This window comes from Musca vetustissima, unplaced genomic scaffold (assembly GCF_032173495.1).
Source record: "Musca vetustissima isolate MV318-11 ecotype Yass unplaced genomic scaffold, APGP_CSIRO_Mvet_v1 utg7641, whole genome shotgun sequence".
NCBI classification, from domain to species: Eukaryota; Metazoa; Arthropoda; class Insecta; order Diptera; family Muscidae; genus Musca; species Musca vetustissima.
The window spans coordinates 1-70,416 of NW_026885925.1; the positions used below are offsets into that span (position 1 = coordinate 1).

A 70,416-nucleotide genomic window follows, 5' to 3' on the forward strand; every position below is an offset into this window, starting at 1 on the left:
TATTGTTTTACAATATTCGTTTATGTGTTCTTTCCATAGTTCTTTTTTTTTGTCTTAGCATAATATTTTCTTCGTGTTTTTGTTTTCTTCTATAATAGGAATCAATGGCCCATTGTTGATGTTGTTTTTGTTTTCTTTCGTTTCTGGTTTGTTTTCTGTTTTTTGTTTATCTATGAATAATTTAACTTATTTTTAAAATTCCTTAAATTGCAATAACATGTCATTCATAATTTCCATATCAACGTTAAATGGGAGTTTCTTTTTTTGTTTGTTATTTTATTTTACGTTCAGTGAGTGAGTGTTTGTTTGTTTGACAGTACAATAGTCACTTTGACAATTCGAGGGGGTATAAAACTTTAACAACTGTTTACGTTTAGTTTTCACTTATTTTTCGTATCTCTTTTTTATCGTTTTCTGCAGCTTAAATATATTCATTTACACTAGATTTTCATTTACAAAGGAAATAATTTACATCGTTTAACTGTACAAAAAGTAAGAGATCACACAGCCTTTGTGTGATGTGAATGTTGGCGGCAGATGCCTGCCAACCTGGGCGGGCAGGTTGGCAGGTCCGCCAGCCAGCCAGCCAGCTACGCATCACATTATGGCGTGACAAAGTCAAATAAAGACTTCTTTGTATTCATTTAATGAAATGAGGATAATGAGGCTTACGATTATCAAAGTGTCATGCCGAACAGGGGTAAAATGATGACAGCAAACGAAATAAGAAACAGCTTTTCGCCGGAACTGCTAAGGGCAGATGCCTGACACAGCAGATCTTCGGGGAAAATTTCCAAAATCGGCATCTGTTTGCCAGAGGTGGGATCATGGCAGGTATTGGCACGAGCACGCTGAAAAGAAAACAAACAGAGAATAGTAGTTGTTATGGCTTTGTTAGTTGAATGCTGGAATAAAAAATGTTTTTTTTTATTTTTTTTTTTTGGCGTTAAAAATTTTAACTAGCTTTGTAGCGATATACAACGATATAAAAAGCTTAACTAAGAGGGAAATAAAAAAGAGTGCGCTTACGCGTATATCACGTGAATTTAAAGGAAGCTGGTGTTCAAAATTAGAAAAAAACAAAAACAATTTAGTTTAAGTAAGAAAAACTAATAAAAATATATATTCCAATATAATATACCCAGTAAATTGGGTCAAATGGCCTGGGGTAGAAAATTCGTGAAAAATAAGGATAATAATACCCAAAAGGAACGCCAAATTTATGTGTTATGTTGTGACGATTTGTTGGTGGTGGTCTTACACAGGAAAAAATATGAATATTTTCATAATTTCATTGATTACGAGATACTACACGTGTACATCACTTATAATAGAATAAAATTCGTATAATCATTAGAAAGCCGCTATTTTATCCTTAAACCTTCCGAATATCAAAACCATTTCCATACTTCGCTCTAGTTTACCACTTTTTTTTGACAAACTTCGATTCCTTCGATTGTGTTTTGATTTTGTCTCGTCCTCTCTATTCGCTCACTTGTTGCTTGTTAGTTTTGCAACCGTTTTATACTGGTTTTCTTGTTTGTAACCGCGGTCTATCCACTCACTCGATTGTGGCTAGTTTTCCATTCCATAGTTTCGTTATTTGAGACACTATTGCCGACTGTATTGTTGTTTATAAAATTCGCATGTATGTTTTCCAAATTATTTCGATATAAATGCCAAATACAATATAACAGATAAGTGTTTATACGAGCAACAAGTTGAACCGTAAGTTTAACATTGCAATGGCTTGTTATAATGACGCAAAACAAGAACATGTAAGTACGTAGGAAAAAATCTGAGAAAGACGAAACAAGGAAAGTGAGATAAAATTAAAAAAGAAAAATCAGAACGACACATAATTTCTTTGCTATAGAAAATCCGCCCCACCACCAAGCACAACTTCAACATTTTTTATGCTCTCTGTCTCTCTCTCCCTCTCTCTCTGACAGGAAAGCAGTATTTAAAATTTTATGAATTGCATTCATAAACTGCAGAAATTCGGATATTAGTATCACTTTTTGAACACTATTAATTATTTTTTTCTGTGTATAATCCATTAAGAAAAATCTATTTATTTCCATTTGCAGTTAATTATCGAAATTATACAATTATATACATATTTTTTCTGGAATGTAATCTGAAGAGAATAATTATTTTTTTTTTTTAAGAATATCGATATGAATCCATTTTCAAACTCAGAATATTCTATAAAATAAACTTAATTTGATTTGACATCTTTAAAATAAATTTGTATAGGTTCAGCGCAAGGCGTATTTATATAAGGTCCATAGCCGATTTTCTGGTTTCATTAAAAAATATATATTTAATTATTTTATATATAATTTCCCTTGATCTACATACCTGAACCATTTGTTTCATGTCATCCTTTTGTATGACTTTTATTTGAGCAGATTCACGTAACCATCTTCGCAGCCAATGACCGAACCACACGAGGCCACATTCACATTCTAGCGGATTATTTGATGTCTGTAGGCCACCAATAATACTGCGTGTACCCACTGTATCCCAATAGGTTTTATTCGGATAAAAACTATCGGCTGCCAGTGCATTGATTTTATTATCCGATATATCGATGGAAAGATGGGGCACCAATCTCAAGGGATAGAATATGCCCGGTGGTAAATCGGATATTTTCGTATGTGATATTTTTACTTGCAGCTTCTGATTGCGAGCCAGTCCTTCGAATGCATCCGGTGATATGGTTTGAATATTGGTCCCATATATTTCCACCAAATGGAGTTTGGTATTGTTGATTAATTTGGCAAACAGTTGACCGCCAATATTGGCATCTACGCTGTGGACTTTCAGTTCCTGCAGTCCCGGTATTCGAGACACAATTTCACCCAAATTACTATGGGCGGTTAGGTGTAATTTCCTCAGTGACCTTAGCTTGGCAAATGCCAAAGGGTTTATAACTTTGACATCTAACAGATTGAGTTCTGAAAGATGCCTCAAGGAAGCCATATCGTGCACGGTTATTCTTCTGAGGGGATTGTGAGCTAAATCTAAAACCCTTACCGAGGGTGGTAGGTGTTCCACAGCACACGAGGCATTAACGAACTTATTATGTGACACATTTACAAATCTCAGTTGGCGCATTTCGTGCAGCGATGATAATTCTTGCAAAAAATTACCGCTAACATCCAAATAGGAAAGTTGGGGAAGATTTAGTTGAGGCAGCACATAGAGACCCATATTAAATATTTTGAGACGTCTTAGACGTGGTGTGTGTAGGAAGATCTCTTTTAGGTTGGTGGTGACCAATGGATTCGCCGATAAATCCAAATTCGTTAAATTATTCAAAAAGCTGAAGGTATTGTCGGGTAAAACGGTAATCTTATTATACGACAAATTGATGTCATACAAGAATTGAGAATTTATAAACATGCTGGAGTCCAAATATTCCAACAGATTGGTAGACATTTGTATGTTGCGCAGTGTAAAGCCCACATCGGAAAAGGCAGGCACTGGCCACACAGTTAACTGGTTATCCGATATATCCAAGTACTCCAGTCGGGTATTCATGAAGACTTCACGCGGCAAAGCTTTCAATTTGTTGCAGCGTATTTTCAAGATCCTCAACTTCCTAAGATTGGAGAATTGTTCCACCTGTAGCTGATCCAAACGATTATAACTCAAATCCAATTCCTGCAAGGAATTAAGTCCCTGAAAGCTGCGACGCCTCAAGCTCGTTATATTGTTATGTGACAGGTTGAGTATTTCCAAGAATTCCAAATCACCAAAGGCATGATTGGCCAAATTCTGTATGGAATTGTGGGCCAAGTTCAGAAATCTCAAGGTATTGGCTAAGTTGGCGAAGCTATCTGGTTTGCTGATTAGGTTGTGACTTATATCTAAATTGTAGATATACATGTACGATGAGAGGGTATCTTCAAAGTTGCTGATGCGATTGTAGGTAAGGTTCAATTTCAACGGAGTGGTGGTATTCGACACATAGTGAAATGTTTTCAACGAGAACGAACACAAATTATTAAACATCAGATCCAGAGCAGCTAAATTTGGCAGTGTTGTGAATGCCTGATGTGATATGTTGGACAATTTGTTGTACGATAAATCAATATAACGCAGGAATTCCAAATTGTGGAAGGCATGTTTCTCGATCAAACGGATTTTATTCGACTGTAAGTTCAGCGTCTGCAAATCTCCAAGATTATAGAATGTTTGAGCGGATAATTTTTCCAGGGAATTATAGCCCAAATCTATTTCCACCAAATGGGAATGAATCTCGGGCAAAAATAAACCCTTCGGCAACGACTTCAGTTGATTGAATCCCAAATTTATGTAGGAAAGTTCACGCATATTCGAAAACGATTCATTGTTTAAATGTTTCAGATTGTTATTGTCCAAGCCCAGCCACATAAGCTGTGACAGTGGGTACAGAGCATCCAAAGGGTCTATAGATTCCATGCTGCGTGCCGGAAATACCGCAAATGATAATTCCAATATCTTTAAGGTTTTCGAGACATTCTCAAATACCATGGGGTGATGAATATTGATGTCATTAAAACTGAGAGAAATTTCCTGAATTTGATCCAGTCCGGCAAAGGAGTTCAAATGTAGATGGGTAATTTTATTGTTTCTCAACAGAATGGTTTGCAAATTTGAACCCCAAGAATCTACAGTGAAGATGCTTTCGGGTATATCACTTATCGAGTTATAACCCATATTCAAATAGGAAAGGTTGGTGTAGTTCTTGAGACCCAACACAGGAATCATCGTGAAATTGTTCCCACTCAACGAGAGCACTCTCAAATTTTCAGTATTCTCCGGTAAATTGCTCAACTGATTGATGTTATTCGATGTCAGGTAAAGATATTTTAAGCGATTCAGACGACTGATGGCCCCAGGAACGCTGTTTAGATTATTTCTCTCCAGATCCAGATATTCCAATGTTTCCTCTATGCCCTCAAAGGCGTTAACATGGATCCGTTCTATCTCGTTGAAGGCCAACACTAAATGCACCGTACCGATGTCTCGGAACACAGCGGCTGGCAAATGCCTTATGTAGTTCTTTTCCAAATTCAATGCTCTGATATGGACGTCCGAGTAATTCGTTTGAAAACAGTCGCTTTCCAATGTCTCTATCAGATTTTTGCCCATGTCCAATTTCTCCAAATGTATTCGCACCTGCCGTTGGTCTTTGGTCATTAAACTTTTCACCAGATTATCACGCAGTGAAATAATTCTCAGCTCATACAGATGTTCGAACAAGTGGTGGGGAAATGCTGACAACAGGTTGCCAGACAAGTCGATTGTTATGAGACTGCGGGGCAGAAAGTTGGGTGAGATGTGATAAATTCTGTTGTTCGACAGGTCCAGCCATAACAATTTCTGCAGACGATTAAACGGTTTTCCCGTTTGGTGGCTGCTGGTCGAGTGTGTCAGGCCGGTTATGGAATTGGAGGATATGTGTGAACCTTTGAGAAGATGTTCATCTTTGGTTATGGTTTGAATGGCAGCCGATGAAGGATGGCTGACACCTTCATGCAGTGAGGTGGGCGATACTTCGGTAATGTCATTACCAGCTAAATGTAGTGACCGTAAGGTGTCATGCTGTGCCTCCCAGTTGACATCTAAGGATGTTATGTGATTTCTGCAGGTGGTAGGTGGAGAAGTGGAAAAACAGAGAATGTGAAAATGTTGAATTTTCTTCATTTATTTTTAATGGAATTTTTAAGTATTTGGAAGGTGGAAGTTTATGATATTTTGAGTATCGTAACTTACCGTTGCGCCACCAAACGTGTTAATGAATGTAGTCTTTGTAATGCTTCATAGGGTATTTGCTGCATTTTATTCCCTGATATGTCCAAAGTCATTAAACTGTGGGTCATGGTGCTGCAATTGAAAAAGAGAAGCAAATATTATTTTTTACTTTCAATGTGAAATATGTTTGTAATGCTGTGTAAAGATGAATTTATAATTTTGTTCTGTTATCTTAGAGATTTTTGCTGGTTTATAATTGTGTGACAATGCTATTTTTATACAATTTTATAGTAAAATGTATACCTTTGATATTGAAATAAATTTTTCAGTAATCACTGACTGACATAACTTCAACTTAACATGGAATGTAGTCTAGTTTGAGAAATTGTTATTGAAAGTACCAAGAATTTTTGAATTTATCCTGATACATTTCACAATCATTTTTTTCATTTGAAAATAAGTCCTCTTTTCATATATGTATGTAATATATCCTTTATATATCAGTTGCTTTTAACATACATCCAAATACTCACACAGAATACTCAACGAAGAAATTCTAACATCCTCTTCGATTGTAAATATAAATAAATTTATATGTTAGGGTAGTGGTGTCGAATAGCCGTACAATTATGAAAACCGCGACATTTAACAAGTAAACACTCATAAAAGTGGATATAATCAAAACCCAAAACTAATATTTGTGGTTTTCATTTTCAAAAAAACCAACAACAATTGTTGCTGCTCAAAAACAAACATTACCACAAGTGCAGCTAAAACAAGACCAAAAACAACAACAACGACCACTATAATAAAAGGACATGAAAAACATGGTTGACTTAGTTAAGAGGCCAAATAGGGTTAATAATGGACAGGAACTCTGCCTACAATCATCAATGGCAAAAGATAAACCACATACACACGTATTTTTGTATAATCTCTTCCACAAACACATACAAACGAACCTTACGTGTTAAGTGCAAAACAAAGGTATTTGTTTTGGTATAGACCGAAAAAAGTTTATACGTTTGTGGTTTTTTACAACTGCCTTCGATTTCAAGTTATCGTTTAGTCTATAATATTTCGCCGTTATTTTTTGTTCCAGCGATATTTCGAGGGCACACCTTTGCATGTATTATTATTATTATTTTATGTGATGAAAGTAACTCCACTCTGAGATATGGGACTCAATTTTCCAAATCTGATTTTAAATACACTCTATTGATTCTTGAAAAAAAAATATTATATAAATAAAATATCCAGGCTTTATTATTTTATGATTAAAAAAAATATTTTTTAAACCCCCCCCCCCCCCCCCCTATTTTGTTGAAAACAGAAAAAAACCTATAAAAATATTGTTTGAAATTATTATTAGGAAATAGTCCAAGAGTCCTCATAAATTTTAAGAATTTTTTAAAAAAATATATTATAAACGGATGGATTGTTATTAAACTATTTTTCAAGCTCAATATATTTTTTAAAAATTAATTTCTAAGAGTTCTATAAAGTGACGACTTTTTTATTTTTTATTAATTCCTAATAGCTCTATAATGGGACGACTTTTTTATTTAAAGCATTAATTTAAATTATTATCATAAACTGTTGATGAAATCTTTAAAAAATTATTTAAACATTCAGTCATTTTCATTGTTATGAAAAAACCCGGTTATAGGTGACAGCTGTATTGAAGCAAAGGGCAAATAGTACTACACACCCATGTATGGGCTTTTTATGTTCTACCACGTTCTGTTATTGTGACAATAGACATCGAGTAACAAAATTGAAGGAATATATACAAGAAAATATATAAATGAAGTATTCATATGGAAAAATATCGTATCTGTCCACAAACTAAAACCTTACCCAAATTTATTTAATAAAATTATTTTGTATATGTAAATTACAACTTAGATATAAAATTAATGACATTTATGATGACATGATTACATCATACAATCATTGACACTCTAGTCATGTGTTGACAACTGATATATTAAATGTGTCAAACTTGTTGTAAAATCGATTTGAAATATAAAAATGTTAACTATAACAGAAGAGAGCAAGGGGGTGGGAGGTAATCGCTGTCAGTTTTGTAGTAAATGTTCTTTTCGAAATTGCAGTGATTATTGTTTTTAGTGTTTCCGTTTTGAATGCATTGTTGTTGCTGTTGTTATTGCGTATATGACCTGCTAAATGTCAATCAATGATCAAAAATAAACTTCACACAAAATGAGAAAATATACGCATTCGGTTAACTATAATTATCTATTTTGGTACGATTGTGTAAATGTTGTTATACAGACAGTGTTTGGAGAAGTGAAACAAGTGAAACGAAATGTAATATTTGATGTAGCTATAGAAACACTCACACGAAAGTTAATAGTAAAAATTAAGAATTAATTATAACAGTAGACAATTGAACAAAAATAATTTGCCGGATAGAAATGTGATATTTAAAAAACAACCAAATCAGCCGGGTGAAAAATACTTAAGGGAACACCACCCCCCCATTTTCGATTTTTTATTTTTAAGATTTTAAATGAGCTGGTAAATGAATACCAATGCATGTTAAGCTTTGTAACTTCGCACATATATATTTGAAGATTTAAATAGGAAGAAAAATAATTTACAAACAAATTTTGTTGTTGTTTTTGTTGTAGTTGTTTGTGATCAAAGAAATGTCCTTATTTTTGATGGCGGGCAAGATAACTCCTCACTGGAACATCGGAATTCGATTTTTTTTTTCAAAATTGGCTTTTTTGGACCATAAGCTAAGTAAAAAATAAGAAAGATCTTCAACGATTGGCTTTATCCTAGTTCATATGACAGCTATACACTCACAGAGAAACGTCCCAAAATTTGAAATCAATTGGGTTATTAGTTTTTGAGTTATCGTGCCCGCCATTCGCAAAAACGCTGTTTGGAGAAAAACGCGTTTAAAGTTTAAGAAGCCCACGTGCTGTCACTTGATGCTAACACAATAAATCGGCTATATCTTCAAAAAATTTTGGAATTTTCACTTGAAAATTTTATGGGGACATTCTGGAATTAGTGTAGGTTCAAATTAAATCCTGACTATTTTGCAAAAACAAAATAAATAATTAAATTTTTTGAAACCGAGAATGGGTGGGGTCCCCTTAAATAAAAATTGATAGGATCGAACTTCACATTGCTTCCTTGAGGCTTCTATTAAATATTTCCATTTTTTTCCTAAACAAAAATATCAAGCGCTACACTGTTTCTATTATATATGCTAGGAAATTTATTGATGTTTACCACATTCGGACACATACGGCTACACACACACACCGCACTCAAATACGCACACACATACATAAATCGTATTTCATCAACTCAATACAGCTTATTATAGGCAAATATCAAAGACTGCAACTCATTTGTATGGATAGTCGGTCTGATGTATTTTACCATCATCATTATTAGCCATTTGGTTGCTGCATTCTCTGCTAAATCAAAACTTAACGAACAACAGCCAATAATGGCTGGCAGGCCGGCAGCCGGGGTCATTTGTACATTTTGATTTGGCGGAAACAGGAAATGATGTTTGTAAACCAGGGAGAGTAGTGTGTAGTTATCGATGGGATGGAATGGAATGGGATGGCGATGGTTGTTTGTTTCTGTAATGCTCAATGTTTTAGATGTACAATGTACAGATCACTGTGATGCTTGCTCGAGAGTTTTCCGGGTGTTTAATGCAGTTGCAATTTGCTGTATTTTGCTGCAAAGTGTTACTGTCGGAATAACTAGTTCACTACTAGAGCGCACAATGATTTGCGCTTATGAAAACCCAGCCAGCTAATGAATTTTCTCGTATGTGAAATAAGATTCGGAATTAGGATTTTTACAATTTTGTACCATTGAATTTGAAAATGTAATGACAATTGTTTGTTTGGTGGAGGGGTGAGAGGCATGGGACGTGATTATTCTCCGTTGGTAGATATTTATATTAGTCCTCTGAACAAATTTTCATAGAATTGATAATTAATTATATCCAAGTGAATCTATTTCTGTCGTCTAATGTGAAGTGCGAAGTCATGTCCACATTCAATAAATTGGGAATTTTTCAGCCTTTGAAAAAACTATCAATTGCTGGAACCTTAATGCCGAAGAGAGTAAAGAATGTTATAAATGGAAACATTATTAATTCCAAAAACTAATTCCGAGATGACAATGTAGCCGAATGCCTGCAAATGATATTACTTCACTATGTAATGAAGTCTACTAAATTTAGAAAGATTTAGAAGATTATTTTGGATTTTTGAGCGTTTTTGGTCATTTGTAAAATAAGTACATTTATATTTTCTTTTTTTTTTTGAATTTAAAGCTATATTATTTTATCGAATTAAAATTTTTAGTATGACAGAGAAAATGTTCATACATTGCCTTGTGCCATCTGCAGGTTCTGAACTAGATGCTGTCGACACTTTTTAGGTGTGACATGGTTTAATGAGAAAATACTAGATATTCACTTTGCACTTCGTAATATTTCTTCCATACCTAAAACAAGCTCAAAGCATGCAGAATATAATATCCCCTATAAATGGTCAACATTTTGCTGAAAAGTGAATGTATAACATCTTTTGAAAATGTGTAAATATATTATTTTAAAAAATGATAAATCTACATAGTTTCCGAAAATGGGTCATATGGAACCAATCCCTTAGGTACCTCATCCACAAATTATCAACATCTCGCATATTTCTCAATTTTTTCTCTAGAATGTTGCGAATGCATGATAGGACCAATAAATTTCAAAAATTCATATTGGCTCGCACCCATAAAAATAATTATATAACGTTCAATAACCCGAAATTTGGAGGTCTGTAGGGATATATGAATGTACCTTCATATATATTTCAGTATTAAAACCAATGCATGATTTGTATATGCTCCACCATAGTGTGGAGGGTATTAAATGTTTGGTTTTCCGTTTGTTACTCATCGAGATAATTATTTCCGACCCTATATTCTTGATCAGCGTAAAAAGCATGTCCGTCTGTCTGTTGTAATCACTCGAGTGATTGCTCAGTGTAGTCTTTTGTCTGCAGGCAGGTAATGTGCGGCATAGCCCCCATTTAAAGGCGCCCCTTATTTCGGCTATTTTAGGCTTCTTGAGCGCGTTTTCATTCACTTTGCGTTATTATTGGGAACCAAATATTTCCACTAAAAATTATAAATTCTTCTTCGGTTAGCTCCGGAAAAAAATTCCGTATTTTGGAGATTTGAGCGCGTTTTTCCACCGAACTCCCTGTAAATTGGTAGATTTTGGTGTGTATAAAAACTCTCCACTAAAAGTTATAAACATAGGTCCACTTTTTCGCGTAGTTCCTATATAACTCCTGAATTCGCTGTAATATGGTAATTTGTAGCCGTATTTGATAAAAAATCTCCCTCTTAATATTTGGGCTATTTTAGTGGTAGTCCCCATTTTTTATATTGAAATAGTTAAGAAATTTGACCCATATAGCCGTATTTCGCCATAGTCTGGGAAATATTATATACTTCAAATAGTCAGTTTATACCCTACAAAGTATGGAAGTTTAAGACGACTTAGCCATCTGTTGTATTCATTCTACTTTCGAAGGATATCTATATAAAAAACGTGGACGTCATGTTCGAAGGTATTGTGATGCAAAAATGTAAGGTTCGAATTAAGCTATATCGGTCTTTTATTAGGCATAGCCTCCTCATATATTCATAACTTCAAGTGTTCGGTAATTCCTATACAATGTAATCAATATTGGTCCTGATTTATGTATAGCCTCCAGGGACGTAGGTATACAAAAAAAATCTACAATGAACATTTTCATATTAAACCAAATCCAAAGTTCGGACCGGCCGAACTTAACGTTTTTTTTTTGTTTTGAAATGCAGCAAATTGGCTCACTCCGTATATCTTGTGTTAATAAGCACAAAGCCGTTTTTGAGCTATACTGAACACCACTTTGAACACTCATACCTGAACAAAATTTGTTCCGATCGTTTTATTTTTATTTTATTTACATATACTTCAACATAAATTTGTTATTTGTATTCGAAAGTGACAAGCAGACCAATATTTACATCAAGCGCATTTCTTGTCTATCTTGGGAAAAAATAGTAATTAAACTACTCTTACATTTTATTTATGTATATCCTTTTATAAGTCTACTAGCAAAATGCCCGCTACTTTGTATGCGGAAAGGGAATACAAAAATGTTTTTGTTTTTGGAAAATAGTCAGCCTGACACTATTAATACAAATTGGTTAATTAATATAACACAATAGTTTTTTACTCAAACGTTTGATATTTTTTACTTATTTCCGCAATGAGAGTGATTTGTTGTTTTTATAAAAAAAAAACAACTTTTTATTAGTGTATGTATCCGCCGAGGGGTAAGGCAGGGAAGACTATAATTTCGAACGTCGCCACTGCTCCTCATCACCACCACTAATTTCAGTACAGGTTAATACCAAAAACTTCTTTCTAACTATCCGTTAGTAAACCACATTTCAAATTTAGTGCATTTTCTATTTAATTTACTGTAAATTTATTACATAAAAATTCGAGTTTCTAAAGTCCAAAATTTCAGGATTCAACCAAATCCAAATTGTTTCACATTTGAAACTTCTCATGTTCATAAGTAAACATTTCTAAAACCTTATCAATCCTACATTTTAACAACAATCTTATTTCCACCAATGTCCCAATTGTACCAAATTTAGTACTTTTTGAACTCATAAGTACGAATTTCCAAATGTACCTCAATCCTGCTTTCCAATAGTGATCGTTAGTCCAAATTTATGAATTCCAGTTCTGCCTGTTCATTAAAAACCAATTTTTACCAGTTTTGGTACCATTCTGTACTTTTCGTACCCACATTCCGATCCTATCTTAATATTCTAAACCTGATTTCAAATAGCAATTCGTAAGTCCAAATTTAAGAATTCCAGCTCTGTTTATTCACCAAAATGTACCAGATTTCGTACCATTTTGTATGCATATTCCAAACCTATATCAATCATACACTCTCACAGTAACCGAAGTTGCAACTTTCAGGATTCGAAAACAATTTGTAAACTATTTGGTACCATTTAGTACTTTTTTCCCATTTAGTACTTTTATTCCAAGTTCAAGCAAAATCAAAAATGTACTAAATTTTGTACCATTTAGCACTTTTCGTACCAATAAGTACGAATTTCCAAAACTACCTCAATCCTACACTGCAACAGTCATTTAATTCCCAATTTGAAGACTCCAGCTCTATCTGTTCACCTAAATCCAACATGCACCAAATTTAGTACCATTAAGTACTTTTCGTACACATAAGTGCATTTTTTTTTAATCTACCTCAGTCCTGTACAAGCAAATTCTGACCGCAAAAGAAATCAAGCTCTATACAAAATTTGGTGTCATTTGTACTGTTTTTAAATTTTCAAATTTCAAATATAGCTTCACCCAAATCCAAATTATGTACCAGTTAGTAAACATAAATATATAAATTGTCATAACTTCCTACATTAACATACGAATTTCCAACACTTCCCACATACCCCAATCTTAATTTCAAATTTCAGGATTCCATTGGTTCAGCTAAATCCAATTTGTTTCAAATTTAGTGCCATTTAATACACATAGGTACAAATTTCCATTACAACCTACATCATGCAATCCAATGAAAATCTTATTACTCAATTTCATGGTTTCATCTGATTTCGGTTAACTTTTAATCCAAACTGTGCCAAATCTAGTGCCATTTAGTAAACATTAGTATACATTTCCAAATCTTCCTACATACCCCATTCGAACCCACCAACAGTAATCCTAACAACCATTTGGTACCATTTTGTAAACATTATTACGAATGTCCAAAACTTTCTACATATCCCAATCCTATTCCCCGACAGTGACCCTAACTTCAAATTTCAAGATTCTGTATCAAATGTACCAAATTTAGTACACAGTAGTACTAATTCCCAAACTTCTTGCATACCCCAATCCTACCCGCCATACAGATCCTAAATCCAAGTTTCAGGATTCCAACTCTATCGGTTCACCCACAATTTAAATTGTACCATATTTAGTATACATTAGTACATTCTAGCTCAATTGGTTCATCAAAAATTCAAATTTTACCAAATTTAGTACCATTTAGTACGAATATCAAAAAATTCCAACATAACCCAAACCAACACCCCACAGTGCTCCAAAATCTAAATTTCAGGATTCCAACTCTATCGGTTCACCCACAATTCAAATTGTACCAAATTTAGTACACAGTGGTACGAATTTCCAAAACTTCCTACTTAACTCAAACCAACACCCCCACAGTGATCCTAAATCCAAGTTTCAGGATTCCAATTCCATCGGTTCACCCACAATTTAAATTGTACCAAATTTAGTACAAAATTTTAAAACTCCCTACATATCTCAATCTTTCACCTCAACAATGATCCTGACTCCAAAATTTCATGATTCTAGCTCAATTGGTTTACCAAAAAATCAAATTGTACCAAATTTAGTACCATTTAGTACGAATTTCAAAAACTTCCATCTTAACCCAAATCAACACCCCCACAGTGCTCCAAAATCTAAATTTCAGGATTCCAACTCTAACGGTTCACCCACAATTCAAATTGTACTAAATTTAGTACACAGTGGTACGAATTTCCAAAACTTCCTACTTAACTCAAACCAACACCCCCACAGTGATCCTAAATCCAAGTTTCAGGATTCCAATACCATCGGTTCACCCACAAATTAAATTGTACCAAATTTAGTACACATTAGTACAAATTTTTAGAACTCCCTACATATCTCAATCTTACACCTCAACAATGATCCTGTCTCCAAATTTCATGATTCTAGCTCAATTTGTTCACCTAAAATTCAAATTGTACCAAATTTAGTACCATTTAGTACCCATAAGTAATAATGTCTTAAACTGAGTCCTGACCCCAATCCTACACCCCTACAGTGATCCTGACTCCAAATTTTATTGTTCCCGCTCTATCGGTTCACCCAAATCCAAATTGTACCAATTATAGTACGATTTAGTACTTTTCGCACACATAAGTAACAAATTTCCAAAACTACGTACATATCACAATCCTATACTCCGACGGTAATGTTACTTTCAATTTTCAGGATTCTAGCTCCATTTGTAGCTCCAAATCAAATTTGTACCAAATATAGTACCATATAGTACTTTTCGTACACATGAGTACACGGTTTCAAAACCATCTCCTTATATCGACCCTACTTCCCAACCCTAATTCGCATTCCAAATTTCAAGTTTTTAGCTCTATCCGTTCTCATGCTACAGAATTGTACCAAATTTAGTACATTTTCGTACATTTCGGATAGTTATAGTTCGAATTTCCAACAACCCTTTGGTACATCTATTCTACACTCCATCATCGACCACCAAACCAAATTTCAGAGTTCTAGCTCCACCGGTTCGCCAAATACAAATGGCATCACATTTAGTACGTTTTAGTACTTTTCGTACCCTTCTAGTACGAATTTCCAAAAACCCAGCCTTATCTGTCACATTTGGGCCAAGAGTGACCCTCACCCAAAATTTCAAGATTCTAGCTTCAGCCGTTTCGTCTGGGCGTTGATGAATCGTTAAATCAGTCAGTCAGTCAATCACTTTACTCTTTTATTAGTATAGATTCTTTTTGAAAATAATTTGTATTTAAAAACAAAATATTCCACAGAAACATGCCATGATATCTCGAAAACTCTTTATGTTATATCTGTTATATATTAGCCAAAATTCTTTGATCTGCCACATAGGAAGTTTTGGCTTTGCTTTATTGCTAAAACTTTCCCTTAGTGGTTTTTCCTGTTCACTTTTCTTTCCTCTATTTTTTGGTATTTATTTGTTCTTCTATGCATTTTATTAGCTTTTGATCAAATTGTAAATGTATTTGGTTTTTTCCTGCATCGTTTTATAGATTATTTATTATAGTTTATCATTTCCACCCTACTAAGCTCTGCATTAATATTATTTTCTTAGCTGTTATTCTGTTTTCATTTGTAATTTCTGTATGGTGGTATATCTTCCTCTTTTTTACCACATTTTTGCTGTTTCCGTTCCGAGCAGTTTTCCTTTTCGTCGTTTTACTTTGAAGGAACATAACATTTTAACAAATCTCCAGTAATAAATCATTTTTGTGGTATTTGCTGGTATTTGGAGGGTCTTGATGGCATAGAGGAATCTTCTGTTGCACTTCGGTTTCGAAGAACGTGTATTTATGAGAACTTATACGGGGATTCTTATGGATTTGATGTGAGCGTGAGAAAGTCTTGTTTTGGTTTGTTGGTAACGACAAAATATGTGTGTGTATAGTGTGTGTGTGGTTGTTACTCCGAATTACATTGTGTTCGGAATGTGTGGTTGGTTATACTGCACTTTTTGTTGTCTCGAAATGCAATAATAATATTCGTTAGCATTTTGTTCGTAGGGTGGTAACATTCCCAAAACCAAAACATCGACATTTTTCACATCGTTTTAAACACTTGAATGGTGTTGGGTTTACTCAAGGAAAACAAAATAATAGAGTGGTTCCAATTGTAAATAAAAATGAAATGTTTTCAATTTAAAAGCAAGAAACAAATATAAAGATCTATTGAATATTTTCTCGATAGCTTGTAGCACTTGGGTATATTAACTTCACATCAATCGATCAATACATTGCAAATTATTAATAATTGTAACTTCGTAACTTATAGGAAACAATGAGAAATCGTCGTTAACCCACTTCAATGTTTGCTTTCAATGTGAAGTAATCCCATAAACGTGTTTTTTTACACACATCTTATTTATTTTGTGGGTGTTGCTGGACAACAACATATAGTGCCTTTGTATGTGTTCAGTCTTATTAGTATTTTGCAGAGAATATATTTTTTCCAGCAGCACAGCGAAATGCAATATCCTTTTTTGAGTGGAGTGTTTAGAGTTAATAGAAAATATTTCAGTATTATCCATTTTTGTTGGCTTTAATACAAATACAATGACCAGCCATGCCCAGTTCAGTGTGTGTGTGCTGTGGTTGAAACCGTGTTTTTTCTGTGTTTGGTTTGTTTTTGTCTTGTGGCTACTGGCATGATGACTGACTAGCACACAAACCCAGCCATTATTCAGTTATCAAGAAATAAAGAAAATTCTGTTGCTGCTGCTGTTGCTCCTGCTTCGTTAAAATCCCATTAATATTTATAAGCTGCTTTATGGCTTTGAGAAGGTTTTCCTTCTTTTTTTGTGAATTCGCTCATGTGTGTGTGTTTCAGTTTCTTTTTTAGGTCACTTCATCCATTTACCCTGTCCATAGCTGTGTGATTTTTTCCCTATAGATCAAAGCAGTGGGAAACATATTTATTTTTATGTTTGTTTTCCTTCTTTCTTCCTTTTCTTCGTTAAGATTTTCATCTCTAATTGCGTTGCCAAGATGTGGAGAGATTCATTCATATTTTCTATAGACAAAAATGGGGAACTTACCTGAAACTACGTTCGGATATATCCTGTAATTCGTTGTCAATAAGTTTTAATGTTTTCAGTCTGAGACCCTGAAATGTTTCGTCATCGACACTCTGCAGGTGGGTGTTGGACATTTCAATGTAGCGCACCGAGCTGTGTATGAATTCTGCAAATAAAGAACGAAGGCAAAGACAAAAAGAAATCGCCATTAAAGTATCTGAATTCTTTGGGCAAAACAATAATAAAAATTATTTAATATTTCCTTTATTCTGGTGTTGCTGTTGTTGTTATTATTATTATTGGTTTTATTCGCTATCGCCTTGTTGGGAATTTTCCTAGCCGTATCGACGGATTTTTATGTAAATTTGGTGTCAACGTTTGTTTCCACAACGTGCAGTTTAACAAAAGGGAAATTTGTTCAATTGATAAAAATCTGGCAATTTCGTTATGTCCCAGTATTCCCAATATCCCATAAACACACAGACACCAACCAACTTAAAAAAGGATACAACAAAATGGAGAGAAAATATAGGAAGACGAGAACGCTTATAAATATTTCGTTTTCTTAAATTTAATTTAACAGAAAAAATATGCAAATATTTACTTAACAATCACCAAACATTTCATTCACAATAAACTGGATACGCTCAAAAAAAACACACACACGGAGGACGGAAGGGTAAACATCCAAAAAAAAAGTTGAGATGGGTACTTTGTTTGTTTGCCTAGGCAATCAACTTCCGAAAAAATAATTGTAATTGGTGAATCCTTTGGACAGCGTGATAAAGCCAAAAAGTAGGGGATTAAAAATCGTTTACTTATATCTAGTTAAATAATCTAACATTTATATATTTTTATACGATTTTTCAAATTTTTGCAGGCATATTGGATTTATCAATATAAGACGTTGACATCATTTTGTCAAATACTATCAGAAAACATAGATTTTTTACAATCATTTTCTACGACTATCCTAATGCAGTGTTTTTCATCAAAGAGTAGATTGAAATTATTTTTCTGAAAACGAATGTTTTAATTATTTTTAACGCTGTTATAATCTGATGTTGTGGATATTCTGATAATCTGTTGTTGATATAGTTTGATGTTGTTGACATACATTTTTTTCTGTACGATACTTTATAATAAGTTTTCTATATGGCCATTCCAATATAAAAAAGTAAATAAAAAAGTTTACGGTACAACCTAATAAATTCTCTGTATGTTATTCCATCCATCCCACACATCTTTATGTAAGTAAACAATGTGCTGACTATATGTAAATGAAGTTTACAGCGGCAAGGATGGATGATTTAAATGAATTTTTATACTTTTGTCAAGAAATCACTCACTCACATACGCACATTGTGGCTATACAGAAGTGCCACACTCACACTCCCACACAACCACACTCTTCCATTTCATCAACTATACAGTTGGATGGCTTTGTGTGTCTTAAACTTTGCAGCAACAATAACATAAAGACTTGCTATAAATAAATAAATTTTTTTGTTATTGTTTAAAACTGAGCTATGTTAGTATATATATATATTGCATACATTTGAATATGTAATAGAACCGTCTGTGCGTCTCTACAATATTGTGGTTTTATTTTGGCGAATATATTTTTTGAAAACACATATGAATAAAAAATAGTTATGTAGTTTGAGTCAAGTTTGCGGACTTGTGCGTGCGTGTTGAGCAAAAGAAAGAAATGTTTTTCAAAACACAGACCATAAATGCCACATTTTTGAGGTTTTCTACAATGTTTTCTTTCACAATATGCGCACATAGGGAGCTTTTCAATGACGCTGTTTCGCTCACTGTTTGCCTGGAAACATGGAGAATGTTTTTCAAATTTGCCCAGCCATTTATGTATCTCCGGTTGTTGTTGTTGTTAGTAGTAGTTGGCCTTACTGTTGTACGAGTGGTACCTACCTAACGACTGACTGTCTGACTGACTAGCAACAACTAGGAAACTTGTTGAAACACATAACATTTACATTTTATGTAGATTTCGTTTTTTCGTTGGTGGATTTTTATTCCGAGTGTGCTCTTTGGATCTGCATATTATTTTACGGGGGTTTTCTCCATCTCGAAGGCTATGATGCTTCTTGTTGTCGTTGCTTGAAGTTTCTTACATACATACGCACACACACACACATTTATCAAAATGAAAGAATGCCAACAAAATGAATACAAACTGACTCACACACCCATACATATGGTGTGGTGTGGTATATTTCTAATACGTTTAAGTTGAATTATTTAACAGACAAAAGGAGTTGTGTACAAAACTATTTTGCAAATTTTCTTTGGAAATTGTGGTCTATTCTCCAATTTCTAAAATAGTTTATGCATAAATTTTAATTTATTAAATCTGTATTTTCGCAAGTTTAACATGTTTTCATGAATGATTGACATTTAAGTTATTTTTACAATAATGACTTGGGGTTATTGTTTTACATTGATTTATCACACATGGATTTGGATACACAATTTGTGAAACAAAGAAAATATTGAACTTCTTATAATGCAGAAAATTATTCAAAAAGATTCCAACAGCCCAAAATATTATTGTTTGTTTATGTATCCCGCACTAAATAAAGGGGTTTCCAACATACATTTTGTCGTATCAGTTCTCATCATGATAATCTGACTATTTGATTACAATATTTTTCATATACACATAACAAAAGCAGCTTCCATAAATGAATTTAATGATTGTAAAAAATGGTTGCCCATCTGTAAGTTTTTTTTTTTCCAATAAAAAAAATCGCATAAAGAACTATACAGCTTCTTTAAAAAAGTTTTTAATTACAAGCAATTGCACTAACAACAGATAATCACCCAGCAAAGTTGTTCATTAAAAAGGACTTAAAAATAAGTTACGATATGAACTCCAGAAAAAATACCGTTATGGACCATGAAAAGTACAACGAAGTTTGCTGATATTTAATATTTTGAAAATTTTTTACAACACGGTAAGACATGTTTTATAAACAGGTGTCATTGGCATGGAATTGGGCATAAAATTTAAATATCAGTCGTTTTTACCGAGGGCGTCTTCAATACCTCATAATGTATATTTTGATTGGACAATGTTCCTATGTTCGGTTTAAGGTATTTATAAATCTCGGACACGTTTTATAAATATCTTGTCTTCAATAAATTGAAAATTCGGTCAATCGGTACTGATATGATACTATGCGCAAATACCAAAATGTATTAAAATATGCTTTAAATAAATAAATAAATATATATTTTTAAAATGTATACTCTTCCCTTAAAATACTTCAAATACCGCATTCTAACTCACCAAGAAATAAAACAATCAGTGAGTGTAGCAGTATAGTCGGACGGAGCCAACCATATATTCCGTGCCTGGGCGAAATTTCGCAGTATTTGCAGCCTCTTAATCGATTGAAGATCAAGAGCTTTTCTTACACTGGCATTTTTCGAATCATGTTTTCCCGGAGTAAACATTTACGCCATACGATTCAAGTTATTCAAGTTCATTTACCCTAAATAAATACCTGGCCAAGTCTTTTTTTGTGATGTTCGGTTTAGAATAACCGACCAGGTAACTACAGAAAAAGTTTTTGATCCATTCCATTATCTGATCATCACCGAAATTTGTAGGTGTCATACCTGAACATACCCGGAACCTCATGTCTAACTTCATAATTATCCGAGTACATACAACAATATAATTGGTATCAATTTAAAGGGCAAACACTCCTCTTCTTCAACTTCTATAGTTGATGATATATACGCCATAGAATAGGAATTTTGCAAGTTTTTGCACAAAAGTCTGGGTCCATTTGACCATTAAATATTGACCGATTTTCATCAAAACAGTCATGTGTATTCCATGGTCATACCATTCGTGATGTTCGGGTCAAAATTGAGGCCCCCAAAGCGACCAGAAAACAGACAAATTTAAAGTTGTATATCCATTTTAGACCTTAAATATTTACCGACCAATATCAAAAACTAAAGGGGTCTTTTGGTCCACTGTTGCCTGTATCGTAGATCGACTCAGCTAGTCGAGGTAGCCACACAAAGCTATAATACCCTTAGAATATAGTTGTGGTATTCCGAGCGTAAAAATAAATTTTCAAGCACTCAATTTTCTGTCATGAATTTTAATCTTAAACTTGCAAAATTAACTTCACTTAGTCTAAATTGCAATCTTCATGTTATTATAATCTATATATTTTTAAATGTTTATTGTCAAATCTTGATGGTGGTTTAAACTTTTTTCATTTTTTTTTTCAATCACACATCCATATTGATTTATTTAATCGAAAAGTTCAATTAAGTGCCATATCAATCTACCACATTCATCGAATAAAGTGTGTTATTATTGAATTCCAGGAACACAATTTTTGGATCATAGGTTGAGAAATATTTACATGGTCATCAGTATTCAACTGTAATTTGCATATTGGTAACTTTAATACGTGCTATGGGTGTAGTTTGATTTTATTCTTCATTGGAATTCTTTATTTGAAATTATCCTTCCTATATGCAGCATAAATTTGAGATTTTCATATTTAAAAAAAAAATCATTCATCCCCAATTTGAATTATCAACCCTCCTATTTCTTCCGATTTCTTTGCATGATTTATGTGTAGTTCTAGTCAATACCTCCATCTGTATATACCCGTATCTTATATCTTCTTTGGAAATGGCAACCATTCGCGCTCTAATATCGGAAAATTGATTGAAATTTGCACTTGAATAAATTATGAAATAAAAACGTGATGTTGCTGCCATCAATCTGGATATTGGTAAATGAACATTTGTATGTATGCGCATAAATTGTATGTATGTATATGTATGCATGTATGTTGTTTGGTATTAGAAGGCGAACGGCTTCCAGCATCAATTTCTACTAAATATGTCAAGGTGGACATTAATGGCTTTACTCTACAATAAAGCTAAATATGGAATAAAATTGGATTTGCATGAAAGGAAATGCTAAATGGATATAATCCACAGATTATCAATAAACCAATGTATTTAGATATGTTATTATAACGTTTGGAGAATATTTATTGTTGAATATTCACCAATGGTTTGCATATAAACTACGAATTTAAGTTGTCTCTTATTTAAAGTTGAGACAACATTGGCGGAATAAAATATATGTTTTATATAATGTTTAGCTTTCTTTGGGAAAAACTATAAACACATTTCTTAATAAAAAATGCTCCCAACTCCTTACCAGAACATTTTTATTATTAATCAAAATTTTACTTAAAACATATAACCCAATTCGCATAGATTATTCGTACCATATTGAAATAACGAAGACAGGGTAATTAATTCGTTAATATGCATTAATCAATGCCATATTCAAGGCAAATGTACACAAGATTTCGATTCATTGGCAAGACTGTGCCAATGTCGAACTCTTTGCAATGGGAATAAATGAAAATAATTAAAAAAGTCAACAGCGTTTTTCAATTATCCGCATCTACTTATTTACGAAGAGAAGCAAAGATGTAAAGACCTTAAAAATCCTTGTCGAAATTACCTTTTGTCCGCAACACATGTCGTATGATTAATATTCAATTACGGAAAATCGAATAAATGTCGTTTTACGAATTTTGTTTCTTTTGTTTGTAGTTCTTTTGTGATTGAGTTGTATAAACTGTTCAGAAATAGTCAAATTAGTAAAAATTTCACCTTTTAAACCCCATTGCTGCTACAAGCAACAAATATTTCGTAGCTTATGTCTCATACTTTTATTGTATACTGACTTACCGGACAACAATCGAGAGATGCCATAGAAACCAGGGTTCAAATCCCAGCCGGAGTCAAGGTGAATTTTTGAGTTTTATACATATTTAGGGGAAATATTTTTATTTATTTCACTTTCGAGATGACCGACATATTCGAAGCTGCAATGCCAGGCCCTAATAATTTAAAGTGATTTTTCATCAATGAAGCATCGGCTTTTCTGGTTTTAGACTTTTATTTTTTAGCATGAATGGGGAATGTAGTGACGTCCTATCTTAATATGCTCCCCAAGGACATCTACCCCAATAAGGAATTTCTCTCCTCCAGATCATGGGCTAGATTTTGTGTCACAGTGTTAAAAATTATTTGATATAAATATGTTATTGTAATTGAAATATGAAATACTAATTATCAATATGTTTATATTTCAGGTCGAGGAGTTCATAAAAAGTGATTATATGGTAAGTAAGAATTGTTTATATAGTTAATTAAAAAATCTCGATAAAGTGAAATTTGAAATAGCGCTCCATGTGACCTGTCTTCTGCCACATGCGTGTATGTATAATTTCTACATATTCAACGTAAGGTTCTAACACGTTCCAACCATTCTCACTTTTCAGTTACTGAACGTAGTCATTATTGCATATGGTTTTGAATCTATTTTTGTATATTCTTTTCCCGTCCTTTTGCATATTTCCTGTCAAATTTCTCAATAAGAGCAACACTGAATGTTCACAAATATGTTGTTTTTTTTGCTTTGTCTTGTTGTGTTTGTATGTTTTACCTTTCAACCGGAAAACATGAAAATGCACTTAACCTGCAATGAATTTTTAAGGAAAACTACAAACACTACAACAAGGAAAAAATAGTCGTTACCACTACAAGAACGACAAAAACATCAACAGTTTTTGTTTGATTGTTATTTTTTGTAAATAATTAACACAAATTGTGTCCAATTTTCAATTAGCATTTCGCTGAAATACAAATCCCGAGAGAACAGGAGGATGCCAAAAGATTGTTTTCATTTCGTTGCACGTCAACTTCAATTTGTCAGGTCAAAACAATTGCATTATTCAATTATTTCTGTGAATTTTTTTCTTTAAAATATTTCACTTTCGAAATAAAAATGTGTGATTTCATGGAATTTACTTATTTCCAAATGACGTTAGCTTTAAACTCGAAAAGGTCATTGGAGACTGTGTAGTAATACAACAATTATTTCTAATATATTTTTTTATTTCATAATTGAATTTGATGTGTTCGTGCAGTATCAAATTTGAAAAAAAAAAAATAATTTCGTATTAGTTTGTATAGTTAATACGTCACCAGCTATCTTGCCCGGATCATACAATTGAATAATATAATGTGAAACTACGATGTTTATAGGTTATGATTTGGCAAACGGCCTACTATCAATTTATTATTATTTTATTTTTAAAAAATTCAAAAAATTCTAGTAATTTATATGGTTTATTTTCTCAAACATTCCCAATATCCTTATTTTTTCCTGATGTAAAAATCCATTTTATTATGGCTAATTTCAAGGGAATTGCCAAAAGGCGTTATCCTTTAAAAAATTCATAAATTTTAACGCTTCCTTAACCGAAAAGCATTCCCAACAGTTATCCTAAATAGCAAAACAAACAAATCTAATATCCAAAAACACTTTCATTACTTCCACAGACATTTATATCCACCAATACATCTCTGGTGTTGGCTTCCATTTTGGCTGTAGGGTACTTCATTTTTATGGAGAAAAATATAAATCATATTTCGTTATTTGTATTTGGTTTATCGTTAATATTTTTTGGTTTGTGTTGTATTTTTTCTTTCCATCTTTTTCATTCGAACAAACACCAAGCAAGCAACCAACCAGTTATTCTTTTGGGGGAATTATCCCGAAAAAAAAAAAATAACAAGAAAAATCAACAAATCAGCAAAAAATTATTATTACCGCCCCATCCACGAAAAGCCATCCGTAGACATATGGATGGGTAAGCGTGTTGGTAATAGGAGAAAAAAATCCAACTATCCCCAAGCTCTGAGATAGGAACGTCAAGGGAAATATTGCAACCGAAAATAATTTTCGTAATAAAGCTGCCAAAAAGTTTATTGAAAATTATTATTAAAATTGCCACAGTTTCCGTTGAATGCCAAGAAGGATAGGAATCCCACCACATTTCTAAGACAATAACAAACTGGCGAGGGGAATAGGAAAAAAACAAAAATGAAAATACCAATATTTTTGAAAGGCGTAACAACAAGAAACAGTATACAGAATAGACTATTGGTTCGATTAGTATTGATTATTTTGATCTTTAGGAAGAGCGATGATTTGTTAGGAATATACATATTTTTCGGAATTTTAGATAAACCATTTAGATAAAATTTAGTATGTAAGTTACCCAAAAATGTGGACATAATAAAGGGTTTTAATAATATTTGCATGTGTATTGATAATTATTATTGATTTTTTATAAACATAGACGGACGCCTTTTTAATTATGATCTATATTTATAGTAATTGAATGTTAGCCCTTAGTCAAAGGGAAGTTTTTTTATTCATAATTCACTTCAAGGTTTACTTCAGGTATAATTTTTATACCCTTGACCACACTCTGGATTTAGATATACCACCTATATATGTAGTTTCGTCCGATTTTATACTCTTCACCACACTGCGGATTTAGATATACCTCCCATATATAGTTTCGTCCGATTTTATGTAAATGGTGAACCAAACTCCCAATATTAGTCCGTCTGAGACAACATTTTGCACAGAGTACAGAATTAGGTCTAGATTGATATATGCCAAGTTTTGTTTAAATCGGTTCAGATTTAGATATGGCTCGCATGTATAGTTTCATCCGATTTTATGTAAATAGAGCACAATACTGCCAATATTGGTCCTATTGAGACAAAATTTTGCACAGAGTACTGAATTAAGTCGAGATATGCCAATCTTTGTCCGATTTACGTCCTGATTGATGTACGCGAAGTTTTATTGATTTGGCCGATTATGACGAATTAGTGTACAACGTACCAAATTGAATCTAGAATAATGTGCATTGGATTTTGTGTCGAGATAAATTGTCGAAAGCGCACTGTGCTGCAGCATACCAAAAGGTGGATGCCACGGTTGCCCAAATACGTCCAGATTTGCATATAGCTCCCATACATACTTTTGCTCGATTTCATCCAAATGATATACCAAAGAACCCCAGACTGCCCGATTGACATTAAATTTTCAAAGATTTCAGAATGGTATGGGTTGTTTTAAATTAGTTCAGATATCTATGTAGTTCACACAATTAATTTCGTCCGATTTCATTTCAATGGTCCCACAAATATGCTATGTCAATCCTATCTACAAGATATTATTGTACATATGAGCATCTGTTGTGGTGAAGGGTATCATCTAGTCGCCCTCTTACAAATTTTTTAACCATTCTCTTGATGTTAATTTTTTTTCGATGTAACACCGAACAATTATTAAAAAAATATGTGAAAACACACGTCAACTTTTTTTCTAAGCATAACAGAAAGAAAACATTCTATATTCACCCACACATCATCCAGTAACTTTCGGCATAGACTTGTTAGCAAATCAATTTTAGTTATTTTGTCCTTGTTGATTTCTTTATTCCTTTCTTATGACTTTAATGGACTTTTCTCATTTTATTGCTGGGGATACCTTTTGCACATTGTTGCCCAAACTAAAATAACCATAGAAGAAGGTATCGCCATAAACACCTCGTATTATTAAATAAAATTTGTTGGGTTGCTCTTATTTGTTGTTTTTGTTGTTGTTATTGTCCGTATATACATTTTTAGAGTCATTAAAATGGCAAACAAAATATGGTGCAAAACCAAAGATGCCCACATAATAACAAACACCATAAATTTACGCTTAGTTAAACCGAAATTTCACCCAAAGAAACGCTGGCCGCCTCTACTAAACGACCACTCACTTCAATGAACAGACAGACGCACAATAAATGATCCAACTATATCGAGGAACCAAGTGGTATGAATATACCAGGCGAAGCAAAAAAAGGTCGTAAATAAAATTTAACAACTTGTAAGGATAATTTCCAGCACCGAGTTTAATATGTGTGTGGATAAAGTGAAAATATCTTTATTTTATAACACTTTGGACTATGTCGGTGATTGTAGTCATAAACATTTCCCAACAATTGAATAGAATATTTATGAATTTAGGTTGTAGGTTGTTGTGGTGGCGTGAGAAATCGTAAATATGGCATATTTTATTACCCACAATTAATGAACTTCTTCAAAAGTGCCATACATGTATCTGATTTATCTTTTACCAACTATTCTCAGTCTGTAGAAAGGATATGTATTTACCAATATTAGTAAATATCATGAATTTATTTACAAAAATCAATTTAATTGATTTTCTATTGAATGATTCAAATGACTTTAAATATTTAATTGAAATTTAGTAGAGTTCTTAATACACACCCTAACCTAAAATACATGTAGAATGCGTAGTTTTCCCCCACACAAAAAAAAATTCATCATATTGTACATTTAAATCCTTTTATATGTTCGCTTTCCAACCACTTCATGTCATATCGAGCGTATGATTGACATATGATAAAAAATTAATATTGCTCATACGTTATGGGGTAAAAGTGAACGCACACATGTCTTTTTGTTTCAAATCTAAATTGTCTGTGTGTTTTCTCTTTTCACTTCAATTTGTTTGTATTTGTGTAGCACCTATTTATTTGTACATTCATTCATGCGCTACTTGGCCTATAGTGGACATGTTTTGTTTGTGTGTGCGTGTGTGTAGATGTGAATAGTTTTGGGTTTCTCTTAAATATTTTCTTAATACATATTTACATTGGGCTTTTTAATCAAGTATTTGTTTATGTTGTTTTCCTTCAATGCCTATCTTTTGTGCCTTTTTTTCTTTACGGAGGGAAAATAATCCAAACGTATTGCAGCAACAACAATAATAGTCATTCACAGTCACAGGCAGTTCTTGGTAAATGAGTTCACACACACACACGATACATTTGTGTATGTATGTGTGCTGTGTGTTTTCTGTCAGTTTATGTATTGAAGTTCGGTTGTAAGGTTACATCATTCATACAAAAGGCAAAGAAAAATAAACTGACAAAGGAAAATCTCACATGTCGTTGAAAATATCTGAGAAAAAAAAACTATTTGTATTGATGTCTGTAATATTGTATTCTATAGTTTTATTTCGGCATCACAATGGTCTTCAGCTACAAAGGCTGTCCTAAATAAATAACTATAATGTATAAGATATTATATTTGCACCCTATATGTCTATGCGGATATGACATTTCAATTTGTATTATTTTAATTAAGAGATTTATTGATACAAAAATATTCGTAATTCATTTCACACTTAAACGTAGATAGCTTCTTATTTTAAATAATAGGAATTCAATTTTTTTTTTAATTTTGATATTTTTAAGTTATTTGATTTTGGTTAGTATTAAACTAAGTAGTATACCAAAAATGTATTTTGCATATACTAATAAATATAATATTCTGTATGTATACTAAGCCAGTACAAAAAATATAGTTTCTAATAACTTGTTGAAATGTATTTCGATTCCGCTATGTTTTTAGTGAGATATCGTTCTAAAATTTGTTCAATATCCTTTAAAATTTTAAGATCATATTTATAAAAATTAACAATTATCGTTAACAATGTTCATCCTTATATTGACTTTAATTAAGTCCGATTTTTGTAAATTACTCATCAGGTGTCGTTTATATTAATATATATTTTCCAAGTGAATTCTGTTCAAATCCATTCAACTCCATCTATCGGACATAATGAAACTCGCTTTTTTCTTTGGGTTTACAATATATAAAAGTCATCCTCTTTCCCCCTTATCTACTATTGAAACGTTCAAGTGCAAAATAAATAAAAATATATTTTCTCTTCAGTAAATAAGTATTAAGGTTGCCAAAGAAAAGAAATAGAAAATGATTTTGCGAAAAAAATAGAAACTACTTCACTCTATTGTTTTCTTATTGACTGACCACCAGCAATAGTCAACATTCAGTTTTTCTCCTTTCCATTTCAACTTTTATTGTCCAGAATACTTCGATTCAGTCTTTCATTCATTCATAATAATAATAAAACAGAAGTGATTCTTATTCTCCTTTTGTCTTTATGGAGGCTTAGTTTGACCTATTTATTTGAATGATGTGAAAATGGAATTATATACCCAGTTGTGCTTATAATGCTAAGTATTTATATTGAGTTCTTGGAAAGCTGATGAAAATGCTAATAGGAAATAGTATTTTATATAGTGAAGAATGTGTTTTCTTTGTAACATGAAAGGTCAGTGTCTCATTTACAGGGATGATATTTATATATATATATATATATATATATATATTTTAAATTCTACATCATACTGCACTAAACTATTCAACATCAACAATGCTTTCAAATTATAACCCGATATTTTTTGTTAAGAAGGATTTTCATTCATTTCATAACATTGCTTGGAAATGATTTCACAGCAAAAATCATTTACCCTTGATTCCTAGTCTGGCATAAATATTTTCCAACAAATAAATTCAATTTCGAATTGTTTTACTAGCTTAGTAGTAGGGGAGACTGGGGCACCTTCGGCATCGGGGCACCTTCGGCAATCGCGTTTTCGATATGAAGCTCTCACCGTACATCACTAGTTTCGATACATAGGTATCGAATATCGAAATAAATAACTTACACAAAGTTTGAAATTTCTAGCTAATAAGCTTATTTAGATACATAGGTTTTTGTATTTTTATAGATGTTTCTGTAATATTTCAATTCCATTTCGTAAGTATTTCGTGTATAAAACTTTTTAAATTTTTATGACAATTTTATTAAAAAGAGGTTAACTACGATGTGTATTATTATAGAAATATTTAAAAATATAATATTTTTACAAAACTGATCGAAAAAAATTACATTCGGGGCACATTCGGCATTTTAAATTGGGGCACATTCGGCCATATACAGGTTGTGCAATATTATTTCCTTAAAATGTTTTTGAGTTTGTCTTTAAAACTAATCCTTTAATATGGTTCGAAATTGCATATAAAAGATCAAACGTGCTTATATTGACGAAAATGCGATAGAAAACCCCTATTTCTGATGGTGTGTGCAACCTTGAGATGTAAACGTTCGCCGCTAGAAAATGAAGCCCTATAATTCAAACATTGTGTGGCGTATTAAAACCAAATAGAGCCTTTAGATAATCAGAATTTCAACCAGACTGATAGCGATGACAATTACCCGGCTATGACTATGGTGCCGAATGTGCCCCATCAAATGCCGAAGCTACCCCGGGTTGGGGCACATTCGGCAAATTTGACTTTTTTTACAAAACTGTAAAATTTTTTAACTAATACTAGTTTTATATATCTTTTTGGTACTATTTTTCATAATTAAGTGTCAGAGGACAATAATCAGCCATATAGTTGTTATATATGTTGAATATGTACTGAGATATAGAGCTCTAAAAAAAAAGTGCCGAAGGTGCCCCAGTCTCCCCTACGTAGTAAATAATTTTACATTGCAACATATATGGAAATATATTTAGATGTTGTTATAATTTATTGAGATTGCAAGAGAAACACACACACAGTCTATGAGTAGATTTAAAAAAATATAAATTCTCTGTAGTCTTATAAACAATATAATGAAAAATATAAAGAAATATAAATTAAATAAATAATTTCAAAATTTGAAAGTAAATGAAGATAATATGGGATTTTTCACCTACCAACTGAAAATTATAAAATTGGGAATGTTAACTTATACAGTTCATACCGTTATCAATAAATATCACTCAAATTCGTATTTAAGATAAAACACTTTCATATCTATACCACATTTTATATCATCAGACTTATACTACAGGGGCTGTATATGCGTCGATAAGGTCGGAGATGTGAGACACGCTGGAAATCTCTCATTTAGGGATTTCATCCAAATGCATGAAGATATTTATATTTATAATTCCACCACTCTTAGATGAATTCCTAAAATGAGACGAAGGGTTCAGAGTGAGATGAGATGTTTAGACTATCTCATCTCACTCTGAACCCTTCGGCCTACGCTGTCAAAACGTTTTAGAAACACAATTAAACGAATGCCTAAAAATACTTTTTTCTAATTCCATCACAAACGATTAAATCATCATCTATCACAAAATTAAAATGTAAAAAGAATATTTGACTTATTGGGAACCCTGCTTTTATTGACTCTTTTCGAGCAAATTGTATTTAATATTAATCGAATTCTTATTTTCGTTCTTTCCTTTTGCGATCAAAAAACTCAAGATATCAATGACGATATGATAATCATACCCCATCCTTATCTTATACAATGTCACTGTATTTAAAAAAGTGCCGCCTCTTGAATTAAACAAATGCAAATATTACCTTTTTCGGAATTGAAGGTAGTCATCCATCTATACATATGTGTGTATGTGTGGGTTGTATGTGAAAGTATGCAAATATTTATATGGCATTTTTCATTTTTTGTATTTTTTTGTTGCAAAAATAAAAAAAATATACACAGCTGTATGGAGATGTAGGCCACATGTTCTTGTACCAAGAACAAGTTTCAGGGCCATATTTACCACATAACCCAGTTTTCGCTATTCGGCGTACATATTTTTTTCTAGTTGTTTTTTGGTTGGTCGCTCTCTATACTCTAAGGCACCTACCACCGGTCGGTGCAGCGAAAACAGTGTCGCATAAAACATAAACTGACACATGTTTTATTAATATACACGCCCCCGCATCCGCATACCACTACTCGCTGCAATTGGGGTTTAGTGGCATGGAGAGGTGGTGTTGGTGGTGATGTACACGTGTGCGGACAAATGTTGCAGCGTTGTGTTTTTGAGCAATGCTTAAGAACACAATGCATGTATGAATACAATACAAATACAAATGCATACAGCGGCATACCAACGCACTCGCCCACATTGTGTTCAGCCGGTTATTTCTGTAGAACAACAGTTGTACATGTTCTCTGGCAGACACAAAAAATTTTAAACCTGAAACAGAACAGAACGACAACAAAACCCCTAACAGAGAGGTAACAACAGCAACAATATCATCATCAGCATCATAATCATGGTCACAATCATCAGCATCATCATCGTCGTTGGTGCATTCCCTAGCCAAAATACAATGTCAGTTTTACGAGTACAACCCAAAATGTTGGTTGTAAGCGAGCGAGCGAGCATCGTGAAACCATGCTATAGGGGTTTTGCGCCAAAAATGCAGAAATTCTTGTTGTTTCACAACAATAAACAAAAACATAGCACCAAAATCACACACACACATGTACGCCAACAATGCATGGCAGATGTTTCATGCATTGAAAGTAAACATACAAATACAAAGAGAATAGTACAGCGACCGACCGACGGACGGACCGGGAAACTGTGGAAGAGGACCTGCTACCCACTGCCACTACTGTACCATTACAATTTCATCATCAAGGCCATTAAGACAGTTGTCGCAATGGCATCAGCAGGCGTTCAAAGTGAAAATAGCATGAACGAACGCCTAGAAACCTAAAAATGCAAATTGTGGTCCCATTAGATGAGGGGAGCTCGACGCCGGCGTACAGCTTATGTGCCTAATTGTTAAAGACAATTCCAACATTTGCTACTTAATTCGTGTGCCTGACGAAATTTTGTGAATTGTTTTGGTGAAGACAATGACATACCACAGCATTTACAATACAGAACAACCAACTATCATCAAACCATTAAAAGAGCTTAGTCGTTGTTTTTCAAGTATTAGTGGGAAATTTTACGCGAGGGGGAGAGTACATAAGTGGTTTATTGTTATTAGGAAATTCTTCTTCCTCCCCCAGAAAAATGATATCAATTTTTAAATGTACACAATGTTTCAATGTAGATGAAAGTATTTCGGTTGTTGCTGTTGTTTTTGAAAACAAAAATTTGGAAACATTTAAAAAGTGTCCCCTTATATGGGTATTTGTAAAGAATAATGATAAATGCCAATATACATAATATCACCAATTTGGAGGATTAATCCTTGCAGATATTCTTTATAGATTAGGGAGCCGGAAGCAATATTTGGTAGGAGATATTTAAGTATAGCATTTCGAAATGCATTATTTTATCGTGTCCACAGATTTGTAATACTCTTTTGAAATGCGCTACATGGTCGAAGTTGCAATGAAAAGAAAAGCCAAGAGATACCACATATCCACCATTATGCCACACGTTTCGCATATTGGCCAATGTGGCTTACAAAGGTCGAAAGGGAAGTTGGGATTATTTAAACATGTCTAAATAAAATATTTTGTTTTCGCCGATAACTGATTAGCTCACCCTACACATCAATATGGAACATAATTAAAATTATAGTACCATTTAGTTTCTTTTTCTCTTACTCTTACATTACACACCAATTCTGACTGCAACATAAACCTAGCTCTATACTAATTTTGGTATAATTTATTATCTTTCGTACACTTGAACCATTATTACAACCATTTAATACACATTAATATAAATCCAGTAGAAATCATATTTTCCAATTTCAGGATTCGAGCCCGATCGCGTCACTCAAATATAATTGTACCAAATTTAGTACAATTTCAAACACTTTAGTATGAATTTGCAAAACTTGCTATATGATCCAATTCTAAACCGCAAAATTATCCTAACTCAAAATTTTTGGATTCCAGCTCTAGCGGTTCATCAAAAATGTAATTTGTACCAAATTTAGTATACATTAGTATGAACTTTTAAGACATCTTACACAACCCAATCGTGTACCCAAAGAGTGATCCTAACTTCAAAATTTCATCTCTATCGATACACCCAAATCCACATTGTTACAATTTAGTGCACATTAGTACAAATTTCCAAAACTTCCTACATATACCAATCGTACACAAAATTTCAAATTCAAAATTTCAGGATTTTTGCTCTATCGGTCCACCAAAAATTCATACTGTACCGAATTTAATACCCATAAGTATGAATTTTCAAAACTACATCCATAACCCATTCCTACACTTCAAAAGTAATCTTATTTCCAAATTTTAGTGTTCCAGCTCTATCGGTTTAACCAACATAAAATTGCACCAATTACAGTACGATTTAGTAGTTTTTGTACACATAAGTAAAAAACGTCCAAAAGTACCTACATATTATAATCCTACACTCCGACGGTAATGTAATTTCAAATTTCAGGATTCCAGCTGCATCAATTTCTGCAAAGTCAAATTGTGCCACATTTAGTGCTGTTTAGTACTTTTCGTATACATGAGTACACATTTCCAAAACCACCTCTTTATATCGACCTTACTTCTCAACCTTGATTCGCATTCCAAATTTTAAGTTTTTAGCTCTATCCATTCACATGCTAAGAAATTGTACCAAATTTGGTACATTTTAGTACTCTTCGGATAATTATTGTTCGAATTTCTAAAAAACCCTTTAGTATCCTACTATCCTACACTTTATCAATGACCCTCAATCCAAATTTCAGAGTTCTAGCTCTACCGGTTCGCCAAATAGAAATGATACCATATTTAGTACTTTTTTGTACACTTCATTACGTTCTAGTATGAACTTTTTATCAGTCGCCTTCGGACCAAGAGTGACCCTCACCCAAGGTTTTATTCTAGCTTCAGCCGTTTCGTCTGAGCGTTGATGAATCGTTAAGTCAACCAATCAGTAAGTCAATCCCTTTACTTTTTTAATTGCATTTAAGAATAAAATTCAACCGTATCAAGGTTCGACATTTGACATTATACCAGATCATCCCTTTTCAGAGCTGATTTTTTGTAGTGAAAAGCAATTATTTCCATACGACCTACAATATTTTCCTCCATGGCAGCTTTCGGAAGTTAAGGATATGGCTTTGAATGCTAAGACGGTGGACACGATTTGAGAGATGTCATAGGAGCCAGGGTTCAATTCCCATTATTCTGAGACTTTTTTTCAAGGAAGTCAATGAAAACTATTTCATTCGAAACAATCAAACAAATTAGGGTTATTTGCTTGATCATCATATGTTCCGAATCAAAGTGACACTCCTATACCTAAATAATGGTAGGGCACATTCAGATGATGATGATTTCATACAGTTTTGTAGCAGCATCTCTATTTGGATCTTTCCTCCTTCAATTTCCATATCACTTCACTTTTAAAACGTTGACCTTTTTTCAATTTTCTATCTCTTCAAAGTTTTTTATTATTTTTTTCTTGTCTCTCCACCACGATTGAATGGTTATTTTAATAATTGCTTTTAATGGCGTTTTATTGTTTTGTCTTAACAGAAAAAAGTTTGCCAACACATGCCTATCTTGGTTGCAATTATCTGCACTTCATCTCTCCAGCGTCGTCATTATCAGCTGTAGCGCAGGAACATCGTCATCATCAATATCATCAACGAAAAAGCATCTTTATTGTTTCCTTCAACTGCTAAGAGAAGGAGCATCATCGTCTGTACATGTGTGTGTGTAAGTGTGTAACTGTGTTGTCGTTCGGTATGCAGTGCATGTCACATGAAATAAATGTTTCTAGTCTGGTCTAAGCATTTTGTGCAGTTTAGCGGCTGTATCTGATGAGCCATCAACTATCAGGGACAACGAAAACGAAAAAAAATAGTAACAGCAACAACAAACATCAGAGCTGAATGCATGAAGAATGAACACCATTTGAAACCACTAAAACATTTTTGCCTTTTAACTTTCCACTTAGCTTGGTAAAATTCCAGCGAATACACACACATATGTACATTCATATATGACGAAATATTTGTGTGTGAGTATGTGTGTTTCTGAGTATGCCGGCATTAGAAATGATCCAATCTAACGGTAGAACAAGTGCCACTGTATTGCCATTTGGGGTGACAGTTTCCAAAAAAATCTGGTGTTCTAAAAATCGACCAAACCGGACACACAAACTGTTTATAGACATGAGGCCTTTAACTCAAATTTCTAACATCAAATCTTTAATTGCAGTAAGGAAGCGTCTGCATCAAAATGCTTTTTTTCTAATTTAAGAGAATTTTGTTCAGCATTATTTTTTTTTTTAATGACTAAAGTCGAAACATTCTCCTTTTTTCTTCCGAATGTTTTAAAATGGCAACCCTGCTATATGCACTTATCCAACAGCCGACATCCATATATTATGGACACATTTTAGTTGATGGCTTCGTTGTGTCATGAGATTCTACAAAATTTGTTGTTTTTTTTTTGATTTCTTGTTTGGCGGCATTGCATTTAGTGTAATGTAGTTGTCAAGTTGCTAACCAACACAACTTGGATTGGTCATAAGCATTTCAAAAATCGAGTAGAAAAAAATTAAATAAAAAAACTATTCCCACACTTACACTTGAATGAGGTTAAATCTAGACCCTCCCACCACTACCACCATTCCATTCTGACACTATCCATTTGTTGTGGTTTTGGAAAAATTGTTTTTTGTTTTTTTTTATTCTGACCTATTTAAAGTAAAATGACGTTTTTTGCCTTGTGTTCAATTTATTGTGTGTAGTCCAACCAACATTTTTTCTATAGATAAAACAATTAATTTTTTGCTGTTGTTTTGTACTTTCTAAACAAAAAACAATAAATCAAAGCTGGTCAATTATGTTCAATACGGTGGAAAAATTTTAAAATTTTATTATAAAATTTTTTGGTTAAATGTAGGTTAAATGATGCTGGGCTTTTTGGTTGGCAAATCCGTCCATATATTGCCATATGCTGAACTCAATTTGAAATTTCGGTTTTAGTATATCGTTCTGTTTTTTATTTCTTTTTTTTTGAGCTGTGTTCGATATTTGCTTGGTACTCGACAAATTGCGCCACATAAAATATGCAAAAATTTAATTGGTATTAGAGTTGAATGTCTGTTTTTTGGTGGTATTTTTATTGTGCAATGGTATTAAATTAATTTCGAAAAACAAATTCTGCCAGAGAAGAATTTATGAAAAAATAGTTTTTATACAAATTAAAATGCATATGTTTTATGAAAATGAAGATTTATTTAAAAAGGTGTGGATTAAATACACAGTAATTAAAAAAATAATAAAATAAATATAATAAAAAAAAATAAAATAAAAATAATTCTAGATGCGAAAATTTCGTCAAGTGCTATCAACATTGTTGGGTGCAGGAGAAACATGTATCCACATTTGTGGGTTATTCTGCGTGTTAGATTTCTGGTAGCCAAAAGTATCTTCCGTGTGGTTGGTGTGTAAGGTATTGTCCTCCACTTCTCTCGCATGTTAATTTTCAACGATTTCGACAAATTGCAAAACATTTCCCCACACCACCACAACTTTTAACACTTCAGTGTTAATTTTAATCTATTTTTATTGTTTACAGAATTCAAATTAAAATTACTTTTTCCTGCTCATCAACAATAGCTAATATTCTGAAATGCTAAACTTTAGTTGTACCGCGTGTAGAAACAGTACTCAATGGAATTCAGACAAAACTGGTGGAAATTTAACTGCTTTTGTTTGTTATTTTAATTAGTTTTTGAAACGCTCTTAACCGCTTTAAAATGCGAATATCATCAACTCGAACCATTGCAAAGGAATGCAACAACAAAAAAATCGCTCACACAAAAATGTTACGGGAAACGCAGTTTCAGGGTAAAAACTCTCAACAACCGTGGTTCGCAGGATAAACAGGACTAAAGTGCAGTTACTGAGTACATCATTTAAAAATAAAATAGTTTAAACAATGGAATGCAACAACGACTACAACAACAACAATAACGTCAACGTTAAATATCTACAATAGAAGAGCAATTTAAATCTAAACTTAGTCTGTGCAATAGTAATGGCATTGCACGCCAGAGTAAAATGTAAAAGTCGTCAGTGATAGCCGCTGCAACAAACGTGCCCAAGTAGAGCGTGAAATTTAAAGTTGCCACTTAGGCAGTCAGGGCGTTGAATAGAAACCCAGCCAGTATAAAATGAGGAGAACAGAAAAACGAAACCTGAAATTGTCGAGAATGCTAGCATTTATATATTTACCACAAATATAGACAAATGTAAGTTAAAGCAGTGAGCGGAGCAGTATAGTCGGACGGGACCGACAATATGATACCCTACACAATTTCAACGAATATCTAATATTATTATCTGATCATCACCGAAATTAATAGGCGCTGTTGATGACCATACCTGGATCCTCATGGAAAATTTGAAAGCGATCAGTGTTTTATTTTGGTCCTGGTGTGGGTAATAGGTTACTAAATAATATATGAATTCGTAAGCACCTGTAAATATTTAAGTGTAACTCACAAATCCGAGCACATACAACAATTTAAAGGTAAACCACTCCGCTGTCAACTTCTCGGGTATACGTCCTTCAGGAGTAAATATATACGCCATAGAATACAATTATTGTCATTTTTCACGCAAAATACAGGGTCCATTTGACTCGCTAAATAATTATATATATGCTTATTATTGGGCCCGACCCAATTCTCCATGTAAAAATTCTAAATTTTTGGGCCATAATTGCGGCCTCTGGAGCGACCAGAAAATCAGACAAAAATAATGTTGTTGGTCTATTTCAGCACCCAAATATTGGCCAGACGGACGGACACATAAGTCTAGATCGGCTCAGCTAGTCGAGATATGACGATCGGTATGCTTGCGGCTGCGCAAAGACAGCATAGTTGTGCAGGGTATACAAATGACTGGAAGTTGTCGGTGCAAAGTGTCGAAGATCTTAATTCCTAAATAATTGAGGATATCCAAAAATAGTTTTCATGTATTCAAATAGTTTTTAGCAGCAATCTACTCTGAGTTTTGTAAACATTATATCACTTTGTAAGATATTATAAATAACCCTCCGAAATAATAGGGTTTGTTTTGGAGCTATGTACCTAAATTCTATATGCCACTAGACATCTCTATTTCCTAAAAAGACAGCAATTTTATTTTATTCACTTCAGTTATTGAAATAGTTTTCGCTGCATTTAAATGGAAGCTTGTTTTGCATGCAATTCACTTAGCTATGTTAAAATAGCCTTGAAAATTACACTTCTGGCCACAAGTTCTTTATGAAACTGAAACAAAATGCAAATGTAAATGCAACATTGACTCTCTCCCTTTCTTCCCGCCGTGCTGGCCACCTTAAAACTGACAATTATATGCTGCGCGGGTAAACAAGGCCCAGTCTAAACCATAGTAAACCCTTTACAATAGCAACACCAACAATTTATGTTGTGTCTCTTTTCATTACCTTTTTACACCCCCCACCCCTCTCTTCACACTTTGTCTCTCCTCTCACAGAAATGTAAAGAAAAAACACAAAACTGATTTTTAGTTTCACTGTTATGATGTTAAAACAAGCGGAAAACTAAAGAGGAAATGCAACAAGGAAATTACAAAAACGAAACAAATTCCACACAAAAAAACTTTTACTACTATACAATATTCTGTAAAGATGAATGAAAAGAATGAAAAAAACAAAAACGGGGACATGGGTACACGGCATAAATACGAACGTAGCAAAGGCCAATTTAATTAATAAACATAAATGGACAAAATAATTACCCTCACATAGTCGCCGTAATCATTAAAATAATTGAATTTTCTTGACTTTAATAAAATTGTAGAGAAATATAAAGAAAAATAAAACGAAAACTGAGAAGAGAAGCAAACAAAAATAAGAGACAAAAATAAGCCAATGGCTAAGGTCAAAATACCAATTAGAGCGTTAAGCCAAGCAATATTTTTTTCTGACAGCTCAAGGTGAAACCTCATTAACAAGTGATGTTAATAACTCGTTGAAAATGTTTGCTAATTGAAAATTAATATATATGTTTATTAAAATGCAGTTTTTGTACTTGTTGCTGTAGGAAGTTTTGTCTTTTTATTTCTTGGAATAGCTAGATAAAGGACAAATGTTGTTGTATTTTTTTTTTGTATTACACCATAAGGTGAAGTGCATAGTAAAAATGTAATATAATTTGCAACTCTTCGTTTATACCAAAATGAATGCCCCATCAGTTGGAAAAATTGCCTAAAGTCTTCAAAATACTGAAAATAGGATGGTACCGTTATGGGAGCTATACAAAAAACCATAAACTGGCATTGATAATTTTTTGTCGTAAACCCTTCAAAATACCAAATCATATGGGGGCTACCCGGTCACTGTGTCCAATATTGATCATTTTCGGTAGGGAGATTTTGTACTCAATGACACTTCAACATATAAAATTACAGATAATTTGGTTCGAGCTACATGCTCGAGCTCCTCATAATACCGAAAGTTGGAATTATGCCTTAAATGAGAGATTTCCTAAAAAGTGAACCAATATTGATCATGTTTAGTAGGAAGATTTGACAACCCACAAAAACCTGAAGAATCAAATTAGAGTCAATTCAGTTAAAAATCGTGTCCGCAACTCCCAAAAATACCGAATAATCGAGGTTACCATTTTATGAGTCCTATCCGGTAACATGGGCCAATGTTGATATATTTCTGTAAGGACATTTTCTACTCAATGTGAATAAAAAATATTAAATTGCTCCCATATTGGTTGAAACACGAGCCCAAACACCCCAAAATACCGATCTTTGGGGTGTAGCGTTATAAGGGAGTGCATCCAAAGTATCAAATTATATCCGATTCGTGTCTATGGGAGCTACCCTAAAAAAATAGACAAATATTGATAATTTTCGATAGGAAGATTCGACGAGATCCAAATGTAGCAAGTTGCAGTCAATTCGTTTGGAAAAAGTGTCAAAAATCACCATAATACCGAATAACATTGAAATATTTTTCCATTGAATCTAGAATCAAATCGCATTTCAACCCCGACAGCTGTATAATTATAAAACATATGCTGATGGTAATTACCACCCACACAAATATCACCTCACTTGTGCTGACAAAAAATAACACCTTCATTATTTATTAATAATTAACATTTATCATTATGATTCAAACGCTCAATGGGATAGGAGAGACATAATTCCTTATAACTTGTTTAATTATTAATAACATAATTTAAATGCGAATGCTTGATGAATTTTTTGTTGTACCTATATACAAATATATATTCACACAAACAACTTTGTTCATCTTCTTTTTGTCTTAATTCCATAGTTGGCCTGCCATTAGATTAATGCTAATTTTATACCTTTTTCATTTGCCTCCTTTTGTTTTGAGATTTTTCGTTCAATTTCAGCTCATTTTTTTTTTTTTGTTAGATCATAAACAGTCGTCTACTTCGCTGCTTCTTATCAGCCTCTTTTTGTTCTGGATTTTAATTCTCCATTAAATTAACCATATTCTCACAGGCTGGCTGATTGTTTTTTCGTTTGTTTTTTGTTCTTTGTTTCTTATGCATCGCCGAGAAGTGAAACAAGAAAGAATTAATTAAATTCATTTGAAAATTAAAAATTCATTTAATTTTCTTCAACCCAAATACTTTGAAGAAAAAGAACAAGAAAATGGAAAAAAAGAACGAAACGAAATGCAGAAAATTCATTCCCAAGACAGACTTGGGAATGAGTTATTCAACGTTACGGTCTGTTGTTCGTTACTTTTTTTTTATTTCTTGTTCTCAAAGTTTGTCATGGTTCCTTCATTAGCTGACTGACATCAGCCGTTCATTTGCCGAGCTGACTTACTAAGGTTGGGCATATATATATATAAGGGCACCTTGCATCAAACTTTGACCACCTTATGGAGTTGAGAATGCCTTAATTTCGGTGTTTCTTTTAATTGCTTTATTTCAGTCTGTTACTCGAATACACACACACTCACTTGAAGTCCGGAGGAAATCTTGACTTTTTTCCTTTTCTACAGAACAAACCGAATACAATTTCCCTGACTTTCATTTACTGTGTGCGTTTTTTTCTCTCTCTTAATTTCTTTAATTTCCAACTTCAATCAGAGTCCTGGTGTATATTTTAATGAATCTTTACATACGGAAGTGTCCTTTTTTGTCTATGGCCACAAAAGAAAAAAATCTTTCGGTTCCTTAAGGAATAACTGAGTAGCAGCAGAGCGAGCTATGTGAGGGGAGTTGTGTGGTGTGGTGTGGGCAAGTGCAGTAATTTTAACAATGATTTTCGGGGAAAATGTAAAAGTAAAATTGAAGCGTCTTTTCATTGTCGTCTGATTTGTGTTGGGTTTTCTTTCTTTTTTTCTTTAATTGAAAATAAAACATTAGCCAATTAGTTAAGTAAGAGCGAACATTGAATAAAATGTTTTCTTTGCTTTTTTCGTCGGGTATCAAATAATTGTTCTTAAAGTAAATTAATAAAATTTTGTGGGGGAAAAGTTTCGTTGCGAGACATTTCACATTACAGCGTTGAAGAAGTAGAAGGGTAGTCGTATATTTTACTCAAAATACATATTAGCCTTTAATTATACCCTCAGCCTTATAGTTAATGATGAGGCAAAAATGTGCCTCATCGAAATATTGGTTTTAGAACCCATGCTTATTTGGACTAAATCCGTTTCAGACAATTTGAAGTCGATTTAAAAATGTCCGTCCGACTGGTGCGCACGACAACTTTCGAATGGAGTACCTATTTCCACCAAACATCGTAATATTTCATCCAACAATTTGCTGGAAAATTATTTTAATAATATCATGCGAACGGACTACGCGATTTGAGCCGAACCTGACGATGGTGGGTCCCGTCAGTCCTCTCATTCTGGTACCTCTCCCGCAAAACGGGCAATATTTTATAAACTTTAGTTTAAATTAAAGAGTATGGTTTTACACAAACCTAATTATAAATGTACTACCCTGACAATAAAGGATCATATGACATGCTAAATCAAACTCCTACAAATATGGCCCAAATAGGATAAAATTACAATTTTATGAAGAGGGGACGCATTAGTCAAAATTTTTGTTGGTATAATTCGAATCTACTCTAATTAAAGAATGTCCGTACAAAATTTCAAGTGAAAATCTCAAGCACTCTTGAAGATATATCCGATTTATTGTGTCAGCATCAAGTGACGGCTAAAGGGCTTCTCAAACTTTAAACGAGTTTTTCTTTAAACATTTCTTTGCGAATGGCGGGCACGATAACTCAAAAACTAATAATCCAATCGGTTCCAAATTTTGCAACGTTTCTCTGGGAGTGAATAGATGAATAGGATAAACACAAACCTTATTTTTTAACTTGGTTTTTGGTAAAAAATCGGCGATTTTCCAAAAATATTTTTTCAAAGGTCCACCATTTTGTTAATTTTAGAGAGAAGTCTATAATCCTAGTTCATAAAAATAAGGACTTTTCTTTAATTACAAAAAAAAACAACAACAAAACAATAACAAAAAAATTTTGTAAATTATTTTTCTTCTCTTTTAAATCTTCAATTATATATGTGCAAAGTTACAAAACTTAACAAGCATTGGTATTGATTTACCAGCCCATTGAAAATCTTCAAAAATTAAAATCAAGAATGGGTGGGGTTCCCTTAAGTTGAAAAATGTATAAAATTACTTATTTGAAAAATATTGTTAATAAAAATAAGAAAATCAGTTACTTAAAGAATAGTTTTTATGTTTTTTTTTCATACGACATTACTGCCTTTCCATTAATTACTGCATTTATTCTTTTATTTATCGAATTTATTTAGGGTTAATTTATTAACTGCCCTTTCATTATAGCCCATACATTTTCAATTAGTTTTCTATATGAATAGAGACTAAATTTGAATCCACTTTAGGAGGGCATATATTGCGAAAAGATTTTGATCAATTTCATACCATCCTGTCTGCCATCTACATACATTAATTTCCACATTACTGTATACATTATTCCCCATTTTGACCATTTCAATTTTAAGAGATCTGTTAGTGTTCAAAAAAAAGCTTTCATTTTAAATTCACGAATCTTTAATGTTATTTAATTATTTCATAAATCCACAATTAACCCACTTTATGTTAGATTTCTGCCTATGATTTTCTGTGTGAGCAGTGTTCGATGAAAGTGTCGTAGTAGTACGATAGTTGTGGGGCAACTGACATGTAACCTTTACATATTGACACGTCAATATGTGCATACGAGTGAGCATATGAAATGAACCGAAAAAGTAATATGTAAACGTTGTAACGATACTTTCATAAAGCTCTTCAGCATATTAGTTTATGTTTGTTTGGGCCCCTGTGCGTATGTGTGTGCTTGCTTGTCGGCTTCTGTTGTCAGTTACCCAGAGACTAAAAGGGCAAATTGCACTGCCACCGCAATCAGTGCAATCAACCATAAAAACCACTTTGCTGCTGCAGCAGCATCATCATCGGCATCAACCCTCTGATGTACCTCCTCTCGATGGTGTTGTTGTCTTTTATGTAGATGCTGTGATGTTTTAGTTGTTGTTGCTGGTGATGGTAAACATTGAATAAGGTCTGATGACCCAACAATAATGACAAAAACAACACGGACACTATCTACACAATATGCTTAACCGCTACCTTAACGGTTTCATCGCTACCCTTTTGCTGCCCCATACATGTAACTCACTCTCAAACACTCTTACAACCAATCGAACAAGAGCAATCGAACGACGAACGAACATACGTTCAAAAACCTTTAACATTCAAATGCCATTATCAGACCCTCCTTGCACTCTGGTACATGTGTACTCGTTGTCATCTTCTTGTCCCCTTTTTTAAAAAGGCATCCTGTAAATTAACATCTCTGCCATGACCGCTTAAAAGTGACCACAAAAAATCAAAAGCCTTTAAAACAGTTAACCAACAGGGAGCAGGCGACACACATACGCCCCGTTACAAACCACGTTCCCTCGCTTTAACATTAAGTGTTTGTGTGGGTACAACACACGACAACACAATCTCTTAGGTTGTTTGCGCACACAGAATAGTATCACGACGGGAAATGCCATCGTGGTTAAGACCGAACACACATTGCTACGTGTCGAATGCGTGCCTTCACATAAGGCAATTAATAATTTTCACATAGCTGGGTTTTTAATGTCATGTTGGTCCTTTAATTAAGAATGACAAAGGAGTTTTTTTGTGCCGAACACAAGGAATTGTGAACAGGACTTAATATTATTTTTTTCTTTCTTTATTTTTACTGCAAGTCCTTTTTTGTTTTACCGTTTCGAATTTTTCTCTTACCTGGAAATTTATACAGCTCCACCTCGTTGCAATTAATTTCGATAAGTGTCGTTGTCTCATTCGGTAATCCGGCACATTGACACATGCTATTTAGTGGGCAGGAGTAGAGTATATCTTGAGGCTGTGAATTGAAGAGGTTGGCAAAGCTACCGCCGCCGCCACCACCACCTCCACCAGCATTTGGTATCACTGGCGGTGGCCCTCGTGCTGCTAACAGGTTGGAAGCACTGCGAGGAACACGATAACCAGGACCGAGAGACCCAGGACCACCGCCATCAAATTTCCAACAATCTGCCGTACTTCGAAACCAATACAGCAGTGAAATGGAAATTATTAACAGCTGAGGACGTTGATAATCCATTCTGTAAGGAGAACAAGATGAATATATTGAAATATATAATTTAGGAATATACGAATGAACAGATATATCCATTTCCGTTAATTGGTAAAATAATCAGTGGGTCAATGATTACTCATTCAAATGCGGAAAAAATTTTTCAGACATAAGTCTGGAACTATTTGTTTCTCAAAATATTTCTCAAATGATTATCAAAAGGTAAATGGCTACCTTTTGCACATATGCCCTTCCCCATATCAAATTTCATGATGTTCCGTGGTCTGGTACTTGAACATTTCAATACAAAAAGGGTTCTCACTCAATTTATAATGCTGTCACATGTCACGAACCCCATTCTCGCTATCGAAATTTTTAATGCAAAATATTATCCCAAAAAAAATCTACTTAATTATTGTCCTCTACTTGTTTTTATTATTGTTTTCGTTTTTTTCATGTTTTGATTTAATTTATTACCCCCAAAAACATTGTAGTGCATAGTCTTGCAATCAATTAAGTCATGACACATTCGGAACGTGCCTTAAACACATTCACGGATGTTAAGGTCAAATGTTGTAGTTCAGTATTTTGACCTTCATAAATATTCTCAGTTTTCATAAATTTACTCTGAAAATACAGTTGCATAGATGGGTAAGAGTGGCCCGCCCGTTTGTATTATTTCACCCCTTTTATTTGATGCAATTTTCAATTTGAAGCTGGTGTGTTCAAATTTGATTCATAAGTGCCAAATGTTGTCACGCAATGTTTTCTCCCTTATTAGTAGGTTGTGAGACAAACTTGAAGCGTAAATAGTGTATTTATTATAATTAGCGTGCGAATTGTAAATTTATATTGTATTTTTTTAATGCAGCATTCTAATACAGTTTCCTTGAATATGTTGTCATGTGAAATCAAATCCTGTTTTTAAATTCCAAAAAAGTCATTCACAGAGTTTTATGGAAAATATAACATATCAATTTATAAACTCTGAAGGTCATACAAACTTTTTGCAAAAGCTGGGAATATAAAACTGTAAATAATATATAAAGATATTATGGTTCTTAATTTGCTAGCTTTATTTTGTTCTCCCAAATATTTTATGAGCTGAAAACAATTCGATTTCCAAAATGATGTTTCATAACTTTATATGGATCTATGAATATTTCCCCCCTTATGTATATCTCTTTAATAAGTGGCCACAAAATTGTTATGATTAAACAAATAAAAAATACCCTTAAAGATTTCATAAACTATTCATAAAACTACAAAAATCTAATGCATATTTCCAGCCATCAACGCTTTTAATACTTCAAGGTATATACTTTGATGTTGAAATAAATAACGGAATATGTTTCTAAACTAAAATTCGTGTTAGTCTCATTACGTCTATTTAGCATGCTAAAGCCCCATAAAATGTTTGAGTATAAAAAATTATAACAAAAAACAAAGCAAAGGAGGAGGAGGAGGAGTACGGGTGTTAAAAAATAAGCTTTATGGTGTATTTTTATGTGGGTATGTGTAATAATAATAACGCTGGTGTTGTCATTAACACAGTTAGTACTTCAAAAATATGCAGATGTGTTGGAATTCACCTGTTAAAAGCTCATAAGTTCAGTATTTAGTATTTTTACAGTGTATCCTGGATACAGTGTATCCTGGATAGTAATCATAGAACAATGAATCATATGAATAGAACGAAAAATTTATTAGAACGAGTTTACTTTAAAACTGATTTTCAAAGGACCTTGCTGTAAACCAAATAGCTTTAAAAGTTAAACATGTTATTTGCGGAGGAGGTATTCGGAGTTATACATTGTTTATTCGTTAATTAAATATATTTCGTATTTTATGTTGATCAAATATATAATATTGACCCTTTTTGTAGCATATACCAGAGGAGACTGACCTGATCTATGCTTGGTAAAGATAATAAGTTGTGAAAATTTTCAAATCGGTCATTCCATTCTCCTAATATTGGATTTATAAATATTGAAAATGTCGACCATTTGTGTGCGAGGTACCTGAAGCAGTGGACCAATGGGTCCCATTTTCAAACTTGATCCATTCTTGGTTATGATAGTAGGTTGTGCAAAATTTGGTTCTATCCGCCTGATATTGGATTCATAAATATTGAAAATGTTGACCATTTGTAGGGAGGTACCAGAAGGAGTGGACCGATGGGTTCCCTTCTTCAAACTTGATCTAGGCTAAGTAATGATAATATGTTGTACAAAGTTTGGTTCAAATCGGGCATTCTATTAACTTAACTGTGGGGGAGGTATAAGAAGGAGTGGACCAATAGGTCCCATCTTCCTACTTAATCTAGATTCGTTAAAACCGGATAGTGCGTTTGTATGTTCTTATAAAATTAATTTTTAGCACAATTTTGACTATTTTGTAAGGGAGGTGTCAGAAGGAGTGGACCGATAATTCCCACAAGACTTCAACACAATGTTGGGCCAATTGACAGCCGTTTGAAAATTCTCGAAATTTGAAATTGGGCAAAGACATAGAAACCCTATAGACGCGACTATATGCATTTTGACAAAATATATAGGGATTGGCGCTATAAATGAGAAGGAATTTCCAATTTCTATTACAATACATTTTACATAATAGCGCATAGCAATACGTAGTCGAGCGCAAAAGACATATTGTTGATTTTTGCCTCTGACCAAAAGGTCGATTTTTGACTTTGACCTAAAAGTCGACTTTTCGATTTTGTCAAACCTGTTCAAAATCGACAAAAATTTGATTTCTTGTATGAATTGTCGTCAAAATATAATAAACCAAGCGCTATGATGAAAATCGTATGTCGATCTTTAAAAGTCGAAATTGCGATTTTCTAAAACATCAAAATTTGACTTCGATTTTTATACATAAAAAGGCGATTAATCGATTAGTCGAAAATCGATTAAATAGTCCCAAGTTTAGCACAGAATAAACATTTTTTCGAAGTGAAATCAGCATCATGGCTCACAATGTGACCCATTTCATATAAATTTGTCTTCATTATACGTTCCTGTTAAAACATTTCTGATATATGAAATGTTTTCACTTTTGGTGATTAATTTTGGGTCGACACTTTTTGTTTTTATATTCGGCTAACATTTTAACGGTTGAGTGTGTGTGTTCGACGACAGTTGACACGCAATGTGAATGTGATTAGGGCACGCATTAATGAACTCATGCCTGCACACAGTTGTACACACGAAAGCGCTTTGTCACTCATTCATCAGTATCAACACAACAAGCAAATGCAAATATTTTCGGGTTTTTCTTTGTTTATTTGCATATTTTGGCACGTCAATGCCACCGTGGCAGTTCATTGTTAGTGTTATGGGTGAAAAACTCAAAAAAATTTAGTGTTTTTTTCAAAATGCGACGACATCAATGCAAATAGTCAATAATATTTATAGTAAAAACCTATGCCAATGAATGCAATAAAACACCAAATTTATTAGAGGTTAACGTGGCAACAAAATTGTGAAAATATGCGAATAAATTTATTTATTCAAATATACGAGAAATTCCATATTCCAAAAACTCCATGGACTTTGTATAGGCATAATCTCAATTTCAGATTCACATACATAGATGTACATATCTCATTTACATGCAATGTCCCTTACCTTAAATGGATCCATATTACCCTGTTTTTTTTGTTCTTTTATATAATTTTTATCAATTCAATCTACCCATTGATATTATATGAAATTACGAACATTTGTAATATTACACCACACATATCTATAGCGGTCTCATTTACATTTTTTCACGTTTGCATATTTTTGTATGCGTGCCAAGTTAACCGGAAGCATAACAATTGTGTTAATATTTTGCCCACGTCCATTGAATTATTATTGAAACTTTCGTTTTTGTGTTTTGCTGTGGCACATTTTAATTCAAATGTTTTCGTTAATATATCGCTTGAAATATGAAATAAAAGGTGATTTTTACGTTTTTTTTATAAAAAATTGTTTGAAGTGTGCCACGTGAACATAATATCGTATATATTATTGCGAAAATCACTTAACCGTGTTGTAAATTAAAGACATCAACCAAACACAAATCAGGATTCGTTACTTTTAATTATACAACTGGTAACATTGAACTTTGTCCTTGTCACCACCTAACTAATAAACAATTCGGGTCAAACAAAATCTTTAATTTTAAAACTTAAATATTTTTATTCATTTATTTTTTAAATAAAATTAAGTTTCAGCATAAAACTAGGGAAGTATAGAACAGAATACAACAATAAAATAAATAATTTTTAGGAATTTACTGTAATAAGAAGGGGTCATGGTTCATGGCGTATACAATATGACTTCAAGTATACGCAATGTGTACCAAAGGAATGCTAGTGGGGAAAACAATTGAGTCGTATTTCTACACATACATTTTCCTTTTCACTGGAATGAACGGGATCTCCGTCCAAAATTTTGTGATAATTTTTCCACAACTACATAATTGAATTTGGTTACAATTCATAATTGATCGACGATCGATCTGTGATCTCGTTGAGATAAGGAAACAATTATTCGAAGGTGTAGGTGTAGAAACTCGTCTGAATTGTGTTTCCCACTAACATTACTTAGGCACATATTGCGTATACTTGATGTCATATTGTATACGCCATGACCACTTTTTAATACACTGAAGTTATAAATTCCTCCCAGAGGGCCTAGTCATATATTCACAAGAACCTTGTTAAAAAGCAAGCCATAGATTTTTATAGTTTCTTTTTTCAGCTGTAATAAATTTATGGAAAGTAGAAACAATTCCCACAATATAAATAAAAATTAAATTAATGTCGTTTTTTAAAAATGTGTCATACAGACATCATGTCCATTCTTGTCTGCCATTTCTCAACTGCAATTAAATTAAATAAAACACACCTTATTTTTTTGTGTTGTAGTTTGCTCCGAAAGCTGTGGCACACACCGATATATTAAGCAAACATCACGAGTGTAATAAAATTCCTAACTAACTAAATGATTCGTTTTGTTCTGTTCTGCTGTGCTGTGCTGAGGAACCCCATCAAAATGAAAATTTTTTAGTTACCCTAGAACATGGCCACAAAAACATAAAAACGAAAATAACTAGCGACCAGTTCATTATAAACGCTAAACGTTAAGCAATTATAATGGACAAAACACGAGGGCATCGTAAACCTAACAGGAAAAGAAAGGAAAAACATTCTACTCGCTCCTTTCCCACTTTTTTTCTGCTGACACTATGCCATGGACATTTCGAGCACACGGTCCTAGTGATGATGACATTCGTTTATGACAGTAACAACACAGCAAACAACCACAAATTATGACAAAAGATACACAGAAAAGCGAAACCAAGTGACAACCGACAGAACAAACCAAAATTCAACAAACGTAAATAAAATAAAATAGCAAGAACAACAGCAACAACAACAACAACTAAAATAGCATTAACTAAGAACCTTGTTGTTCGCCCTCTTTGTCATGGTCTATTCCGTTGTGGTTGTTGTTGTACATTTCGACACTGATAAAAAACAGAAGTGGACACAATATGGGTTTTTTGCTTCTGCTTATGTTTTGGAAGTATTTTGAAATAATGCCCAGTTTGTTGTCGTTGTGACAGCCATCATTGACAGGGGTGCCTCACCTTCATCTAGTACTTAAAGAGGATGTTGACAGCCGTTTTTGGCGTTGTTGGCGAGGGGATGTATTTTTTTTATTAAGCCTTGGCATAGTGTGGTGTTGCTTTTACTACTCATCCTTGTTTTTGCTATTCAGGGTCTTCTTCCATGGTACTATCCTCCACCTCAACAGCATAACAGCAAAACAGCTTATTTAAAATAGCAACAACACCTGTTCCTCCTTAAGGTACATATATTTTGTTGATGGATTTTAATTTAAAAATTGTATTAGAAATTTAAATATCTAATTTAAATTTAGCAGAGTGATGTAATGTCACCTCAGGGGGGATATTATATTTTGGCTCGGTGTCGGCGATTAGATATAATAGTATTTAAGGTCAGCAATGTGATCTTCCAGTAATCTCAGATGTCCATTTGTGACACCGACCCGCCTGAACAGTAGACTTTCCCTGTCAACGAGCAATGAAATGGCGGTAAAATGGACATCAGCACGCATTCGATGTGGCCATCCCTCTGTTGTAAACTAATTTAATTGTTGAAATTGTTTTTGTCCTCTGCAAGTAAATATTTCACACAGCTACTGTGTTTCCCAGACAACTTCATCGTGACAACAAGTTTAAGTGGATGTGTTAATTAAACATTGTCTGCGACATAAGAGTTTCGTATTCAATTAGATGTCTCGTTTTTATTTTCTGATGTGATATATTAAATTAATTGGTGTCGAAGGTAGTCCACTCCTTGTCTAGTCGTATGCCAGATATATTTTCGTGAAAGCCTTCAGTTTTTCAATTAGTTAAAATATCACCTTGAAGAGAGTTTCCATATCATACTTAGGGGTCATATGAATATTGTATTAAACATTTTAGATTCAATTTGTTGCCTGTGACATTCCAATGGTTCCGTTTCCCTACGCAGAATCGTTGCTACTTCCTATCAATCCTTATTTTTTATCTTTATTTTCCATCTATCAAGGTAAGTCCGTTTCGATTGTTCACTTCTTTTAATGTGACCCGTTTCCTTTCCATGTACCTTCTTAAACAATTTGTCGCATTTCTTTTTGTTCATACTCAATTACCGTTTACGATGATGGGTGAGGGGGCTAAAGTTCACCTAGCGAGAAATCTCAAGTCTTCAATGCATCCGTGTTTGTCACGTTTGCAAAAAAACGAATTTTCTTTTAATGATTTAAGGATTAACAAAGCATTTGTTATTACCAAACGAAAAAAAAAATCCAAATCATTTCCTTGAATTTTGAAAGAAGAAAAATTGAAAAACGATTATCCATGTCACAAAAAAGATAATTTAAAAACCAAGTTTTTGCATGAATTCTATTTTCGCCTAAACCTTCAAGCTTCGATGATCCTTCCAACAATCCCCCTTTAAAAAGTTATTTGGCTTTGTAATAGGACTCCGTTTTAAAGAGGATAGAAGGGACGGCAACAGCAACACCAAGGACGTTGAGTTTAACCATTGGAAATACTAACCAACGCATGCTAACAATATTATGATCTCATTAACGTAATCCCAAATGAAATTAAATTTCCTGTTGGGGGAGGTGGCTGGCTTGCTGGCGGACTTGTAGAAGGTGGCATTGGTTTGTTAGTTGCCAATGGCAACATAAAACATTAACCATGAATAGATGCGTTCAACGGAGTCAGGATACCAGTTTCTATGAAACCAAAATAATAAATAAAAAACAACAAGATGTAAAGGAAAACAGATATTTTCTTGCAATAGAAACAAGACGAAGGCCAGGGTGGAGAAATTTTTTGAAATCCTAACTTTATAATAGCGCGGTAGAAAGCTAAAGGGCAACCACACGTGAAACATTAAAAGATTAAACGGATTTATGCACGATAAACATTACAATACCAATCACCCAAAGCAAAGCCGGCAACAGCAACAACGCGATGGAGTTTCAAAATAATAAACTCGGAAATATTTACAAAGTTTTTTTTCCCATCCAACACACAAAAAAGGCAATGTGGAAAACAACCCATCCAAGAATCCACAAAAGAAACAGAGAACACTTGAAGGAGTTTCTGAAGAGTCCTTAGAAGCTATACTCATCAACCTTGGCGTTCGTTGCCACGACATTTTTGTCTCTAAGATTACCTTAAGTTGCTTATGGCATTCAGTGTCTGCGTTCTTGTCGGGGGGTAATTCTGTTTTGTTTGTTGCTGTTGTTGTTACCTTCTGTTGGATATTACCCAAAGGTTCTTCAAGAATTTTATGTTAAATTCTTATTCCACATCGTTGTTTTTGTTTGTCTTGTTTCAAATATTAAACGTAAATATGGTGGAAGAGTGACGAAGAAAAAAGTTTCGAAAGGTTCTTAAGTAAATGTGTCACCCCTTTAAGTAACTGGCTGGCATTTGGTGTCACTATGTCAATCAGACTGTTGAAATTTTAAAGTCAAGTCAATTTACTTCAAAATCCAACAGCACATTTTAATTGAAGTCCATAAGGTATTCTTTTGTATATATAATTTATCGAAGAGAAATTTGCTTTGTCTTTAGATTAGAACATAGGAATTTATGTCGACTGGAATAGTGTATTCACTAGACTGTGTAGAGAATGGGTGTTAACACTTTTTTCGCTAAGGTCTAGTCATGAGTATCCCATCTTACATTATTATTTTACTTGGTTGTTTATTATTACGACTTTGTGTAGTGAAGTATCATAGATAGCGGACTGCAATTTTTTGTATAGTATCATGTGCAAAGTTGAGGCTACATCGAATATTATGTTATATTGACTCAATTTCTAAAATATTAGCATCAATATTTTTTGTTGGTTCCCCGATTATTATTGACTGTATCTTGTCGGAACTACTACCGGTATTTTTCATGATAGCACTTATTATCATCATCCCGATAATACTTTTTGGACTCTCTAGCATAGTTGTGTTCCCTATGTTTTCGACAGTCATCTTCTCTCATGCTGTAAATTATGCATCAAAATAATCGTGATGCATAATGTGTGGACGCTCAATATTTCGAATTGTTTTGACTTTTTTAATGCACTCGTTGCAATTCTAGGAAACTAAGGAATTATCGTAGTTACGTTTTCGTTTAAAATATAAGTCCTTGTCTGTTCCTGATGGCTGGATCAGGGCCAGATGAACATGCGTCATGATTTTTTCTCTTAATTTGATATTTATATTTGATTGATACTTTACAGATTACGGTTGAAAAAAGGCTTTGCGCACCAATTACGAACTTTGCATTGAGGATTTATTTTATGAACCAGATATTTTTTGAAAAAATTCAACTACAAATTCTTGTGAGTTGGTAGGATGATAGTAATTTTAAATTGCCAATGAAAATATGGTAAGATTAGCAAAATGTTATGTCGCAAGTCAAAAGTTCAATAAACTACCGAACCACCGTCATCATAATAATGATAGATGTGAAAATACAAATAGTTATTTCCAATTTTCCACCCAGCTAAGCTTTCTTCCTCTTAGTCGTAGCTCAGTGATGGGTATCCTTTGTGTGTATCGAAAAAGAACACTGAAACTGAAAAATCATAATTTGAAATCATTCACATTGGTAATCGAAGCCTTATTCTCTTTTGCTGTTCTTTTCGTTTTCCTTTTTTCCTAGCAAATGAAAAGCTTTTTCCTTTCAAAGGTCAATCAATTGATTCTGATGACGATGATGATGATAGACCATAAACGAAATGATGAAGGCAAGCAAGCAAGGATGACGTCGATGCTATCATCATCAGCTGTATCTAAAATCATCATTCTCCCTTTAGCTTGTCGTCCCATTTGCCATCTTCATGATAGGTTGGGTAATTTATTTAAATTTTAAATTTCCTGCTGAATAGGCATTTCAATAGCTAATAGCCAAAAGAATTTCAATGTATCTGAGCAGTTGGGTTGTGAAAAAGGTAGCATATGATGAAACAGTTGCCTATCTACCTACCCATCTACTCACAAACGATGGAAAGCAAAATAGACGGCAGAAAAAAATAGGCACAAAAAATAAATTGAAATTTGATTAAATTTTTATTGAGGTCTAAACGGAATATGGAAAAGAAAATTTCATAAAAAAGAAATCAAAAATTCAAGAATCAATTGAACTTTGAAAACTTTTGTGATTTTTTCTTAACTTTGTTAGGGTTTTTGTGAGGAGTGTAAAATATTGCTATTGGAAAATATTTCTTTTAAATTTACATGCACATTTACAAAATATATCCAGCTAAAACTTCAAAGAAATTCTCGAAGAACAAGGGTACTAATTAGTCTAGAAATTGTTCATATACATTCCCTAATATTGTATTATATGCGTAATTGCACATCCGTATTAGAGTGTATAATTTAGATTTTGTCATCATTTTTGTTCCACCAAATATTTATATTGTCATTACCCCGACCAATGGCTTGGTATGTTGAGTGAATACCTTCAATTGTTTATTTTGGTTGACACCTTTCCATTTTCAAACGAAACGAAACTTTTTTGGCTGTTTGTTGTTATATTTGGAAGGGGAGCATTTCATAACAAGCCTAAGTGGCATTTGCATAATAAGCCGTAAAATTACAAAATCTTGTACTTTATTAAAAATCAACAATGCTAAATACGAAAACCGCCTCAACCTCCGTGGGCGGGCGGATGATGGCGCACTTTTGACATTGGTGAAAATGAGACACCGTTGGTTCCGCATAAAAAGCCATTTTATAAATACTTGTTCGCAGGCTTATAAACGACACCTACACAAGCGTTCGAACGAACGAGCAAACAAACACATGCAAAGATGTACTTACACATGTATGTATACAACAAAAGATACATATCATTGTCATCAACATCAGCACACCAACATCAACATCGTCATAGTCATCATCATCATCGTTCACATCATGGTAATAACAAAAGGTAAGAATAAGGACAACAACAGCAGCATCCAACTCACTTCGTAGAAAATCCTCACACGCTAACATTTACTTTAATACACCGCACAGCAGGAGCGTCCTTGACGTTTGTACTATATTTCCCCAAGTGTGAGTCTGTGTGCCTCTCCACTGCTAAGTATTTGTGTATATTCATTCTAATAATAACACTTATCAAGCAGACACATTCCTTATGTTCACATTATCCTGTCGCTCTCTTGAAATATTCTTAAGCTCATTCAAAAAAGAGACATTTTTAAGATGTTTACATGTAAATCAAGTAGAAATCCTGTTAAAGGGATTTATCAATTAGAAGCAGATATACATGTTTATGCACGCAACGCAAGCAAGCGGTAAACGGATTCTGTCGTACTTTTTTTTACAAAGAACGAGCCGCAGCGGCGGCAGCACATCTAAAGAGATATTCCTTGGGTAAGCCACTTCCAGCATAGGCATCTCTGTAGCATTACGGAATTTTTTATCGAAAACCTCAAAAAATGTTGTTATTAGTCTACAACGTTCGTTAGTGGTTGTAGTGGTTTCTGTGACAGCTACACATTGAAATAAGCTGATTTTTAGCTAAGCTAAAAGGTTTCGCGTGTTATAATGATGTGGGGAGTTTCATCAGTGGTTGGGTTGAATGTTAATTAGACGAAATGAAGACAAGGGCGTGTTTTTAGTTTAAAGGCCTTTACTTAAAGTAGGTGTTAGTTACAGCAAAAATGTGGTTCAGAAATATAAATTCTGCGCCAATTTAGATATGACAGCATTTAAGTGAGAGAACCTTCAAATGCATATAGTGCTATTAGTCTTAGAATGTTTGGTCCAAGACCACGTAGATTCCGTTCAGGAATTTTTGATGTTCGCCAAAAATGTCGTTAAAATCGGAGAAATGATCGAAGTTAGTAGTCGTAACAACGCCCAGGATCTAAAATTCGACCATAAACCTTTTTTAAACCATTAACAATTGATAAAAATTGGCCAACAGGAGTGGTGTCGTGTTCTACCAGGACATCGGTAAAAATGGCAATCATACAACAAAAAGGTGAAACCCAAATTTTTAAAGTCCCATAAAATAACAATTGATAAAAATTGGCCAACAGGTAATTTTGTGGTCACGATTTTAATTTTTCAAGATTTTCAATGGTAAATCAATACCAATGCTTGTTAAGGTTTGTAACTTTGCACATATATATTTGAAGATTTAAAAGAGAACGAAAAATAATTTAGAGAAAATTTTTGTTATTGTTTTGTTGTTGTTTTTTGTAATTAAAGATAAGTCCTTATTTTTGATGGCGGGCATGATAACTTCCCACTGGAACATCGGAATCCGAAAATTCCAACGGTGTTAGAAAGAGCACATGTCTGTCTCTCGTATGCACTAGGATTATTGACTTTGCTCTAAAATTAATAAAAAGGCGGACCTTTGAAAAAATATTTTTACGATAGCTACTCACAGAGAAACGTGATAAAATTTGGAATCGATTGGGTCATTAGTTTTTGAGTTATCGTGCCCGCCATTCACAAAAGTGAAAAACGCGTTTAAAGTTTGAGAAGCCCTTTAGCCGTCACTTGATGCTGACACAATAAATCGCCTATATCTTCAAGAGTTTTTGGGATTTTCTCTTGACAATCTTGAATTAGTGTAGATTCGAATTAAATCAAACAAGTTTTTGACCCCGAGAATGGGGGGTCCCCTTAATAGACGTTAAAAAATTCGCGGTCATGTCGCGATTTATTTAATATTTATTTTATAATTTTGTCTGCGTCACTTGCTGTTTGATACGCGTGTGCCAATTTTTGATAAAAATAACAGTATAATTCAGTTTCTTAAAAATAAGAGACCAACGAAAAACTATGATGCGCTGCTACGAGGAGATTAAAACTGCATCGGAGAATAGAAACAATTACACTGGCGCAAGCATACTTAGGCTATGATAAATAATTGGTTTTTGTTTTTCTTTTTTTCGGATCAGTGTAATCAATACAAAAATTCTTGGCCACACCTAGTCAGATTTCTAAGATATAAATTATCTAGCCGATTAATATAATTAATCGCTAAAATAATTACGTAATAATACATACTTTTGAGTTTGTCTCATATATAAATTGTTTATTGATATTTTTTTATGTTCCCAATTTACCATTCCACATTTTTTCCATAGTTGTCTGTATTATATTACTTAATTTGTTTAATATCAAAAAAAAAAACGTATTTACATTTTAGAAAACAGATTTCACCTTTTCCATTTTAAAACGAAATCATTGTTAATGTATATCGAATTACATTTGGTTTCGTGAAATTCCCAAACAAACCATTGAATTTCAATTAGAAATTGTTAGTCTTACAAATGTTCTGATATCATTTTACAGCTCATTGAAATCTACGGATTATTGTTTAATTCACCTAATATGTTTTCCCGATCCAATGAAAAGTATATGTACAATTGTTGAGAGAAGTAACAAGGGGGCAAGGACTTATTTTTTTCCAAATCTAAAAGACATTTAATATTTTGTTTGCCAGATATATATTGAAAACATATGCTTTCCTTTTACATACCAGCAGCTATGGCAACCAAAGCTAAATGGTTAAATTCTACCGGAGTTCAAGTGAATTACAAATCGATTTTGATTTGGTGTTACCAGTTCTGCTCGCAAACAGGTGAATTAAATTCCCCAAATAGGTTATGGAGAAAGCAATTACCCAAAGGTTCTAATAGTAGCTGAAGGCGGCATCTACAAATATTATGTACGGCGTACTCACACATATACACGAAAACACGTTTCCATTTTAATATCAAATTTATTTCTGGCGTTTAGTAAATTGTGTAGGTGTGAATGTGTTTTATCTCCCTTAGATTTTAGCCCAATTTTCCCTAATAACAATGAATGAGGGAAAGAAAGAATGTATGTTTACATATTTCTCCAAATTTGTTCGTTCGTTCGTTGTTATGCCTTCTCCATAAACGTTGCCCTCTTTGTGATAGACCCTTTTTGGTCTATTTACAAAAAATATGTTTCTTAGTTCATCTCGTTCGTTTTTTTTTTGCTTTGTTAGAAAGAGGTTGATTCAAGGCATACAATAATTTATGAGAAGGTATCTCAATACCAGACAAATACAAGCATTCTGGTGAAGCCACAATTTATGGCTTTTTGTGGAAGTAGAAAAAAAAAACCAGAAAGCCAAAATGGGTCGGACTGCCTTTTTCATAGTTGTATGACCACTACGAATTGGTAGCTTAGTTTATATGGGGGCACAATCAATATTTCAATTTACATGTAGATAAGTCGGCAATTGGAGTATGGAAAATATAATAAACATTACTTTATTTGCCTACCTAACCATATCATCTGAGTTATTAAAAATATTTCATATACTAGATTTTTGTAGTTTGCGCTAACAACATTTAATAGATGAGGCACGAGGGTGTGTAAAACCCCTAAACGAGGCTATATATATATATTGAAAAAATTGCGCTAAGTGGAAAATGAATTACGGCTTCACTCTTGATTAAGGTTTGTTAAAAAAAATAGCACCATATCCAAAGTTTGGACATTTCAAATACTCCATTCAGGACAATTTCCATTTTGAAATAGCTCACATGTTAGGATACCTATATTTGGTAGTATAGAGCTATAAGACGTATTTTACAAGGGAATTGATTGGTATTTTTGGAATCCTCCACCATGGTATGGAGGGTATATTAGGTTTGTTTTTCCGTTTGTAACTCATCGAAATATTAATTTCTTACTCTACAATATATATATATATATATATATATATATATATAAATTTACATAGAGTTGTCTTTTGTCTGCAGGCATGTCAAGTTCGAAGATGAGCTATATCAGTCCTCGTTTAGGCATAATAAAATTTAAAAATAAAATTTAAAATTTCTCCACTTTTCTCCACTAAAAATTATAAGAGTGGACCGATACTCTTTGTGGTAGCCCCCATATAATGATACCTATCGATTTTCGGTATTTTTAATATGTAGCGTGAAGGAAGGTATTGTGATATAAAAATGTTAGGTTCGAAATCAATTAGGTCCTCAATAAGGCATAGCACCTCATGTAATGATAACTCTATGTGTTATGTAATTCATACGTGCGCATACCTTTTTTTTCAATGAACATTTTCATGTAGATTTTAGGAACAAAACCTCCATTAAAAACAGAACAATCGAGTGGTACAATTATCGGTGGATCTATGTTTGAAATTCAACTGTAATAATAATTTACTAGCGAACGTAGAGATTTAGTCAATATCACTCATGTTGGCTCATATTTAATTATTATATCTGCGATGATAATAATAATGTTGCGAATTTGTGTCAAGATTGTGTGGTATAGCTGTAGTCTAAGTCCTTGCTCTGTCTGGGTAAATGCTTTTAAATTATATATTTTTTCACATAATAAAGAAAATGTTTCTGGGAAAATAATAATTATGTTGTGGGGAATTTTTTTTTTCTTTTTTTCCTTGATGTGATATATCGTCGTTTCCGTTTGCTGCTTCTATGTTCTTAAATTTTTTACAAGTGTCTTTTGGGGGTGTGCTTGTGTGGAGAGGTTTTTGCACATGTTGTAAGTATTTTAACAATCATTAATCTTCCTCATATTGTTTGTGGTATTTCGTTTTTTTTTTTTTTTTTTTTGTGGCAAATTCCCCAGAATGTGTTGAGTTTTGTGTCTTCAGACTGAGAGGGGGTCAAATGTTGGGTAATGTGAACAATTTATCTTCTATAAGTAAAAGATAAATTCAAGAGAATGTTTTTCAAGTGTATATGTGTGTGTGGCTGTGTTTGTGTGTCACAATTATGTTTTGTGTAAACAAAATTATGGTGAGGAGTTGTAAATTAGATTTCTTATACCGAATATTTGAAAAGGGCACATAATACAAAAAAATCTGATATATGTCGAGCTGAGGTTTATCTGCAATGCCTTCACAAGTGAGCGGGGAAATAATTTATTATGGCAATCTCTTGAAGAACCTAAAATGAAGTAGGTAGCCCCTGTGGCCCTTGCATGTTCACCATTATCCGGTTGACACTTTAAAATGCTTGAATGCAAACCGAAGCACCCTTTGGCACTCGAAATGCCAAGCTCTATTATGTACGTAGACACTCACAAACACACACACACTGTGCACACCAACACATACACACACAGATTTATCCACTTTCACATTTACACAAATTAATAATTCAAAAGCAATTTGCGCATAAAGCTTTTGCAATCTAATTGAATTGTTTACAAACTGAAAATGCATTGTTTGCCCTGACGCCACCGAAGGTGGTTCAACGTTAAACTCAGAGGGGGTGGCTATTGGGTGTGTGCATATTGCAACGGATGTAACCAAATCACAGGCTGTTGAATCGGTGAATTGGTGGCTTCCAGATGCATGCGGTGTTGGTCGGGGAGAGAACGTGCGTGTGTGGGTGCTTGTGCTTGTGTCGAACGGTTAGTTATGTGGTATTGTTACTGTCTAATAGTTCTCGGATGCAGGAGAGACAGGGGGAGGGGGGTGACTGTGCACTATCGAGTGTCATGTTGCATAAAAGTAATTTCAATTCATATTCTAACACGCACCATACATAACAAATAGAATGCATGTTTACCGAGCTCGTAGCGCGGCGTTTGCATATTTTTGTATACTCAACACAAATGCATAAACATTGGTCGGAGTGCCGCACTCTCGCCCTCTCGCTCGCTCTCCGATCACCAACCAAAAGCTAACACTTTCACTGCATAACATTGACAAGAGAATTGTGTGCGTTTGCAATTAAATTTGATTGGGGCATGCATGACTTTCCTCTTCATTTTTTTGCAATACGAAAATTGAGGGAATGTTTATAGAAAATATGGTTTACAATATTGATGGAAATATTTATAAATAATATATATAATATAGTCACAAAAATTTAAAAGTATATCTCTTTAGGTTTGAAGAACTTGAACAATCTTAAATTTATTATTTTTTTTTATTTATTTAAACCTCAGTCATTGACAGTTGTAATATTAAATGCCATCAGATCAACAATAAGAAAAAAATCAAATAAATTAAAATAAGTAACCAGCATTGTTACAATTGATTACATTGTGTCTGTGAACATGCCAGACAAAGTCGTTCTCTGTGTTTTTTTTTTTGTTTGCGTTGAAATTGAAATGTTTTATTTTTTTATTTTACAAATTTCAATTAGAAGTATAAAAGTCCAATGACTTTGGTGTGTTTTTTCCTTTTTTTGTATTGACAAGCCTGGCAGACGGAATGGCCTTCGTAGAATATTACTTTTGTCGGGGGTGCTCTTTTTCGGGTTTTGTTGTACAATTATTAAAATCATCGAATAATTTCATTTGTTTTGCCATGGTAAACCCTAGTAGCGGCGTCCGCCGCATTTCTTTTCAAATTCATAATGCAAAGAACTACATGTCACGGTTGTTAACATGACAGTGACAATAAAAGGGCTTTCAAATAATTAATAACAACTTCATAACAACAATCATTTGTTCGTGCTCACCCTTCAGAATACGACATCAATAGGAAAAAAGTGAAAAAAAAACTGGAATCGCAATGACTGACTTTGCTGCAAATCATAACTGTAATGTGTTATTAAGGACATTTAATTGAATTGTATGTTTGCCTTTCATAAATATACGGCGGACGGGCTGCTTGCCGTTCTCTCTATTACGATGTCATGTCATATTTGCTGGCGGGTGCTTTACAAGTAAGCCTTTCACGTTGACCTGGCACAACATTTTATATAGATTTTTTTTTGTAGAGCTTTAGAGCAATATTTGTGTGCGTACATTGCTCCTGTTTTCCAATTGACCCCAATACATGTGTAATCGGGCTGTTCAACCCGTTAATACTATCCAGTCGCTGCAACACATGTTGTGTGTTGGCGGCCCGTTCATGTTGTGTGCATCTGGTTTTGCATTTTGCATCAAACACGACAACTGAACAAACAAGGAGGACAGTAACATCAGCATCTGTTTGCAAATAAACAAATTTCCAGCGACCACATTTGAAAACCACTAAAGCCCATTAAAATTATTTTTAATATTGCATTTTTTCCAAGAATTTAAATCAAAATATTAACATTGTAAATAATCTATGAAAAATAATTAAACATTCTCGAGAGGAGATGAATGTTGAAATTCAGAATAGTTTTTTTTACCATTTTCTAGTTATTAACTCACATAATGACACTATCCATTCAAAAAGAACACAAACACTTTAGGATGTGAAATAAGAAATCTCTGATGTTCCCTGGGTTGAGAGGAAGACATAGATATCGGCAATTGTTGAATAATTTTTTAATATAGACATTATAGATTATATTTTTTCACAAGTTTATTTTTATCATAACATATAATGAACCGAATATATATCCCGAATTCCTGAACAACTAAAATGTTCAGATAGGAAGGCAGAACTGTTAAATTTTAACAAATTTTAAAAAATATAAACTTTTCAACCTTTTCACAATTTCATACCCAAAGCAATCCTATTTGCTCATAACAATACCATTTGTTTAATTTGATATTCAACTTTTTTTCGATTTTTATCTTTTTTCCGCCAATTTTTCCTTTATTTGGCATAATTTATTTGTAAGCGATAAGTCTCGAATAAATTCGAAACAAAATAGGCAATGCAAAATAAAAACTGTACAAAAAAAATGAAAATAAAAACACTGACCTCATTTAGCCAATTAAATGTAAATTCCTTTAGGCTATTTAAGTAGAATATATTTATGGTCGATGGTCGATATTGACGATGGCATAATGAAAACTGAATCGGCAAAGCGATTAACTCGATTGCAACAAACAATTAAAAAATACAAAAAGTTTACTGAAAAATTGTAAGCCTTTAATAAATTGTAGATATGATATCCGCCGAAGCCAAGGGCATTATGATACCCTACACAAGCATATTAAGAAGACTTGTTCTTCAATAGACCAAAAAACTTTGATAAAAAAAATAAATAAATAGAACGACCCTACATGCGGCAGAGAATGATTTTTGATATACTTTCATAGAAAATTAACCGTGGTTCCAATTTGAAAATTTTCTGTGGTGAGATCTCAATCGGTTGATAAATTTGAATGTATGTGGATTTTTATGTGGATATTCTATAAATATATTCTTATATCCTCTACCTTTATATCCATAACCTTTAAAATACGGACCACCGTATTTTGAAGGTTATGTTCTCATTTTCCAAACGTTGGCCGGCAGTGTATAAACCTTCATCTACACATAGCTTCGTTTTAATAGTATCGATCGAGGTTTGGTGAATTGAATTGACCACTTCATGTCGGAGGATATAAAAAGTTCGGCCCGTCGAAATTAAGGACGCTTTCCCCTTTTTATTATATATATATTTTAATCGGATGTAGGAATTCGGTACTTCCTACTCAATTTCTATTTTTCCTTCTTCATTTTTGTGAATTTACAAAATTCCGAATTTGTACAACGGAGTATTAATTTCAAGTCGCCTATTATCAATTTTCGTTTGCTATCTTGTCTTTATTGGTTATTTGGTATATCACAATGTAAAAAATATAATCAAATTATTACCAAAAAAGTGATTTTAAAAACTCATCAGATCTCGGTGCGCATGTGTTATTAATTAAATGCCGTAATAAATCACAAAAAGAAAATTCAACAACTTTGCCTGCTTGGCTTATTATTGTTATTAGTTAGTATGTTGGCCATTGTGGAATATTTTATGATAGATAACAACAATAGCAACAACAACAACGTTTTGTCCAACATAAAAAATGTTTAATCTGCAATAATAAAAATAAATATTTATGAGCAATTTGGAAAAAAGTAGCATGTGTGTTGCAGTGTGATGCAACATACTTACATACTACGCATATGTATACTACTATATAAGCGTTTATCTTAATCCATCCCCTGAAATGCACACATGCACTTCCAACCCGTTTAATGCCATACGCGTATCTCTCTCTATCTATCTGTTCTATATGCCTCTGTCTCCCGCTCACCCTGTCGATAGGTCTGTTGATATTTGTATTTGTAATAAATTAATTGTCTGATATTAAGTTAAATATAACTCGTTATTAACCTTAAAAATGTTGCACTGGCAACATAACTTGGCCACAAAATCGATGCATTTTGTCCTTTAAGCCATAGTTGTTGTTGGTGTTTGTAATGGAGCGTGCCGGTGTATGTGTGCGTTTCGCTTAATTTTTATTTAATGATTTGTTAAGCGCACCCAGTGAGTGTGTGTGCGTATTTTTTGTATGCATATGCATGTACATGGCGATGTGTGTGTGTGCGTGTTTATATATTTGCCCATTAAAGTATATTTAAAATATTGAGGAAAATGGTTGACATCATTTTAAAAATTATTAAATTTTAATTGAAATCAGTTGTGTGACTTGTTAATTGCATTAAATATTGTGTCGTTTTGTCCAGTAATGAGTTAATGCAATTCGTGGCCTGTTGGTGTTGTTGGTTTTGGCTAGGAAATCCTTATAAATGTCATCCATAAATCTGCAATATTGCTTTGTTAATACTCTCGCACATATAATTAAAAATAAACATTTCATTTGTGTGAGTTGTCGTGATATGCTTGTTTTTGTTGCCGTAATTAATTATTTTATTTTATCTTCAGTTTTGTTGTTGTTGTTTGATTGTTACTTGACAATATTTTAAAGGCGCCCAATGCTGTACTGACTATGGCCCCTTAATTTAGGTGTAAGGTTTAGTAGGGAGTTAGAAGTCGTTGCTACTCCCTACTAAATCTTACACCTAAATTAAGGGGGTTCGAAAATAAGATGTTGAGAAAACGATTTGTTTTTAATTGTCAACAAATATTCAATATTGTGTGTCATTTTGTTGTTATTTTTGATTGTTTTTTGACAATATTTTAATAATGCACAATGCATTACTGAATATGGTCCCTTCATGTAAGTATAAGATTTAGTAGGGAGTAGCAAAAACTTCTATGTTCGAAAATTGTATTTTGAGTTGAATACGATTTTTAATTTTCTTCGAATTTTCAAAAAAGAAATAACGAAATAACTGTATGTTGACATTTCAGATTCATGGTGAATAAAAAACTACTTAGCAAAGCATTTTAAAAATTGGTCCATGTTTTAACATAGACCCCATAAAAGTGTTCCGCACCATTATAAGCATTCGGTTGAAGCTTCATTTTCCTACCGTTATGCCTATAAGAAGGCAGGGGAGACTGGGGCAGCATCGGCATTGGGGCAGCTTCGGCAATGCCGTTTTCGATATTAAGCTCTGTGTTTTTACAGACGTTCTTGTAATATTTCCATTTAATTTCGTAAATATATTAATGATGCACCTTGCTCAGGTTGGCCGTCGAAAATGTCGATAAAATCGGAGAAATGATCGAAGATGACCGGCATGTTAGCAGTCGTAACATCGTCCAGAAGCTAAAAATCTACCATTAAACTGTTTTAAACCATTTATAATTGATTAGAAACGGTCAGAATTGCCCAATAATAGAGGTGTCATGTTCCACCAGGACAACGAAGTTTAAATGCAGCCGCCATATAGCCAAGTCCGGACTAGAAAATTTCTTTAATGATAAAACTTGGTATCTAGGGACGATTGAGAAAATCGAGTACTAGAGTTTTTTCTCAAATAGTTTTTATAGTTAAGTATCAGAGGATATAACCAGCCATACAATTTGTATTTCTGTGGAATAAGCACTGAGATAAAGAGCTCTAAACAAAAACTGCCGAAATTCCCTGTGTTTAGATTACGAAATATAACTTAGCAGAAAATTGCAGGTCTTTGCCGAATTTTGTAACATATTCTATATCAAAGATTTGGGAAACCAATTTCATCCATCAAAAAACCCGGAAGACACATACTCTACACAAATTGCCCGCCGTTTAGGTGTCATTTCAATTCCATTTATGGCATTTATGTGTTGACGTCACGTGCTTCTTTATAAATAGACCACCGCAACGAATAAGTAACATGACTTCTAACGATGGTATACCTCATACGCTCCCTATATTGTTATATAATTTATTAAATTTCTATCATGCACGTTTAACCATTGACGCTTTATTGTAACTAAACATTTAATAAATCAATTTGTTTATAGAAAAGTTCATAAAGTTTTTTGTTCCCCGATACACAGAATTTTCTTGTCAATTTTTATTGGATTTAGTGTTTGTATTGGATTTATGTCACACACACACAAACACATGACAAAAAATGCAGCCAGCCTGCCAATGGCAAAAATAGAACAAACAAACAGTTACCGAAATCTGTTCAATAATTTATTGTTCCACTGACATAATGTCAGTCAATAACGAACTAATGAAAGTGGCCATCAAAATATGTTCTTTATGGGCGAGTGTGTGGCACTGTGTGTGTGCGAGTGTTTGCACGCGTTCGTATCTCTGTATTTGTTTATATTTCAATACAATAACGCCTCACCTATCAGCAACGATGACGCTGTAATAAACAATTAACTAAAATTATTGAGTGTGTTTTATTGTGTTTATGTCATATTTTGAACGAAACTTTGTTTTTGTTGTGGTTTTTTTCTCTCGGCCATAAATAAAATATGTGCAGAGCCACACCATGAACTGGCAATGCACGCAAACAAAAATAAACCATTAATATTGATGGTCAATTACACTATCGGTGAAATGGATAGTAACAATTGATGAACCACTTATGTTCAATTATTAATAACTGTTAGAAATGTTTGACCCACTGCATGGTTACCCGCCAAATTGGATTGTATTTTTAGCAATTAATTGGTAGAAATGCAATATCCAAAATAAATTGAACGTGGAATGTCGATGAATCCTGATTAAAACAATGAATATGTTTCTAAAACGGTTATTAGATTATTATTCCTATTTCCTAGAAATATTTGACTTACAAATGACAACATGTTAACGCCTTCTCTAAAATTTCTATAAAAATATGGTGGCCTTGTCTAAAGTACATTCAGTTTGAAAATCCATATATCGTGAGATTAATCGTTATTTTGCAATCGATGTAGTTAAAAGGCATTAGAATTTTAGCCTCTTCATGGATAGAAATATTTTTTGTAAATATTGGGTTTCCTGAAGATGGCAACATTTCTTCATCTATAAATATATATTTTTATATATGAGTTATTATTACTTATTAGAATTTTGCCAGTTAAGACGATGATCATTTGAATGTGTTTTTAAGTCGGTTTTTTTTCTTTCAAGTCGAGCTAAATGATCGAAATTTTGCAATGAGAAGGAAAGTCAGGACCCTCCATGCGACGCGTTTCGCCGTTGGTTAAGCGACTCATCAGGCATGTTGGACAATGAGTCTTTACAAAGATTTGGCTCAGGGGATAATTTATGATAATTTATATTATGTCGGTGGATTAATTATCCATCGCTATTACAAAAATCTGCTTGGAAAACAATTGTTTCTAAGGTGAAGATAAATGTCGAATCTTACAAATATGATTCACTTCATTTATTAAAATCATCAATCCATGTTAATCGTGTAGATTATCTATGTGCTATTCGAAAATCCCAATTCAGTCTTTTTCTGAAGTGAGTTTCTATCAAATTTATTTACCTACCCCTATACAATTGATTTCGGTGTTCTCTCTGGATCAAACTGAACTCTACAAAACAGTCAGTGATATATATGCATGTGTTTCTTATTACCAATATTTCATTCATTTGCGAGGTTGTAGTTTTACCGCTTTTTCGATGTTTTTGTTTTCATCAAATGTATGCATTTTTCCCACCATTTCCCTAGCATAACATATCTGTCCATAATTGATTTCCCAACCATTAACGTATGAAATGTCAAAACGAGAAAAACAACAACAACAAAACAAACCATCTGCACATCCAACAGAGCTATTGTGTGCGGTGATCCCTTTAGCCTATTTTTGTTGACCGGTTGCAGCTGTACTCGTTCTGTTGTCCGGTTGTTGTTTACATACATCCGCATAATATGCTGGGAAATGTCAAGAGGTTGACCTCAAAACGCGTAAGCAGCATACAAATGCAAGTGTGTGAGTGTGGGTGAGTGTATGTGGCGGTATATTGTTTTTGTATTGGTCGTGTTGGTTTGCTTAAAATATTTATGAAGTTATTTGTGTATTGGTAGTTGTGAATATATGTATGTATGTTTTTTGCTCTTACCATCAAAGCCTTATTTGGTTGGCAATTGTGGTTGTCTTTTTTGTTCTGTACTGCCTCTCTGAATGTTGTTTCAAAAGATCTCCGTTCGAGTGTGTGTGTAATTTTTTCTCCATTACATTAACGACAATAAATATTTAATCAATCTTTAACCAGCCATTTTAAAATAATGGTGTTCTGACCAGGGAAATTCAATCAACGATTTCAAATGGATTTTATAGGTATACCACAAAATATATATATGTGCGAGGGAAAATATTGATATGAAATCCAACAAATCAGAAGAGGTATTATTGTTGCATAAATGGTGAAAATACGGAGGATCATTGAAATAACTAATAGGGAGAATTTTACAAATTGCCGATTTTCAGTATTTTAATGATGTTAATAAAGAAAATAACTCAAAAGTGTTAAATGTTTTAGCCAAAAATTGCAAACTGAATTGAATGTACATCGGTTTTTGGGTGATTCAATTTTAATTATTTTGCCTTGCCAATGTAAGAGCTAATACATTTTCGAAGGTTTTAGATTTCCCCATGCTTGTGAATTTAACGTGATTTTGGTTTCATACATAGTAATAAAAAGTTCCAGAATTAAATTTATTCGTTTATTTCACTTGATTTTTGTGTGAGTGAATGATTATAAACTGTTCATTAATATGGAATTAATTATTTAACAATAATTTTCAATTTTTCAAAAGAAAGAGGGCATGCTGACACAATATAATTTTTTCCAACAGTTTATTAATTTTTTTTGTTATATTCAGTCATTTTTCCAATTTGTTGGGGAGGGCAAACCACAGCATCAATAATAAAGTGACATTTTTGCTTTAACGAAATGTGTGTCATGACGATGTCGTCTTTCAGCTTGGTCACTGTACAGCCCACATCGTTGCAAACTTTCCAATGACCAAGCACTGTCTGAATGTGCAGTGTGCTTACAACAATACGATAATGTCAACCTCATAAAAGCTGGATGGAAAGCACTCAGGTCAGGTGAAGGTGAACTGGGTTTTCAATTTTTGTTTCCAAATAACCACCTTTTGTTCATTTTAATGGTTATTCTTGCTGTGTTTGATTTTATTTATTTTAAATGAGATGTCAATATCATAATGAGTCCACTGAAGCAAGCAATAAATCAAACAGTTCAGCTGCTTTTTTTTTGCTTTCGTCAATCATTTCACGTTGAAAATGTTATTAAAATTTCATAAGCGTATTCTTTTTCAACAGATTTTT

General features: G+C 33.3%; 1 protein-coding gene across 1 annotated transcript; it reads right to left on the bottom strand.

Moving 5' to 3' along the window:
* Nucleotides 1–580: 580 nt before the first annotated feature.
* LOC133333303 (chaoptin) lies at nucleotides 581–45,495 on the bottom strand. The gene is made up of 5 exons (XM_061541618.1): nucleotides 45,140–45,495; nucleotides 17,250–17,394; nucleotides 5,770–5,880; nucleotides 2,365–5,638; nucleotides 581–851 (listed from the first exon to the last, which is right to left on the bottom strand). Exons 1-5 carry the CDS (start codon nucleotides 45,222–45,224, stop codon nucleotides 678–680), a joined length of 3,789 nt encoding a protein of 1,262 aa, XP_061397602.1. The 5' UTR covers nucleotides 45,225–45,495; the 3' UTR covers nucleotides 581–677.
* Nucleotides 45,496–70,416: the final 24,921 nt, after the last annotated feature.

Coding starts and splice junctions, on each gene's coding strand:
- LOC133333303 (XM_061541618.1), bottom strand. CDS start 45,224: ATGTGTCAATGTGCCGGATTACCGAATGAGACAACGACACTTATCGAA. Junction 5,639..5,769: donor ACACGTTTGGTGGCGCAACG/GTAAGTTACGAT, acceptor TACCACCTGCAG/AAATCACATAACATCCTTAG. Junction 852..2,364: donor ACATGAAACAAATGGTTCAG/GTATGTAGATCA, acceptor TTTTCTTTTCAG/CGTGCTCGTGCCAATACCTG.